The following is a 72,089-nucleotide window of genomic DNA, read 5'->3' as shown; positions in this document are numbered from 1 at the left end:
GTAAAAGCAAACAAACAAACAAACAAACAAACCCAGACAAAAAAACCCAGTGAATATAAACCTGAGTTCATAAAATAAATAACAAAGGCAGGTAGCAAGGAAAGAAGAAGGGATGCAAAAAAAAAAAGAGTATCTTTTTCAAGAAGAGAACTGAGTCTTTGGTGTGTTGATATGATCAGCTGAACAGGTGAGCAGGTGGCTTCTAACTTTAGAATTGCTCACATTTTTGTGAAGACTTTGTCATTTAGCACTGGCTGCTGCAGAAGTCAGACTGACTTTGTTCATTAGCTACCTTGAGAGAGCCTGGGAACACCAGTAAGGGGGCTGGTTTCTGATCTTCTATGGCCAGCCCCAAGCACTGTGTCTGGCACTGAGAAGATGTACGACAGCATGTACCTACAACACTCTTGTCTTCCATTTTGTGATCTTTCCTAGATTCATCTTATTCAGGGCCCTTTGTGGCCTCTAGGGTGATGAGGACAGTTTCTTCTGGGGGTGATTTTGGCAGAAGTGTCGAGGGTGGTGTTGTCGAGCTCAGCAATAGGTACCACTGACACATTCCAGGAATTGACTCATTACTGCTTCTAGGCACAGGCTGTTCATAGCTTTCCTTGTATCCTGGAGGCCACTTTGGAGCTACTGTCTTAAGTACGTTTTCCTCTAGGAACCTGTCTTATATCCTAGCTCCTTGTCAGACTGCTCCCCTGACCTGTGGGAAGTTGACTGGCTGCAGGGACAGCTCAGCAGTGTATTCTAACAGTACAGCACACACACAGGTTGCTGAGGAGAAAGTGACTTCTCTCAGTTATCATTCTTTCACTTAAAAAATAATAATAACCGGGAGTCGGGCAGTAGCACAGTGAGTTAAGTGCATGTGATGCAAAATGCAAGGACTGGTGTAAAGATCCTGGTTTGAGCCCCCCCCCACTCCCCACCTGCAGGGGAGTCGCTTCACAGGAGGGAAGCAGGTCTGCAGGTGTCTGTCTTTCTCTCCCCCTTTCTGTCTTCCCCTCCTCTCTCCATTTCTTTCTGTCCTATCCAACAATGATGACAACAATAATAACTACAACATAAAACAACAAGGGCAACAGAAGGGAATAAATAAATAAATATTTTAGAAAACAACCATCTCTTGGTAAAAAAAAAATTCCAAGATTTTAGGTGTATCATCCAGACTCAGAATGGCAGCTCAGATAGCAGATCCTAGATATGGAGAGAGAGCTGGCTCTCACTCCACAGAGGAGAGTGTTGGCTTTAGCTGTCCAACCAGATCTGCTTTTGCTGTCATCCATGAATTTGGGTATGTTGCATTTTCATTTTTGTTTGTCTCATGTTCATTTAAAAGAGCTTTTCCTCCTTGACCTAACAGCTATTCAAAACAGTGTTGTGCAGTTTCTTCCTGAGTTTTCTCACTGGTCCTTTCTCTGGTTTCATTGCATTATGGCCAGAAATAATGATTACAGTCTTCTTGAATTTGAGACTCCATATAATTTCCCCAGGAGAATGCTTTGTGTACACTTGGGAAAATGTGTGTTATGTATAATGTTGGGTAGGAAGTTCTTAATACATCTGTTAGGTGCATTTTTTCTGTAGTGTTGCTTAAATGAACTGTTTCTTTATTGATTTTATGTCTGGATAGTCTATCCATTATTGAAGCAGTGGGGTATTAAAGTCTACCACAATTATTGAATTATTGTCAATGTCTCCCTTCAAGTCTATCAATATTTGGTTTATTAGATGCTATGGCATTGGGTGCATATAAATTAGTAATTTTTCTAGCAGTCTCTCTTTTTTGTCAAGTAATTGTTTTATTTTATTTTATTTATTTATTTGCCTCCAGGGTTATCACTGGGTCTCGGTGCCTTCACTACTAATCCACTGCTCCTGAAGGCTACTATTTTCCTTTTGTTGCTCTTATTGTTTATCGTTGTCATTACTGCAGTTGTTGTTGGATAGGACAGAGAGAAATCGAGAGAGGAGGGGAAGACAGAAAAAGGGAGAGAAAGATAGACACCTGCAGACCTGCTTCACCACTTGGGAAGCAACCCCCCTGCAGGTGGGGAGCTGGGGGCTCGCACCGGGATCCATGCACCAGTCCTTGTGCTTTGTGCCATGTGCGCTTAACCCACTGTGCCACTGCCCAGCCCCCTCAAGTAATTGTTTTATTCGTGATTAATAGTGGTTTACAAGATTGTAAGATGACAGGGTGTAGTTACACACCCACCACTACCAAAGTTCTGTGTGCCCACCCTCCCAATAATCATCACCGTAGTGCTCACAACTTTTAGGGCTCGTTCATTTACTTTTTTTTGCAAGTCGATGTGTTTCTGTTGTCTAGATGCTGCATATGAGTGAAACCACCCAATAGTTGTCATGTCTCATCTCTTCTTTTTAAAATTTTTATTTATTTTATTTTATTTATTCCCTTTTGTTGCCCTTGTTGTTTAATTGTTGCAGTTATTATTGTTGTTGTCGTTGTTGCATAGGACAGAGAGAAATGGAGAGAGGAGGGGAAGACAGAGAGGAGGAGAGAAAGAGAGACACCTGCAGACCTGCTTCACCGCCTGTGAAGCGACTCCCCTGCAGGTGGGGAGCCGGGGTTCGAACCGGGATCCTTATGCCGGTCCTTGTGCTTTGCGCCACCTGCGCTTAACCCGCTGCGCTACCGCCCGACTCCCAATGTCTCATCTCTTCTTCTACTAAGCATGATTGCTTCTAATTCCAGTCACAGTAGACCCTGTTTGATCTAGCAGTCTCTTGCATGGATCCTTTTAGCATCATATAATGACCTTCCTTAACTCTAAAGACAGTTTTCTACTTAAACTATTCTGTTTAATAAGGTTTATTTATTTATTTATTTGTTTATTTATTTATTCACTAGAGGGATAGGAAGATAGGAAGAGAGAAAGAACCAGACATCACTCTGGCACATGTGGTGCCTGGGGTTGAACTCAGGACCTCATGCTTGAGAGCCCAGCACTTTATCCCTTGTATCTCTTCCAGGATCACACTGGTTTATTTTCAATGTATGTTTGTGTTCTTACATTTCAAGTGAGTCTCTCATATAAGACAACGTGGCACTGGATCTCTTTTTCCCCTTCTAACCATTTGCATTTAAATTAATTGATAGTAGGTGGGAGCCTACACCACTAGCTTGTTAATAGTTCTCTGTTGCCTTTTTTTTTCTCCTCTCTTTGTCTCTTGCTGTTTTCCTTTGTTGTTTGATGGCTTCTGGGTTATATTTGTTACATCTTTATCAGCTACATTTGGCCAGCTTGTCATATTGGTTCCTACTCAGGCAGAACAAATGGTGTTAGTTTTTCTTCAGTAAGAGATCAGCAAAATGCCCATGGTAGGTGTCTCCTGCAGAAGTTAGAGATGGTTGTTTTCTTCTACTCTGAGTTGCTGAGTCTCTTGTTTTGCTGTGGAAGAAATAGGACTTGTGCAATTGAGCCTGGATCCTGTTTGGATAAGAGTCACTTGTGGAGAATTTGAAAACTTCTCTTTCACTGTGCTGAATTCACTGACCCTTTCAGCCTTGCTGCCTTAAATGTGGGTGAGACAGGCAGTTGTCTTCAAGGTATGGTTTGAGGGGAATTCTGATAACTTTCTTTGTAAAAGCATCCTTGCCAAGATCTTCTGCAAATATCCCAAAGTTCAAGAACACAGGAATATATATATTTTTTAGTAGTGTTACACTTCACAGAATTTTAAGCTAAGATGATTCATGAATATATTAGTGTGATTTATGTTATTTGTTCCTGCGAAGGAAACTTTTAGGAAGTCAGTGTTAAACAGATAAAAGAAACTTTGATATGCAATTCAAAACAAAACAAACAGTAAGATGTAAAACAAGTACAAGGAGCTCTGGCAAAATTCTCATTTTCCTTCTGATGAATAGCTGGGTGATTTTGAAGTATTCTGGATCTCAGAGTTGTTCAAACATGGATTTCAGAGCTTCTGCTTTTGTCAGTGCTTTGATCATGGCTTTGACTGGCTAATGGTTTCTGTATCAGGGCTGTGGGGGCATAAAAATGGAAGAGCAGGAACTGACAATGTAGGAAAGTACCCAGGAAAGCTCTCAGTGGGAGCTTCTCCAATCCTCCCCGAGTAGGTCGACCGCTGGCCTTGCCCTTCAGAACTTTCCAGCTGCAGACCTGACCTGTGGTCAGGGGAGAGTGATCCCTGGACAGGGCTTGCCCGCACCACAGCCATGTGGGACTTGGTGCTGTGGGTTAGAATGCTTGCTGCCAATACTGTCCAGTAGGAAGGTGAGGCCTCCCAGCCTGCCCTGGCCAGCATCTTTACTTTAGAAAGGGGTTAAAGTTTATCTTTAGAGAGCTGGCAATCAAGTCTTCTTGAGAACCTGGGGTCTCCTCTGTCTGTTGCATGCACTGAGAAAGCATATTCCTTGCACATGCTTGGCATACGAAAGGTGCTCTTCCTCCCTCCTTCCCTCCCTTCCTTCCTTCCTTCCTTCTTTCCTTCCTTCCTTCCCTCCTTCCTTCCCTCCTTCCTTCCTGTCTTTCCTTCTCTCTTTCCTTCCTCCCCCCTCCCTCCCTCCCTCCCTCCCTCCCTTCCTTCCTTCCTTCCTTCCTTCCTTCCTTCCTTCCTTCCTTCCTTCCTTCCTTCCCTTCCTTCCTTCTGTCTTTCCTTCTCTCCTTCCTTCCTTTCTTCCTTCCTGCCTTTCCTTCTCTCCTTCCTTCTCTCCCTCCCTCCTTCCTTCCTCCCTCCCATCCTTCCTTCCTTCCTATCCTACAGATGACCCAATGAATGATTTTGTTCATGGATGGCTCCCTTCACACCACACAGCATCTTTCTCAACTACACTCTGGAACAACCAAACCAAACCTCTTCATATTTTGCTGCGTCTCTTGAAAAGATAGTAGATACCAAATCTATATTTATCTATTAGATTTTTAGAGCAGCATTCTTCATTCTAAAACCTCAGGGTGCATTCAAATAAAATTACAAATAATTAAAATCCTTTTAAAAACTATAGCGACCTTAAAAGCAAAAATGATATTTTATGGTTAATAAAGCTAGAATATAGGCATGCTGATTGTACTCTATAATCACTTATGCAATTATTACATAAATAATATATAATCATCCTAATAAACCATGCAATTTCAGTCACTCCTTCCCCCGAAGCACCTCTATTTATAGGCCTTCTGTGGTTGGGGTGGAGTGGGGGGAGGCTGGATTTAGGGGAAGCTTGAGGATTAAGCACAGTGTGGAATTTGAAGAAGTGTGCTCAGTTTACTAATCTGATTCAGTCTGCATCTGAACTGAAAGTAGAGGAGAGCCAGCTGGGGGCTCAGGCTGTCCTAGGGGGGCTGATCTCCCCAGAGCTGGATTTGCTCCACTCTCCAGATGCCCGCCCTGCTTCCTGCTGGGGTGCTCATCCTACAGCCCCACACCCCCACTGGGGTGTCCCCTGTTATCTCTGGCATTTCACATCCAACAGTTGACCCTGGAGACTCAGTGCTCTGCTCACCAGCTGTCTGATAGTGGCATGCCCTCCAAGCAAAGTCAGTCTGGGCATCTCTGCTTGTGGATGGAGAGTCTGTGGGTGCTGTTCTTGTTCCCAATTTGCTTGAACCCATCTCAGGGATGGGGGGTGCAGGAGACTGGCCCTTCTCCTTTCTGTATCTCACTCACCCCCTCATCTGTCCTGGCCTAGAAGGGCCTGGTAGGGTAAGCAAGTCACGTCTGGTATCCAGGGTGGAGACACACTCCCTCCAGGCAAGTCCCACGTTCCTTGTAGCAGTGACTCTACCACCTGAGTTCTCCACTCAAAGAGTTCTCCAGTCGAACTCTTTGCAAGCCTGGAGGAATAGCACCTTCCCCACTTTCCTCTGTGGCCCACACCGGGATTCCTGACTTATCGGGTCTGAGTCCTGATGATTCACATTACCTTATTTACTTGCCTACTTTCTATGTGCCTCTGAGGAACGAGCCTTTGGGTTCTGCACGCTTGGAACACATGGGGTAGTGTTTCTAGGCCAGTCTTTTTGCTCTTTGTTCTAGAGAGGGAGAGACTGACAGAAAGAGGGAGGAGTGACACCACAGCACTGCTTCACCATCCCAGGAGCTTCTCTGGTACCGTCCATGGTGTTCCCACATGGTGCTGGGGTTTGACCTGGGCCAGCTTCTTGCACATGCCCTAACAGATGAGCTTCCCCCAGCTCCTGTCATTGGTAGCAGGCTGCTTTCTTTGTCGTACTGCAAAGAGGCCATATTTGGAGAAATCACACAGACCTGTCATGGTCTCCAGACTGAGATGAATCTTCCTGAAAATGATCCATCTCTTGTCTAGTTGTGGTATTTGCTGTTTATGTCCCCACCCTCCCAGGCAAGAGACCTTGTCTGAGGCAGGTAGGCTGAATTGGCTCAAGACCCCAATTGACAAGCAGGGATGGGAGGCCAGCCTAGGCCCCCTTCGCATGCACCCCACTGCCTTCAGCACTTTCTTTTTGGAATTGACCTTGTCCTGCCAGTTTGACATTTCAGGAGCTCTTCAACCAGTGATGCAGGCAAGGGAACAAAAGATTCACTAGCTCCCTCCAGGGAGGTTGGGCTGCTTCACAAGCCCCATGCCATCTGTCATCGGAAACTCTTTCTCTGATGGAGAAAGCACAGGATATTCTCATACTGCAGAGGAAGTAGTTTGCAAGACGAAGCACTCTCCAGTGTGGACCCATCTCCGGGTTGCTAGTAGCACTTTGTTTTCAGGAGGGATAAGAGCACTGGGCCTGCGGTGCTCCCTGTCCTTGTCTGAGATCAGTCCAGTCAGGTCTCCCTGACCTCGGGTTCCAGAAGGCTAGCAACTTCCACTCAGATGAGCCCGACCACAGCAGTCTGCCCTTTAAATAAATCATTCCAGCCTAGGGCGCCATTATGCCGTGCTAGCTTCGCAGGCGGGATACAGAGATGACCAGAGACTCATGGCTGAATAGTACGCAGTTCAGTCTTTATTCATGTGGAATGCAGTGCAATCTGAGCTATCTCTAATCATAATCCTGTCCTTCTATATATACTCACCAAGTAGGATGGAAACAGGATGTGACGTAGAGGGGGTGGAGCAAAAAGAGATTGGTGGAAATCAGGGTGTGACAAGGAGAGGGGGCGGAGCAAAAAGAGAGTATGAATCAGCGGGATTAAACCAGTGCCCTGGAGGCAGGGCGGTGTTTAGTTAACAGTGGTTATGTAAATAGAATACAGTGTTAAGCAGGGGGGGATTAAACCAATGAAACAGAAGAGGTCTTAGAAGCATACCAACATAGGGTCACATCTGGGATACTGAGGTTACCCCAGTCTCCACAGACCTGTAGGTGACAATGAGACATATCACCGACTTCGCTGTTCACTTCAGTCTGAACATCTCACCCTGTTGTCAGATCAGGTCTCTTTCTTTCTCCTTACTGGTCACTAACATCTCTATCAGTCTTAGTAGTGAGAGCGTCTCTTTATGACAGGTTTCTCTGCACTATTACAACAGAAATGCCGTATCTTGGCAGATTATTGTCTGGGGAGACCTCTTTATAACTTGATTTTCGACTGCTCCCCCACTTTCTAATGGAACATCCCCTGAGGTGCCCACAGAAAACTCTAGGTCACGGTCCAGTGCCTCAATCTTCAGGTCCTGCAGTGACATTCAGAAAGTAGCGAACAGCTGAGATCTCTGTTTTATGCCACAGCTCCACTTTGTCTTATTTGGAAAACACTAGAAGTAAAAAGAGGACTGTCAGCAACATCTGTATTTTCATTCTCCTATTGTAGGGGGAAAAAAAAAAGATCATCTTGTGTGTGAAGAGAGCGTGAGGTGGGAATTAAATTGAGGGGCTTACACCCAACCCGAGACCCCCATTTTGAGGCCGTGCCTCGCTTCCTGAGCACTGAACTTTTGGAGGACCTGGCGGCTTTAGTTGTGACCATCACACCGTCCCAACTTGCCTTTCCTGGTGCACTGAAGCTATGTCGTCCTGGCTTGGATGATGTCTTGTGTGTGTGCATGTGTGTGTGTGTGTGGGAGCTCTGCGGGGAGCCAATGAGACTTTCCCGGATGTTTCTGCCTCCAGGAACAGAGGATGGATGATCAATGATCTTGTGGTTGCTGTTGTCCTGCAGAGGGCGAGACTGGGGCGATTCTTAGCTTGGTAATTGGCCCCGATGCTGAGATCCTCAGCCCCAGCAAATGCAGGCACCAGGGGGCCAGTTACAAATCAATGCTGAGGCACTGAACACACAGGCCCCAGGAAAAAAAAAAAGCCCAAATCAAAAATGGATTTGTGTTTTGCTTGCATTGTATATCCTGGTCTGGTTATGAATAATTTAGCCTTCCCCAGGCTGAATAGACTATATTTAGCAAGCCTATTTTGCTTATAATACGTCCTATTCTTTTATGAAGAAGCATAAAGTAGAAGAGAACAACTGAGAATTTGGGGTGACTTCACATTGGCGGAGCAGGTGTGTGGAGACGTCTTCCTACAGCACTCCCCACCCCCTTCACAATCCCATACTGGTTCCTGAGAACTGGGCTGAGGACTGAGAGTTGAGGGCACAGGCTGCTGAAAAGGGTTCAAGATTGTCCCTCCCTGCTTGGCACTGGGACAGGACTACTCTTCTGGTGTTGTTGGTGGCTCCCAGCTGGGTCACCTGCCCAAGAAGGAAGAGGTGCTAGGAGGTCTCCTGTACTGCTGTTCTGCAACAGCCACAGCAGGAATGTCACACTGAAGTCAGACAACCTTGGGGAATTCCACAGACTCCATATAGTGTAGGTGGGCTGAAGTAACACACAAGGGAAATGCAGATTCCCATGGCAAGAACAGCAGGGTTCCCGAACTCCCCTGATCTTGAGAATGAAGGATGGGGAGCAGTTCTGAGCATCTAGGAAAGGAAGGGCTGTGGGGTCTGCCAACCTGCCTGCCTGCCTAGTGGGGGTTCACCAGGTTGGGAACAGCCCCGGTGACCCTGCAGGAGGGAAATACCTAGTGGACACTCCTTGCTCTTTCTTCTCATCTTCTGGGGGGGCAGGGGGACGCTCATTCCCTGACAGAACTCACTAGAAGCCTAGAAGCAAGGGAGCCCCTCCTGTAATCCACACAGGCCAGCTGAGAGGGAGAGAGGGAGAGGAAGAGGGAGAGGGAGAGAGAGAGAGAGAGAGAGAGAGAGAGAGAGAGAGAGAGAGAGAGAGAATAGGGTGTGGAAGTGCAGGTGGAAGATCCTAGCACACCCCAAACACCGCTTAAGAAGAAGTCTCTGCTGTGGGGAGTACTGCCCTGTTTCTAGAAGTTGTCCCGCAAAATCTGACCTTGGGAAGGACCTTACTTAGCCATAGTGACATAGTGACTTAGCCATAGGTTGGCTCAGGATGGGGCACCGGACTGTGACATTTTGTGGTGAAGTGGAAGTAGCAGTACTGGGGGCTGATGACGCAGGCTCTCAGGGCCTCGGAGAGCAGCAGTCCAGCTGCTCTTTCCTGACCACCACGATGGGTCTGCCAGTCCCAGGGCTGGGGGCCGGGCAGTGGGTCTGGATCTGGAGGCAGAAAATCACTTGTTTGGGGGCTCACCCAACCCTGGGTCCTTGGGTGACAGATACTCAACCCCTGACTGCCAGAGGTGTCTTGCAAATCCAGCCCCAAGTCAATTTTTCCCCCTGAAAGAAGAACATCTTTTTCTATAAATAGTAATTTCTATGAAAACTGATTAAGATTCTTGACTGTTTCTCAAAAGTCTATTTAAATTCTGAGTGGTAGGAACAAGGGCACTTGTTAAATTATTTTGTTGTTTCCAGTATGTTTGTAATATTCCATGTGTAAAAATAAGAGGAATCAAAGGTACATTTAACAGACAGACTTCCTGTGACCCAGGGAAAGGGTTTGGAAGATGGGGGAGGAGCAGCTGGGGAGGAATAGAACCCTCTGTCCCTTCTTTTTTCTGGACAAGACTTGAAAACAGGGCAGGTGTGATCTTCCCAGATCGTCCATTCTTCCTTCTGCAACCTCATTCAGCTTCTGCCTTCTTCAGGTGACAGCCCCCAGCCCCAGACAGCACCCCCTGCCAGCCAGCCAACACAGGACACAGAGCTTCCTCTTCCATCACCATCAAAACTAGAGGAAGTAGTCAGAAAGTTAGTTGGGCTGGTAAATTACCTCACCCAAGGGGACACATACTTTCCCACGAATGCCACCCACGTTCAGGCTGGGGCTGCAGTGTTTCTCCTTCTCTGTGTCTCTCTGCCTCCCATGTCCTATCTGAAAAGGATCAATACAGAGTGGTGGGGGCCTAGCGACATAAGGAAAAAAAAAAGACGTATTAATCACCTACTGATGCTGAATAGCTTGTCTTAAAACTCAGTGGCTTTTGAGGACAATTGGCAGTTTGCTCATGCTTCTGGAGGCTGGGAAGCTGACTATGTGCTTCCTGATGCCTGGCCTGACTGGGAAGGCTCAGATGCACCCTGTGTCTGGGGTTCTTGGACTGGCTGCCACTGGGTTTGGGTTTGGCTTCTGTCTCCTGTGAAGAGAGACTCTTCAAGTTTGGGCTTTCTCATGACATGGTGCCTCAGATGACTTCTGGAGACTGACGTCCCCCAGAGGAAGAGGATGCTGTGGTCCTTTGGCCAGTCGCTGCAGTCACTCTGCCACTGGCAATGCTGACAAGGTCAACCCAGCTCCAAGGAGAGAAGGAGCAGATGTTACCTTTGGGTGGGTGAGAAGGTGCACGAGGGACTGAGTGGGAAGGCATTGAAGGTATTGATCATCCTGGGAGACTGATTTTCCCACAGAGGAGTCTGAATAGCAAAATATCCTGGGGCAAAAGATAAATAACCATGTCTGGTATTTCAGAAGATGACTGTTTGATGCTTCTTTCTTTTTTATTCTTCCTTTTTTTTTTTTTTTGCCTCCAGGGTTATTGGCTGGGGCTTGGTTGCAGGCACTACAAATCCACTGCTCCTGGTGGCCATTTTTTCCCTATTTTATTTGATAGGACAGAGAGAAATTGAGAGGGGAGAGGGAGGCAGAGAGGGAGACAGAAAGATAGAGTCCTGCAGACCTGTGAAGCATCCCCTCAGAGATGGGGAGCTGGGGCTTGAACCCAGATCCTTGAATGACTTCTTGTGCTTAGTACTATGTGCGCTTAACTGGGTGTGCCACCATACGGACCCTGATAAGCTTCTTTCTAGAGAAGTGGTCTCCTTGAGTCTGTGAAGGAGTGTGGTTATTTTAAAGAAAGCAAATGTGGTGAAAGAGACTCTGGGTGACCTATAAGCTGGCTCAGAAGGGCCACACAGCTTCTGCTGGCCTCCTCAGGACTCACTGTGGGAGAAGCCAGACACTCCACAAAAGCCTGGCCAGCCAGAGGCTGCAGGTGCTGGTAGTAATGGTCGTAATGGTAGTAATGATAGCAATGGCACTAGTGGGCTGGGGCTCTGGAAATCCAAGGGCTATCACTCTGCTCATCAACAGGAGTCAGGCAGCAGCAGCCTGTGCTTAAAATCTACAGTCTGGGGCCTCCTCTAGGAAGTAAAGTTGTCTCAAGGTGAAGGATGTCAGGTATTGGTGGGGAACTCCTTCCTGGAGAGGTGATCTCCTCTCTTAGAGTTGTGTGTGTGTGTGTGTGTGTGTGTGTGTGTGTGTGTGTGTGTGTCTGTGTCCTCATTTAACTGATGTCCCCCACTGGGTGAACATCCTAGCCCTTATAGGATGTGGTCCCAGCTGACCCCTCTCTGCATCCACAAACTGAAACATACTGACAGCCAGACTAGCCCTTCTCAGCTCACTGGCCCACAAAATAGAGTCCAATTGAATGGTTATTCTCAACTTGCAAATCTGGGGGGATTTTTTTGCAGCAGTGTTACTAAAACGTCTCCCAATCCTTCTGCAGGCATTTTCAGTTGAGGAGTTGGAATTCAACAGTGAATCAAATACTGGGTCACTGAGGGAACTTACTTGAGCTGTATGTGGTACAGTCAGATTTGCTTTGACCCAGAGTCTAGCTTCACTAAGTAGCCTATGCATCTCACTAAGTCTTTCCTTTCTCCTCAGGGTGAATTCACAATCACAGCCTCTAGGCCAAATGGAAGCCACCTCCCTTTCTGAACTTCAGCACCTCATCTGGAAACAGAGCACATAACTTCCTTGACTTCCAGGGAAGCTTCCATGAGGTCAGATTCGATAAATCAGTTAGCATTCTGCCTGCCATATAAATAAACAATGAGTTCCTGAAAGTGGACCTGAGAACAAGTTCATTCAACAAATGTTTATCTAGCAACTAGTTTCTGAAAACCCTGGTTAAGTGCCCAGACTGTGAGCATGGGGTGGTTCTTAGGACTGGAGGACTTAGCTCTTGATTTTTTTTTTTTCTTTTTTAATCCATTTCTTTTTAAAAATTTTTTTTAAATTGATTTTCCCCTTTGTTGCCTTTGTTGTTTTTATTGTTGTTATAGTTATTGTTGTCATCATTGTTGTTATATAGGAAAGAGAGAAATGGAGAGAGGATGGGGAGACAGAGAGGGGGAGAGAAGGACAGACACCTGCAGACCTGCTTCACTGCCTGTGAAGCAACTCCCCTGCAGGTGGGGAGTCAGAGGCTCTAACTGGGATCCTTATGCCAGTCCCTGTGCTTTGTGCCACTTGTGCTTAACCCACTGTGCTACTGCCTGACACCCTTTAATCCATTTTTTTTTTTATGCGAACAAGGTATCCTCTCACTTGAGGTTGAGGAACAGAGCAAGCAGGAAAGCAGTCATGGCTTGGAAGCTGAGTTTCATTTCTGAATTATAGCTTCATTTCATCTCTGATTGCAAAGTGTGTGAAGAACACAGGGCCCAAGAGTTCCATGTCAGAGGACCTTGACATTTAATAGAGTGATTAGGATCATTGGAATGTGAGGTCAGACTCCTGGGGCCCAAATTCCAGATTTTCCACTTACTAGCTAATGCAACAGTGATAATAATAGTAACTAACCTCATGTGATTATTGTGAGTCTTCAAGCTGAGTGTCAGACACATTCTGGTATTTAGTCTAGGCTAGCCCAGCTCTGATGATAATGATGATATTGTGACATTATCATTGTCATTACACTTAACCTTGAAAACTCTACATAGACATATTCAGGCAAGTTCTGGGACCAGGCTTTCAGTGTCTGGAATGGGGGCAAAGGCATTTTGTCCTGCAGACAAGGGGAACTTGCAGCTGCGGAATGACAGGATCAAGCCCCTTCTCCCTCCCTCCCTCCCGCTCCCTCTGCCCTTGCTTTCTCATTTCCTCTCCCCCACTCCTCTGAAATGATGGCAGTAGGTTCGAGTTGTGCAAATCAAGGGAATAGATTAGAACCAGGAGAATGGATATGCTTAGCAGACCCAGGAAATCTCCAGGGTATTGGAATTGATTACCCAGTGTGTAACATACGAAACAATCATTTTTTTACCCCTACAGGTGCTGAACAAGGGGAGAGAAGAGATTACCCCTCCACACTCCCCCTAACTCATGGGCTTCCTCAGTGATGTTATGGAACTATGGGGGGGGGGAGGTTGGTAGCACAGATGCAGATCCAATGCATTGATTCCCTTTTTTACTTTGGAGAGGAGTCCCTCCCTATCCTGGGAGACAGTAGGATCCTGGGGATGTATGTAGATGAAAGGATGAATGCTTCACACTGGAAGTCTCTGAAGTGTATAAAACAGGTTCTCTGACCTTTCCTCATGGGAGAAAGAACGGCTTGGCATGAGATCCATGTTGAGCCCAATTGGTTCCATTGTCTTGTGGGGTGGTTTCTTGGGGATGGACTTATCAACATTTGGCAGATCCCATGTGACCTCAGTTGTAGGGTGGGCACAGGATGTCATACATGCAGAAGCTTCCAAGACATGTCCTATAATTCCTGTTAGTTTTAGAGTTGTCACAAAAACGTGGCTTCAGTGAGCTCCTGCCATTCTGAGGAATGAGGCCAGTGTTTTTGGTTAAGTTGTGTCATCTAGTTGGGTGGGTAAATTTCTACCTGCTGCTCATCTTCTGTTACCCTGGAGGGTGAGATTTATGCCACTAAAGTGGTGAAGACACCATGAACTGGCAACTGTATAATGTCTTTGAATATATCAGGAAACACTTAGATAGTTCACTGACCTCAACAGCAAGTATGACCTATTTTAGCCCCTAAGCGTCTCCTGCTCAAGGCAGACTTGGTGCAGTGCACAGCATATGTAACTGGATGTGGCAACCCTTCAGGAAGAGAAAACTTCATTGTACACTGACCCCATGCTTCAAAGGAGTGCGTTGCCCTGCACACCTTTGTCAGGGTCTCTGGCGCGGTGATCTCCAGGGGAAAGGTAATGGACCGGTTCTTTCTCGCTTGACACGAAGTAAAAGACACCGGAGAGACCTGCAGCATGCTCAGAACTCATTTATTAGCAGGTGAACATGAGTTAAATAGAAAACCAAACAAAGGGAATTATTATTGAAATATGTTAGAAATTACAGATTTCTTAAAGGTTGGCTTGCCCCTATGGTAGGGGGCTGTTATGACAAGAATTGATGCAGATACATAAAGGTCAAGATAATTAGTTTCCTGATGCAGGCGTTTGAGAGGAGGAGAGGGGTTGAATCAGTTAAGGCAAAATAGAGAAAAGATAAGCAAGGTTTGATGCAAATTGAGGACATCAAAGGGCACTGCTAGGAGTGTGTGATAAGGTGTGTTCTCCTCTGTGAACTTTGAGTAAGTGAATCTTAAGGTAGGCGGCCATGTGGCCTGCAGTTAATGGAGGGAAGTATTGGGGTTTCTGTGGGCCTGAGAGTCAAGAAGGAAAGAACTAAGTCTTTTGCTCACCTCGGTTGAGAGAGACTAACCAAGAGGGTATCTTCTCAGACCTCCATCCAAGGATGGGAGAGTTCTCCCTAAGCTCTATCAAGCTTACACATAGTCCCAACACACCTTTTTCTGGGAGTTTGGGAATTCTGATCAGAAGGTCTGAGGCAGAACACAAGAACTGGCTTTGCTAAGAGCTTTCTAAGTGATGCTGGTGGTCTCTGTCTGAGGACCACTATTTAAGTAATGGTTTTCTGTTTTTCTTTTTTAATTAGCAGCTCAATAATGATTATAAAATTACAGAGTTGTAGTTCCACACCACACAAATGACAACTACCATAGTCCTCATGAAGTTCTAGTTTGGTCACTTTTTCATTTTACAAGTTCCTTTCCCCTATATTCTGCCTAAGAGCAAAACCTTTCACTCCTTACATACCTCACTAAACGTAATTACTTTAAAAAATTATTAGTGAATTAATATTGATTTATTAAATTGGAAGATAACAGGAACATAATTCCATACCATTCCGACCACCAGAGTTCTCTGTTACCATTCCCTCCATTAGAAACTGCAATAGTTCTCCCAAGGCCACACATATGGGTAGACTATTCTTTCTTTTTCTTTATTTTTTCTTTCTTTCTTTCTTTGTTTCTTTGTTTCTTTCTTTCTTTTTTTCTTTCTTTTTTTTGCCTCTAGGGTTATGCCTGGGGCTTGGTGCCTTCACCATGAACCCACTGCTCCTGTGGCCATTTTTTGTTTTTGGATAGGACAGAGAGAAGGTGAAAAGAGAGGGGAAGACAGACAGGGAGAGAGACAGAGAGACACCTGCAGACCTTCTTCACTGCCTGTGAAGTGACCATCCTGCAGGTGGGGATCCTGGGTCTCAAACTGGCATCCTTGTGCTGGTCCTTGCAATATATGATCTTAACCCAGTGCAACATCACCCAGCCCCCTTGACTATTATTCCTATAACTATCTATCTCTCTTTCTCTCTGTGTGTATTTGTCCACACCCTTTTTATGGCCCTGCCCTCTCTTCCTTTCTAAGTCACACTTACATCTGTTACTACATCCGAATGTCCTTGTTTTTTTTTGTCTTCTCTCTTCGGGTCCTGATGGAATTGGAGTTCAGAGCCCTCTGCTCATTTTCCCCTAACTACCTACCTTCTTTCCTTCCTTTCTTTATTCTTTTCTTTTTTTTGCCTCTAGGGTTATTGCTGGGGCTTGGCACCTGCACTACAAATCCACTGCTCCTGAAGGCTATTTTTCCCCATTTTTTTTTGCCCTTGTTGCTGTTGTTGTTAGATAGGACAGAGAGAAACTGAGAGAGGAGGGGAAGACAGAGAGGTGGAGAGATAGACACCAGCAGACCTGCTTTACCACTTGTGAAGTGACCCCCACCCCGCAGGTGGGGAGCCAGGGACTTGAACCAGGTTCCTTAAGCTGGTCCTTGCACTTCATTCTGTGCTACTGCCCGCCCCCCTCCCCTAACATTTCTCCCCTTCTGGGAGTATGGACCATAATTCCTTATGGTTTGCAGAAGGAGGAAGGTCTGATTCTATAACTGCTTCTCCACTGGACATGGGCATTGGCAAGTCAACCATACTCCCAGCCTGTTTCTGTCTTTCCTTAGTGAGGTAGGGCTCTGCAGATATGAGGTTCCAGAACACATTGGTGAAGTCATCTTCCCAGGGAGATCAGGATGGAAACATAGTGGCATCTGCATCTTGGTGGCTGAAAGGTAGTAAGACATAAAGCAGGGCAAAAATGTTTAATAAGCAGGAACCAAAAAACAGGAATAGAGCAGATAAGAATAGGCATCTTAGGGAGGAACGAAGCTAGGAAGTTGTAGAGAAACTGTGAGGATTTGGTTGAACTTGGTGGAAACTCCCATTGAAAGATGGGTGCCTGAGGAACACGGTCTTCCTGTCAGCCTCTCTCTACCAGAGAGTGAGCATGGGAGAGAATGACCTTCAGGTTCAGTTTCACCTGTCAGACTCTCTGCCACACAGGGACTCAGCATTCCCAATATAATAGACTATGTTCTTGTCTTTAAAACAAATCATCTGCTTATTCAAAAGCTACCAGAAGTTATCATACCTGACCCATCTTCTCTCTGCCCTCAGGACACCTCTCTGTCTGCTAACCATTGATAACCCTACTTCTTCATTCCCAAAATGGCTCTCCTGCTTACACAGATGCTATCAGAGGCCCCCTTTCTCACTTGTTTGTTCTTGTCCTTCTGAATAAGACTATAACCAAACCTCACCCTCCTAACAGGCAAGGACCCCTACACCCATGCATATCAAAGCCTAGCTTCCTCATTCCTTAGATCACCCACCTGATACTTTTCCCAACCCCTTACCACTCTCTGCCCCTTTTCTGCTTTAACCATATGTGGTATAAACAAGCTACCTCCTTCTGCAACCCTGTAAAATTCTTGCCTCTCTGATCAATAAATGGATCATTGTTATCACCTTGGTCTCCGGGCCATCTCTTATTGTGTCACTAGCAATGGACACAGAGTAAGTCCCATAAGACTCAGCCCCTGCTGCTTCAGGTGACATTGTCCTAGACCCTCACATCTGGTGCCCACTAGGGTGCCCATGCCAGGAGTCTGTGCCCGAGAAGAGGCCTCCCCACAAGAAGAACAGCAGGAAGTATATTTTAAGTATGTTCCAAGGGGCTCATGACTTTAGTAATTTTTTCCTGAGCTTGATAGCTATGATGCAGGTGGGTGAAAAATATTGTCTGGGAGGATGGTGTCAGAGTTGAGAGTGGGGCAAGAAATCTGTATTAGGGCAGAGAGTAGTTCTAAAACTTGAAGAAAGTATATAAATACAATTACTGTTTACTCCATCAATATGACCCATATATATTCACATTTAGCACAGGAGCCTCTGTAACCTCTGAGTCCCTGTCAGTCTGAGCTCACAGTTCATAGTCACAGATGGGAAAATTCTAGGATTAGTCTTCCTCCAGTGGCAGAGTAGATCACCTAGCCTCCCTCCAAAGAGTGTAGCTGTCCCTGCTGTTGCTACTTTATAGTGAGGGTAAGGTCCTGGGGAGGTCCACAAGAGGGCTTATGATGATATTACTGATGAAAGTGACCATTGATGGTGGAGAGAGTGATCTATTAGAGGTCTAGGCCCATACTGTCTATGAGAGAATTCAAGGACTCCTTAAATAGGGCCTCAGATGATGGAGTGGTCCCATATTGACTAAGAAGGCAGACATTAAGTGAGCCTTAATTAAGTGAATCTTGCCCTGATTCAACTTTTGTAGCCTTTTATCTGATAAGGTTAGATGTTTTCCTCAGTTGTTAAAGTTTTGTGTGTCATTTATTATACTAGGTATTAGAGTTATGGTGTCTAACCTCAAATAATACAATATAAACTATTGTAAGTTAGTAGAATTATAACTTAACGCTGTTACTACTTTCATATTTGTTCCCCTAGTGTCTTATTTTGGTGTAATACAACAAAACCAGTCCAAGTTTTTCTTTGTGTTTTTCTTTCTGTTATTTCTTAACTTCTTTCTGTGAGTGGGATCATCCTATATTCATCCTCTTTCTGCCTTATTGTACTTAATATAATTTCTTAAAACTCTATCCAAGATGAGCTGAAGAAGGTGAATTTGTTATTCTTAATAGCTGAGTTATCTATAGACCAGAACTTTCTCAGCCATTTATTTGTTGTTGAATACCTAGGTTTCTTCCAGAATTTGGCTATTACAAATTGGTCTGCTATTAACATATGTATAAACATATATTTTGGGATGGGTATATTTAATGTGTAATATAATTTGAGATCTGGGGTGTGATACCTCCAGTTGTTCTTTTTCTCAAGATTGATTTGGTGATTCTAGGTGTTTACTGGTTCTAGTTAAACTTTTGTAGCATTTGTTCTATTCTCTTAAAAAACAGATGGGACCTTGTTGGGGACTGCATTAAATTTGTATATGGCTCTGGATAGAATATTAATTTTAGTGATATTAATTCTAATCCATGAATATGTAGTATCTTTCCACTACTTTGTATTTTTCCCCATTTTCTTGAATAGTGACTTGTAGTTTTGAGTATACAAGTCACTTCTTTTTTTTAAAAAAATTTATTGGGTGATTAATGGCTTAGAGTTGACAGTATAATACAATAGTTTGTGGACTTCCAGAGGCTGGGCTACAGAGAAGCAGCAGCTGTGTTTCTCTCCTCTCTTCTTCTGGATCAACTAGGAATACCAGAGAAGATCATCTGGGACTGCAACAAGGCAGGACTAGAACGACTTCAATAACATATCAAATCACCACTAAGTGAAAACATGAGTGGCATGTGGACAAAGTGCAAACACATGTGGCACATGGACAAACACATGTGGCATGAGGACAGACATGTGTGGCATGTGGAGCCTAAGAAGAGATTGCGTGGCTGGTAACAATTCGACAGTTAACCAGTTGAAGCACCACATCCAGTCTGTTTTACCAACAAAAAGACTGAAGCAGGGAGGACAGTACTCCCCAAAGACTCACAAGATGCAACTGTGAGTTTCCATTGCTACTTCCCTCAGAGGCTGGGGCAGCAGGGGAGAGGCCCTGGGCTGACATCTGGGAACAAAGAACTAATCAGGAAACTCAGGAGAAGAGCTACATCTTGGTGGTCTAGCAGTGGGGCTGTATAGTGGGAGACTTCCCACATTGTTCTCCTGATGAGAACGTGGTGAATGATTGCCTCAGAAACTATAGACTATACATGGGACTTGTTTAGAAACTCACAAGGCCCAGTAGTGCTGTCTGGATTGAACAGAGAAGCTGAATTGAGCCTGGAGGTTTGGATCCTTGGGGTGTGAGAGTTTTTTTGTATAACCACTGCCGGGATAGCCTGAGGGTACTTCTTCCCGAGCTAGTGGTCTCTGGGTTGGAGAGAACTCAACTGGAGCTAATCTAGGCTGCTGCATGGGGGAGGGATCAGGAACTCGTGCCACACTAACTTCGCAGGAGATATACTCTGGAACTCTCAGAGCCGGAAAGCAATTTCCAAGTGTCTTTAATCAGAAGAGCAGCTGTTTTTATACTCTCCAAGTAGGGTGGAAACAGGATGTGATATAGAGAGGGTGGAGCGAAAAGTGACTGGTGGAAGATCAGGTGTGACAAGGAGAGGATCAGGGTGTGACAAGGAGAGGGGGTGGAGCAGGTGAGAATTCTACCACTAAACCACCAATGCCCTGGAGGGAGTGTGGTGCTTTATGTAAATGTAAAAGTGATTTATGTAAATAGACCAAAGCTTTGAATGGGATTAAATCTATCCCTATATAGGCATATGGTTAAGCAGAAGCCAGGGGGAGCTGGCATACTATCCAACATCTCCCCCTTTCTTTTTAACTATTTGCCATAGTATCAGGAGTGTGGGGCACTTTGTGAGGCAGGGAGACTGATAAGAGGCACACTTTTTGGGGTTCTACTGTCCCTCCTTGCTCAACCTCTCCGTAGAGAGAGAGAGAGAGACTAACAGGATTGACACACCCATCAGGCTCAAGCCCTTCCAAGCTCAACCATATCCTCAAAATTCCCCAACATCTCCCTCTTACTTAATGGCCATATATAACTGGGTCAATGTTTGTAAAAGGCTTCATCTCTGCCAGGGGAATAGCAGTGTAGGGGTGAACAGAAACCTGTTGGGAAGAAAGCAGAATGATAACGTGTAAGTGTCTTCAAAAAGAACTAGCACAAGACAGGGAGGGATGAGTGAGAGTAGCAAGAGACAGAGTGAGCCTGATGGGTGGAGGAGTGGGGGCCTGATAAGCCGAGGGGCTAGAGGGGTGATCTGGCATTGCAAAATCCCAAGTCAGCTGGCAGAAAGTTCTATGAACTGCTACAGTCATTCTTCAAGAAGTCCAGCAGTATAAAGGGAGTGTCCAGCAAGTTCTATAGAAGCATCAGTCCAATGTCAATGGCCAGGAATTAAATGCAACATGTCTATCTTGATGGAGGAGGACAGCCACTGGAACTTTTCTTCTCTGTAGAGAGTGACCTGGAACCGCCAAAACATGATGGGAGAAACAGAAGCAGGAAGAGCAGACACCGATGGTTGAGAGAAAGGCAGTAGGAAAGTCTTGTCCTTTGGAGTCTGTGAATCAGGTTCTCCAGATCGTGTCAGGTCACATCATGGGTTTTGGGGGATGGCTGTAATTGTGGTGATGTCAGAGGTCAGGGGTCCAAGATGGATTTCTGGGGATTCTATATGAGCAGATGCTTCTTTATGCGAAGGCTTGTCATAGCTGTAGTCAATTACTTATGAAAAAACTTTGTAAAAAATTAGAAGTTTACTACAATTGACAACTCAATGATTATAATTGGTTTAGGTATCTTTATAATTTCGTGTAAAGGTCATCTTATGTGACCTCATGTAGCAGTCTCTATATAGCAAAATTTTCATACCGAATTTAAGTCACATATATTGATTCTTAACTATTTTTACATTGGGTTTTTAAGCAAACTCAGGTTACTAGACTTAACACATTTTAGTGACATTTTTTTGGGTACATTTACAATATCAAATTGATGCCAAATTTGTCGTGGATTAATTTCCACAAGATAGCTTACAGGACATTTTTGGGGGCCCTCCAAAAATGTCCTGTATAGAGGATTTGTATTTTAACTTAGGAGATGATGAATTGTCACATTGAATATTTAGAGTTTTACCTTAAACACTCAGTTACTTTAATGAATTGATTTTACCTCTTCTCGTAAAAATGTAGCTTCGAAGTTACAATTTAACCGTTAAGTTAATGTTTACCAAACTTGAAACACTCATATTAAACATATAGTTTATAACACACAGGAGGAGAAAAACTTGTAAATAAGACATATCATTTCAAATGCTAATTTAGATCTACTGTCATAGTTGAACCATCTTTACTCACACAGTTTAAGACTAAACATTTCATATTGATATCAAGACTTAAAAAAGAAATCAAAAGGGGGAATGAACAATTTTTAGACTGTTTCTGGACGTCTCCAGAAACCATGGCTGCTTCCAGCCATTTTATATAAAGTCAGTTAACTTTCAGAGTACTCTGAGCACAATGGGTCGTACAAAAATTTTGGTCACTCAACTCACTCAATTTTTTTTTTTTTTTACTCACTCACTCACTCACTTACAAAACACAACTGGCCAGTCATAGCATAAGACATTCGGGGGGGGGGGAAGAGTTCTGTGAATCATATATATATATTTTTTGATTCTGCCATGCTGTATTATGGATCCTGGGGTGTATCCTGCAGCCAGTCCTCTTGCAGCCAGTCTTCTTGCAGTGTTTCTTGTTCTTCAGGGATATCAGCACCATCATGTGGGTATTGCTGGACATGGCGGGCAGGAACCCAAACAGGCTTGGAGTAATTTTGTGGAAAAATTCATGCGAAACCCCTCCCCATAGTCAACAGGGGGGGTCAGGTCCTTTCCAGATTTTATCAAGTGGGTCTTTCCATTTGATTTTAATAGCTGGGAGGGTGGGTGGTGTTTGCCAATGAAGAATAATCGGAGGTTGGTCTGAGTTTTTCTAAATATTAAAGAGATTTAATGTAGTTAAGGCTTTTGCCAGCTGGATATTGGGGGGGTACATTTCCCCTTTTTCTTTATTTAATTGAGCCTTAAGAGTTTGATGGGCCCTCTCAACAATGCCTTGTCCCTGTGGATTATACGGAATGCCTGTAGTATGAGTAATGTTCCAGAGGGAACAAAAATCTTTAAATTGTTTGCTGGTAAAAGCAGGTCCATTATCCGTTTTAAGTTGAAGAGGTAAGCCCATTACAACAAAACAGGAGAGCATATGGCTTATAAGCTTTTTTGAGTTTTCTCCAGTCTGAGCTGTAGCCCACATAAACTTAGAGAAGGTATCAATTGAGACGAACACATATTTTTGTTTGCCAGAGTTGGGTATGCGGGTAACATCAATTTGCCAAAGAGCATTGGCTTTTAAACCTCGAGGATTAACCCCCAGAGTTTGAATAGCAGGTGTTTTGATTAGACCTGCACAGGAGGAACATGTAGCAAGAATACGTTTTAACTGTGGCAGAGGAATATCAGGAAATCGAGCTTGAAGACCTTTAAGATTAACATGGGTTAGGGAATGAAAGTCAGCAGGATTAGAGACAGAGGCTAGGAGAATTCCTGTGGAGGCAAGGTGGTCGGCTGCAGCATTCCCTTCGGACAGGGGACCAGGAAAAGGGCTGTGGGAACGTAGGTGCTGAACATACAGTGGTTGGGTTCGAGAACAGAGCATAGAGGCAATTTGAATTAAAAGAGGAGAAAGTGGGTTGTCATCAATTCTTACATAAGATCGAGCAAGCCATGGAAGTAAGTTAACAGTATACACACTGTCAGAAAAAAGGTTGAAGGATTCTGGTACAACTTTTAATGCAAGGAAAACAGCATAAAGTTCTTTGTACTGCGGGGAATTATCAGGAAGTTCAGTAAAGAGATGTTTGGGGTATTGCTGGTCTGGATAATATATAAGGGCAGCAGCTCCCTTTTTTCCACCATCAGTGAACACTGTAGTTGCAGAGGGGATGGGATCTTGAGAGAAAAGTTTAGGTACTAGTAGAGGCAACAGAGGTAAAGAAGCTATCAAATTATTAGAGGGAAAATGATTATCTAATTGTCCTGGAAAACCGATTAAACTTATGGCAAAACGAGAATGGTGGCATATGAGCCATTCTGTATCTGTGAGAGAAAAGGGAAGAATGATTGAATCTGGTTCCCTTCCTAAGACCTGAACCGATCTGTTTCTTCCTTGGCGAACCATAAATGCTAAGGCATCAATCTCGGTAAGGAGTCTTGGAGCTTTGCTTACTGGCGTATGAAGCCATTCGAGAACACCATGTTTCTGCCACAATGCCCCCACTACCGTGGGGGTGGAGTTAAAGATTAGAAGATTTATTGGAGAGGAGGGGGAGAACTGAACGAGGTGCATGTCCTGGAGAGCCTGGTTAACTTTTTCCAGAGCCAAGGAGGCTTCAGGGGTTAACATACGCTTTGAGGAGAGCTGTTTGTTTCCTTTTAACAGATCGAACAGTGGTTGCAGGCAGCTCGTAGGCAGATAAAGATACTGCCTAAGCCAATTCAAATTTCCAAGAAAACTTTGTAAAGAAGCAAGAGTGAGATTAGAAGGAAAAGTAACACAAGGTTTTAAAGGATGAATCTGCGTTAGGGAAATCTCTGAGCCTAAGAAAGATATTGGAGGGATTAGCTGTATCTTCTCAGGAGCTACATTAAGTCCACTTCTCTTTAAGGCAGGGATTAGAAAATCACGTAGGGCGGAGAGATCTGTATCTAATTCTCCCCATATTAACACGTCATCCATATAATGAAAAACCTTAAGGCCCTTATGAATATATGGAAAAAGGGCATATTTAACAGCCTCTTGACAAATAGTAGGACTATTAGCCATGCCCTGGGGCAGTACCACCCATTCAAATCTATCGGCAGCGCTGGAATTATTAATAGAAGGAACAGAGAAAGCAAAACGTTTGCAATCTTGTGGGTGTAAGGGAATAGAGAAAAAACAATCCTGTATATCAATAGCTATGATTGGAATTCCTGTGGGAATTGCGGAAGCAAGAGGCAAACCCCTTTGGGGGAGCCCCAAACCTGCATGGTTTTATTAACTGCACGAAGATCTTGGAGGAGGCGCCATTTTCCCGAGCGCTTTTTAATCACAAAGACTGGAGTATTCCATGGGCTCCGAGAATGACGAATGTGTCCCAAAGATAACTGCTCTTGGACGAGTTCTTTTAAAATTTCTAGCTTCTCCCTAGGCAAAGGCCACTGTTCCACCCAGACAGGCTCATTAGAAAGCCAAGCTAAGCGGGGAGTTCTGTTACGAACAGTGGCAGTTAGTATTGGGGGTGCTGGTTGGGTCTAGCAGTCTCACAGGAGTGAGTGTGGTGTCCTGCAGAGGTGTCTGAGGATATCACTACATCTAAAGATTCCAGCAAGTATCTTCCCAATAAATTGGTGCTTATATCAGCTATTAAAGGCTGAAAGCGTCCGGTAGTCCCTTCTGGATCTTCCCACACAAGGGAAATTCGTGTGCGGAATGCCTGAGTCAATCCTCCAACACCATGTAAGCATGGTCCTGGGAGGAGTTCCCAACTCTGGGGAACCTCTGCTTGTCTTAATATTGTCTTATCTGCTCCTGTGTCAATCAAACACTTAAAAGGAATATTACCAATCTTTACTGTCATAGTTGGGTGACCCCTTTCTAAAACAGGGGTGGTCCATAAAATATCAGGCTCCGAATTCGAGCTGTTCTCTTGCTCCAGCCAGTTATTTCTATGCTGGAAGTTCCCACATACTGCGGGTTCCTCCTTCTGCTCACCCTCTGTTATTGTTACTTGGAGTGGTGGGTGTAGCGATGGATTGGGTCCCAAGCTGGGCTTCTGTTTGTGGAAGAAGGGCACAGCACCAAGCGGGCAACCTGCTTCCTTCCCTCTTGGGGGAGGTGCTAAGGGAAGCCCCACACCTAGTTTAAATCCCTGTTTACATTTGGCAGAGACATGCTGTTCCTATGGGACCTTGACCAACAATCTCTCCTCCAGTGAAATCCTTTCTGGAATCTGGGACAAGGCATTCGTGGTCTCTGATTCCCTGTCTGGAGGCGGGGTTGCCCTGACTAGAGGTGGGGTTGTGGTCTATTTTCTGGACATTGGTTACACCAATGCCCTTGGCAACCGCACTGAAAGCAAGCCCCTTTTTGCTTATGTAAGGTAGCTGCATAGGCCTGTAACCTAGGTCCTTGAAAAGAGCTTGATCTGAGATCCTGTGTAGCTATAATCCAAGTATCTGGGTGTTCATTTTTAAGAGTGATACAGGCCTGTCAAAAATGCGGAAGCATTCCATCCCAGACTATGGATCGCAGGAGGAGAAAACGAGCATCAGGATTATAAATCTTCCTTTCCAAACTCGACTGGACCCTGGCAATAAATTTAGCGAGGGATTCATCAGGTTCTTGTTGAAGGGAGAGAATGGGGGCTGAGGCCACTCCCATGGGTGGTGTTAATCGCTCCCATGCTTTTAATGCACACAGGCGTACCTGATCAAAATACCCCGGTGGAAACTTGGCTTCCGCCTGTTGAATCCCTGTTTCTAATTTGCCTGTTCCAAATAATGCATCAAAATTCCTCTCTGGCTGATTTTGAATATTTTTCCACAATTGTTGTAAACATTCATCATGAAAGAATGCCTCCCATTGCAGGAAGAGTGGGCCTGGGTGCATAGCGTGAGTTACATCCCTCCAATCTTGGGGGGTATTAAGGTGTTGAAGCAGGCCTTGTAAAATGGACCTGGTCCATGGGGCATGAACACCATTATCCTTGATAGCCTGGAGTAGTTCCTTCAGGTCTGTGGTGGAATATGGATACCAGGCCTGAGGTTTGTGTCTATTGGGGGCAACATTGACCGGAAATGTGTGGACTTGCTCTGATAAGTGTGTAGCAGTGGTAGCAGGAGTCACTGAAGTGGAAGCTTCTGGACAAGTGGCCGAAGAAGTGGTTTTGGAGGCTACAGGAGAATTCGGACATGTGTCTGTCAAAACGGGGGTGGGTGAAGAAGCAGCCGTGGAGGCAGCAGGAGGTTCCGGACACATGTCTGCCAAAATGGGGGTGGCCAAAGAAGTGGCTGTGGAGTCCAATGGAGAATTCGGACATGTGTCTGCCAAAATAGGGGCCTCAGGGCAAGATGCCAAAATAGGGGCCTCAGGGCAAGATGCAGAGGAATTAGTGTGGGTCAGGATCACGACAGGCCTTTGTTTCTTCTTGTTTTTAAGGTGCTGGTTAAGTTCTATGATCACTTCCTTTATCTCTTGGACCTCAGCCTCTAGGTCCTTAAGCCTTTTGAGAGGTTGCCCTATATATCCCTTAAAAGCTGCTATGATGATCAACAGGATATAAGGTGCAGCCCCGAGAAAAATGTCCCAGATATATAAAAATTGTATACTGGAAAAAGAATGCAGAATTTGGAAAAGATTTTCCATGGTGGAGAGATCTCAGGAAAACAATAAGAAAGAAAAAAAATCACAGTGCCTTAACACAATATTGCAGATACCCAAAAGGTGTGTACTTATCTAGGATGTCTTCTTGTAAATCTGCTGCTTACGGGTCCCTGTTCGGGTGCCAGATGCTGGGATAGCCTGTGGGTACTTCTTCCAGAGCTAGTGCTCTTTGGGTTGGAGAGAACTCAACTGGAGCTGATCTAGGCTGCTGCGTGGGAGAGGGATCAGGAACTCGTGCCACACTAACTTTGCAGGAGATATACTCTGGAACTCTTAGAGCCAGAAAGCAAGCAGAAGAGCAGCTGTTTTTATACTCTCCAAGTAGGGTGGAAACAGGATGTGATATAAAGAGGGTGGAGCGAAAAGTGACTGGTGGAAGATCAGGGTGTGACAAGGAGAGGATCAGGGTGTGACAAGAAGAGGGGGTGGAGCAGGTGAGAATTCTACCACTAAACCACCAATGCCCTGGAGGGAGTGTGGTGCTTTATGTAAATGTAAAAGTGATTTATGTAAATAGACCAAAGCTTTGAATGGGATTAAATCTATCCCTATATAGGCATATGGTTAAGCAGAAGCCAGGGGGAGCTGGCATACTATCCAACAACCACTGTGCTATCTCTCCCCCATCCTGCTTTATGTCTTGGTCAGGACTCAGTGATTAAGCTAAGAAGCCTACTTATGGTTTAAGAGCTCTCAGGCTCCCATAGCCTACAGGGAAGAAAAAGAACAAAAGAGGCTTTTACAGCCACTCTGCTCCAACTCAGGGACTGAAATAAGATTGAAACAACTGTTAATTTCCACATCTGTGAGCTCTTTAAATAACTTACTTAGACACAAGTCAATCCAGGCAAAAGTGATCAGTAATTTGAAAAGTACTGAGAGAGGGACCTCATAACATACTATATAGAATGGTTAAACCAACAAGAAGAAATATTGGAGAAATGATCCAGGACAAGAGTTCAGCTAAAAGCAACCCAAAGAGCTACAGCAGTATATTCACAGTAACACAGTCATAGTAGGGGACTTCAATACCCCACCCTTTCAACTTGACAGATCATTCAGGCAGAAAATCAAAAAAGAAATGAGGGAACTAAATGAGGAGAGAAGATATATAAACTAGAACTATAGGACATTTTCACAGTCATTCACCCCAAGAAACTGGAATACACATTCTACTCATGTCCACATGGGTCATTCACAAGGATAGACCATATATTGAGCCACAAAGACAGCATCAGGAAATTCAAGAGCATTGAAATCATCTCAAGCATCTTATCAGACCACAGTGGAATTAAATTAACACTTAACAATCAACAAAATATTAGTAATAGTCCCAAAATGTGGAAACTCAACAACACACTACTTAAGTACTACTAGGTCAAAGAGGAAATCAAGGAAGAAATCAAAATGTTTCAAGAGTTCAGTGAAAATGAAGACACAAGCTATCAAAATATTTGGGACACAGCTAAGGAAGTACTGAGAGGGAAGTTCATAGCCATACAAGCACAAATTAGGAATGAAGAAAAAGTACAAATAAACAGCCTGATTGCACATTTTAAAGCTATCAAAATATTTGGGACTCAGCTAAGGAGGGTTCCTTTGTCCCCATAACCTCTCTACTTTGTTGGTTCTATCCTTTTCTTATGCATGAAATTCTCATAGGACTAAGATGGTATCTCATTGTTGTCTTTATTTGCATTTCTATGACCATCTGTGACTTGAAGCATTTTTTTTTCCTATGTTTGTTAGCCTTTTGGAGCTCTTCTGTGGGGAATATTTTGTTCATATCTTCTCCCCATTTTTGGATGGGGTAATTTGTTTTCTTGTTGCTGAGTTTTGTGAGCTCTGTATATTTTCGTTATTCGCTTCTTGTCTCATGTATGGCATGTAGAGATATCCCACTCTGTGGAATTTCTCTTTGGGTTTTTTTTTTTTTTTTTTTTGCTGTGCAGGTTTGTAATTTGATATAGTCCCATTGGTATTTTTTTTATTTAGTCTTCTTCTTTGTAACTGGATTTGTGTCATTGAAGATGCCTTTAAAATTTAGGTGAAAAAGAGCTCTTCAAATATTTTTCTCTAAGTATCTCATAGTTTCTGTTCTAACATCCAAGCCATTGATCTATTTGGAATTTACTTTAGTGTCTGGTGAAATATAGTGGTTCAGTTTGATTCTTCTGCATGTTTTAACCCAATTTTTCTAACACCTTTCCCCATTTTATAGTCAGGGCATTTTTGTCAAAGATTAGCTGTCCATAGGTGTGAGGGCTTACTTCTGGGCTCTCAATTCTATTCCATTGGTCAGTGCATCTATTTATGTTCTAGTGCCAAGCAGTTTTGATTATAATGGCCCTATAATACAATTTGTGATGTGGGAGTGTGATGCCTCCAGTTCTGTTCTTTCTTCTCAAGATTGTTTTGGCAATTCTAGGTCTTTCCTTGTTCCAGATAAATATTTGTGGCTTTTGTTCCATTCTCCTAAAAAAACTTGGGTGGGATGATAATGAGGATGTATTAAATTTGTATATGGATCTAGGTAGTATATTCATTTTGATGATAATATTTCTTCCAGCCCATGAAAATGGAATACCTTTCCACTTCGTTGTGTCTTTTTCTATTTCCTTGAGTAGTGAATCATAGTTCTTAGTATACAAGTCACTTATTTTGTTGGTTTTATTCCTAGATATTTTATTGAGTTTTGCTGTGTCAGTGAATGAAACTGGCTTCTGGATATCTTCTTCTGGCTTACTGTTTGTATAGAGGAATGTCACTGACTTCTGAATATTAATTTTTTAGCCTGACACCTTACTATGTTTCCTTAAGCTTTCTGCTGAATTCTTTAGGTTTTTCTACGTATTTTATCATATCATCTGCAAATAGTGACAGTTTGATTTCTTCTCTTCCTTTTTCTTGCCTGATTGCTATGGTGAGAACTTCCAACACTGTGTTGAATAGTAATGGTGATAGTAGGCAGCCCTGTCTAGTTCCTGATTTGAGTGGAAATGCTTTCAACATTTGCAGTCTGTTCCCAAATATATGGCTTCAGTGGAACTTTCTGGAAGAAGTTACCTTTAGTAGCTCTTTTTTTCCAAATTGTTTCCTATACTCTTCGAGCACACTGATTGATTTGGAAAGTTATGTAGCATTTCAAATGAAGTAAAGCCCTCAGCAAAGAGTGGAAATGAACAAACAAAAACTCTCCCGAACGAACCCTACATCTCTCTCTCTCAGAGTATAGTTTCTTTTTTGTTTTGCTTTATTTTTTTATAATAATTTAATATTGATTTACAAGATTGAAATATAATAGGGGTATAATACCATACTGTTCCCACCACCAAAGTTCCGTGTCCCATCCCCTCTATTGGAAGGTTTCATATTCTTTACCCCTCTGGGAGTATGGACCAAAATTCTCTAAAGGGTGCAGAAGATGGGAAGCCTGACTTCTGTAATTGCTTCTCCACTGGACATGGATGTTGGCAGGCAGATCCATACCCCAGCCTGTTTCTGTATTTCCATAGTGGGGTAGGGCTTTGGAGAAGTGAGGCTGAAGGACACATTGGTGAGGTCTTGTGCCCAGGGAGATCAGAATGGAATCATTGTAGCAGTTGGTACTTGGTGGCTGAATGCAGTAAGATGGAAAGCAGGACAAAATATTTAATAAACAGAAACCAAAAAGTAGGACTAGAGCAGATAAAAGTAGGAACTTTAGGGTAGAAGGAAGCTAGGAAGCCTGTTTTAGGAATGTTCCAAGAAGCTCATGTCTTTATAATCTTTGCCTGAGTTTGATAGCTAACATGGGTGTGGACTAGAAATATTTTCTGGGAAGATGGTGTCAGAGTTGAGAGTAGAACTAGGAAGTAAGATTAGAGCAGTGAGTTACTCACAAGCTTGAAGAAGATGTATAAATGCAATTAACTGTTGACCTCAATGGCCTTACCCAGGGCCCATATCCATTCCCATTTAGCAAGGAGCCAGTGTAACCTCTGAGTCCCTGTCAGCCAGCTCACAGTCTGTAGTCACCATCAGGAACATTCTAGGCTGCACTCACTTCAGAACCGGTCTTCCTGTAGTGGCAGAGTAGGATGACCCAGCCTCCCTCCAGAGGGTGGAGCTGTCCCTCCCATTGCTATCTCAAAGTGACGGTACAGTATTGAAGAAGCCTACAAAATGCTTATAGTGACGTTCCCAATGAGTGTGACCAGTGATGCCAGAGAGAGGCATCTGTCCAAGGTCTAAGCCCATATCATCCATGGGTGAAGCCAAGGATTTCCTGCCTATCACTCTGTGTGGTGGGGTGGACTAATTATGGTCCAAAAGGCCATTGTTAGGTGAGCCAGCCTCAGAGTATGCTTTCTGGGATTCTGACATCTCCTGTTTAATTAGCCTAGCAATCTCTGCAAAAAATAGGCTCTGCTCCCCTCCTCCCCCCAGACTGATTTATTAGGGGAGTCATGATTTGCAAGCGAGTTGCCACACAGGGTCACAGTTGCTCATCTCCCTTCTAGTGTCTTCACATATGCTCGGCCTTTGTTGTTCATAGTTACCTCAGTATAGGAAACAAAACTTAGCCATCAGGAAAATGTACAGAGCCAAGTTAGAACTCCTGAAAACTTCACACATATGGGCACGTAGCCAGAAAGACATCCCAGCTGGGATGAAGGGATGACGGGCTGTTGGGGCTCTTGGGGCTGCGCCAGTCAAGTCTGGACTCGCTGGGCTTTGGTTATCAGTATTAGGATGCTCCCTCCGGGCCTTCAAGAAATGAACTTGGGACACTCATTACTGGAGCTAGTCACAGGCTCCTCTGAAGCCTTGGTGATGGGCTTGGTCTGCTCTCAGCTGTGGCCGCCTTGGCTGTTGACATCTCTCTGGGCCACAGGACTTTTTTTTTTTTTTCAAAGGCTGAGCACCAAGTCACGTTGTCTCCTTATTGGCAGTGGTTGCTTTATCTGGGAGAATAACTGTCCTTAGCTTCTCAATTTGTCACTTGCACAGTGATTTATTACCTTCCAAAGCTTGCAGTGATCATAGAATGATGCACAAAATAATGACAAGCCATTCTGATAAACTTTTATTACCTGTACCATCCGTATTCTAGCTGTATCCCGGCACCAGCTCAGTAGGATTACAAAGCTCACCCACACACGGGTGACAGCTGGCTCCTCAAGCCGCAGAGGAAAATAGAAAAAGAAATAGAACTTAGACTTCCCGAATAGAGGCTAAGAAGAATCGGGCTGGGGTGAGATGATTCCATTTGGGGCACACAGGTCAAATGGAGTTACTTTCATTTTATCTGGAGAGAGCTGTGTTCTCTTGACTCTTTTAAATTGGTAACACCAAATAAGATTATTTTTTAAAAAAAACATCATCATTGAAATATATGACCAATGCAACGATTGCCACCTCAACATGCTTCACCTCAGACTTTGTCCAGAGACTTCACGTGTGGAATGACAACCCTTCAGCTTCATTACTCGGGTGAGACCTTTCCTTTTATAGTACACTCTAATTTCATCTCAGGTAGTTCACTTTCTGACAAAGTCCCATAACCTAGATATACACCAGTTTCTGTGAGAGAGAGTTTATGTTCACATGTATCCATAAACTACTGCAAAATATATACCTGAAAGCAGTAGTACACTAGAGTTTGCAGTGAGTACCTCCCTAACACTTCCTCTCCACTATTCCAAGTTTGGGAACCATGATTGCTCAACAAATTGTTTGGCTTCGTATGTTAACTCTCTTTTCAATCACCAGGTTCCAGATGCCACCAGGATGCTGGCCAGGCTTCCCTGGATTGAAGACCCCACCAATGTGTCCTGGAGCTCAGATTCCCCAGAGACACACCTTACTAGGGAAAGAGAGAGGCAGACTGGGAGTATGGACCGACCAGTCAATGCCCATGTTCAGTAGGGAAGCAATTACAGAAGCCAGACCTTCTACCTTCTGCAACCCTCAATGACCCTGGGTCCATGCTCCCAGAGGGCTAGAGAATGGGAAAGCTATCATGGGAGGGGGTGGGTTATGGAGATTGGGTGGTGGGAATTGTGTGGAGTTGTACCCCTCCTACCTTATGTTTTTGTTCATTAATCCTTTCTTAAATAAACAATAAAAAAAAGAAATATATGTTCAACAGAATGTGCATATAAGTAGCGTGCCATTGAATCCCCATTCTACCTCAGACCCTTATCTTCGCAGCCCCTCTTTTTATTCACATGTGTACAGACATCCGCACTTCCTCATGCTGTTTCTGGAAGGCACTGCACAATGCCCCGGTGCTCAGGATAGAAAAGACTCAAGAAGGCTGTGGTATAAAGTAACTTTTAGATATGCATCTCATTTTAGGTGAAGTTAAAAAACAACAACAACAACTAAAAAACAGCCTTCATGTGGAGCTGAGAGTTGAGACATGAAACTGTAATAAAGTGCAGCTGATGAAAGGCTTCTTGTACCCATAACTCACTCATCAATGTAGGTCTTTCTTTTCCTGAACCAGTGAGTAGTGAAGCCCCCTGTGGAGTTGAGTGTGGAGGCAAAGATGGTGGGAAGGAGTCCTCTGCTGCCTCCCTTCTTACCTGATGACTTGCCCAGTGACCTCAGACCATGCTGTCTCTCTGATGATGGATTCTTCCTCGGATCATGGCACTGGGCTTGTGTCAGGCCTGTGGGGACTCCAAGGGGCTAACTACAGGCTTTGCTGGGGCTGAGCAGTGCTTCCTTTTTGTACCGTCAGAAACTTACAGTCTGATTACTTTGTTCAGTCTCTCTTGCAGTCAGATGGAGGACCATGTGACATATTGAGGCCATGGGGGACATAGGGATAAGAGACATAGGCATATAGATTTGGGGCATCAGGCCACAGGGACATAGCTATTTCCAGGACAGACCATGAATCCTCCTGTGCAGGATCCTCATTTTCCCTCGCCCCTTCCAGCCATGGCAGGTAGTCCGTGCAAGACAGAGGAACCACAGAGGAAAGAGATCTTTCAGGGCTGAGTACCTGCCTAGGGGAGAGAATTGTATAACTCCATTGTACTGTAATGAGAATGAGAAATGTGTGTGTTTGTGTGTAGGTGCTAAGATTTCAGTTAACTTGTTAGCATGTCCTAATAAATCCTGTTCTGATTCCTTGACTCTTGAGAATCTGTGAAAGAATCTAGTTCTGTTTCCATAGTTCTGGCCTCCTGGAATCTGGCCAGAGAAGATGGTCCAGAGGTGAAAAGAAAAAGTTACAATGTCCTTTATGACCTAGTGTCTGAGATCTAGTGTTCTTCACTCTTCATGAGAGGCAAGTTGCAATGTTCCACCCATATTCAAGGAAAGGAGAGTTGGCCTCCACTTCTTGGAGGCAGGCCCATCGAAGTGTTTATGGACTTGGTTTGAAGCCTTTGCATCTCGCAGTACAAAGCTTTTTCTGTTTAGATACACTAGGCTGCTGTCCAGCCCACAGCACATGACGCTTATTCTTAGACCATGGGCCTTACTGCCTCTGCTATCCACAGTTCTTTTACCCACACTCTAGACTGCCCAGTTTCCACTAGATTGCTAATTCATCGAGTGGTTCTTTTAGGGAAATAACCTGATGAGCCCACTCTGGGGAGTTGGAAAATAGAGACGTTTGGAATTTGACCTTTCTCAGAGGTAGTTGCCACTTGGTGGAACTCCTCAATATTTCTGAGCCTCTGTCCAAGAGTCACCGTGCTAGTGTATTTCACACCCCCTGAGCAGTGAGTGCAGGACATTCCTGCGATGGCTTCCTGAGTGCTGGGTGCTTCAGAGATACCCTTCACCTCTCTCAGCCACTCAGTTCCCAACCACCTGAGCCCAGTGACCACCTCCCCAGCAGCTCTTGAACCCAGGTCAGGGAGTCGAATGATGAAGAGGACAGATTCAAGTTAGGGAGCTCGGAAACTGTGTCACTAGACCTTTGTGTTTCTCGTTCATATTGCAGAGTGGTAACCGGAAGTGGCCATCCAGCCAGTGGGAGTGAGTCTCAGCCTTCACTGGTTGAGGGCATATCCACATGACTAAATGTGGCTGCTGGACCATGGATGGAGTGGCCCTCCTCTGCGGCTCCCTGTGTCCCCTGTTCCCCTCTGTTGACTGCACTGGACAGCACATGGTGAGGGGGGCCAGCCGGTCGTCTCAGCTGTATGGGGATGGCTGTCTGTTCCTCCCAGCAATACAGAATACAGTATTCTGTGAGTGAGGCACAAGTTTCTTTATATTTCTCACAGGCCTCTACAGCTCACAAATTCTATATCAAGCCCCGAAGATTTCAGTAGCCAGAACTATTTAATATACTGACTTCTTCATTGCGTAGCACTGAGAACATTATTTAATCTTTCTTGCCTCAGTGTTTCCACCTATAAACTGGGCACATTAAAAGGTATTACCTCATGGGATTGCAGTAGTGGATAAATCAGATCAGCCCACACAAAGTACTAGAACTAGCTCACTGTGCTTATCTACTCTCACTGTTAATTAGAATAAATAATTGCCACCTGCCTGAACTCTGACCCAGAAGAGATTTTTCTTCTCCTTCTGATCTGTGGAGACTTGCAGTGAACCTCCTGGGACTGGCTGGGGAGGCCTCCGGGTCCTGTGAACTTCACTCCTAAAGTCAAGGGAATGAAGCAACAAACGGCAGCTCTCATGCTTGCTTTGCTTATCCTGCTTTCTTTCTGTGGGCAATAATGCAAAACGCATTCTGTCTATGCCCTAAAACAAGGACTAAGACACCGAGAGTCATGAGCAAAGCAAAAGTTTCACTTATACATACGTATAGGGTGTAAGGATACAAACCAGCACGCACACCAAAGGCCATCTTCAGAGCCTTTTTATACATTACTGGGAATGGCAACAACCTGTCCTCTTCCCCTTTGGTGAGAGGGAATTGGCTCACAATCTCACCACCTTCAGGAAAAGGGGATGGGGAACTATAGTGAGAAAGGAAGTGCAAGGAAGGGGATTCTGGCCAGGACAAAGTGACTATACTGGGAAAGACAGACTAAGGAAAGGGATTTTGGCCAGGAAGTCTGAGTTTACAATGTAGCTATAATGGGAATGAGCTGGGATGTCTAAGCTAATTTTGAAAAAAAAAACAAGGCATGGTTATAATCACGTACACATGTAAAAGTCAGGGGTCTGTAGTCAGACTGCATTACTAGACATCAATGAAAAGGCTACAACTAACTGGGGTATTCCTCACATTCCCCCCTGCAAGCTGATTGCCATTGTTTTTTTTTTTGTGGTAGAGCTGGAGCTTGGAGTAGGGCCTGGGGTAGGAGGAACCTACTTACTTCACTATCCCCCACCCACTTTTCCTCAATGCCTTTTCTCTCTCTGGATGTGGACAGCATGGGGGTGGGAGGGGAGGAGGGACATGGTAGTCCTCACCCTGTCATTGAACGCAGGGGTATGCCAAGGGAAACGTTCACTATCTCAATATTTTGACTCATCCGCACTGGCCAGGGCACTTACTGAGGTCACCGATGGCAGAGTGATCAATTGAGCATTTCAGATTAAACCCCGTTTTGCCTGCAGCAAATTCCCAGCATTACTTTGCCTTTGTAAACAACATCTTAAGCGACTTGATTGTGAATCATCTCCAGTGCACCTTTATACCCTTCCTGCCACTGTCCTTCCTAATCATAGTGGAAGGGAGCTTTGTCTTTGAGAATAGGGAAGTACGGGGGACTTGGGGGTGGGGGCTTCCCTAAAGTGGCAGTGAGCTAGTGCCAGGACAGGGAGAACCCTGGTCTTTAGCTTCTGGCTCAGGGCCCCTGCTGGCCTGCTGGCTGGCATCTCAGTTAACTCAGGGCCGCAAATTGTTTCTGGTCTGGCTTCCAGTGCCGGGCAGATCTGATAAGCACTAAGCAGGGGGTGACAGGCATCTACAAGTTCTCTCAGCAACCAGTGTTTTCAGGGCTGAAGGCTGGCCTTCTTGTCTGGGTAGGCTGGCAGGCAGACGGAAGGTGAGGATGGGTTTTGTCCCAGAAGGGAGTAGCAGCAGGTGTGGATCCCAGGCAGTGTGACCTAGTGCCCTTGGGAGGTGGGTGTTGGGAGGCGGGAGAGGTGGGGTGGGTGAGCCGGGGGCTGTTCAGAATACTGGTCCTGCAGATTTCTTGTCCGTTCTGAGAGAAGCACTTCCAGCCTACGGTTTATGTGATTTGAACAGTGTTGGTTGGGTGTGGTGATGAAGGGGAGACTAAAGGGCCTGGACAAGGCAGCACAGAGGCTGAAAGGGGGCAGGCAGAGGTCAAGAGCTACGAGGTGGATGGAGCAGGGCTGCCTGCCTTGGATGTAGATGGAAGGCATGGAAGGAGGACAGAGGAGTGGCTCCACTTACCCAAAGCTGAGTGAAGGGACTGGTCAGGATGACACGGGGCTTAGTGTGCCAGATCCCAGGCTGGCAGGAGCCAACTTGTAAGTAAATGTTCAGGAGCTGATACCTGATGGTTTCCAATTGGCCACAGTGAGAATAAAAAACAAAAACTGTGTATGTGTGTGTGTAATTTTTTTTTTTTGCTTCTTGTACAATTTTTATTTTAATTTTTACGTTTAGTTGTTCTTATGTGAGAGTGATAGAAAGAAGACAGTTCAGCTCTGGTATATGATGGTGTCAGGGGTTGACCTAGGACCTCATGCATGTAAGTCCTGTGCTCAGCCACTGCACTATCTCCCCATCCCTGGTTCTTCTGCCTTATTATTATTATGATTACTATTATTATTACTTTGTTACTGAGGTTTTTTTTGTTGTTTGTTTGTTTTTGCACCTGAACAGTTCCACTGCTCTTAATGGATACTTTTATTTATTTAATTTTTCTTGCCCACTGTCATAGAGACAGAAAGGGAGACAGAGAGAGGATAGATAGAGAGAGGAGAGATATCACTATGCATGGTTCGTGATGCTCCCATGTGAAACTTTTAAGATACAGACAGAGAGGCAGAGTTCTCCTCCAGTGTGTTGGGGACCAGGCTTAAACCACAGCCACACTATCCCAATGAGCTATTTCACTGGCCCCATGAGAAGGTTTTCACTATGAAAATTGGCAGTATGCACTCTCAGAAGTCACTCCTTAACTTTCACTGGCACTACATTACTTAGGGTTCCATATGCAAGGTCCTCTCCCTCTCCCTCTCCCTCTCCCTCTCCCTCTCCCTCTCCCTCTCCCTCTCCCTCTCCCTCTCCCTCTCCCTCTCCCTCTCCCTCTCCCTCTCCCTCTCCCTCTCCCTCTCCCTCTTTCTCTCCCTCTCCCTCTCCCTCTCCCTCTCCCTCTCCCTCTCCCTCTCCCTCTCCCTCTCCCTCTCCCTCTCCCTCTCCCTCTCCCTCTCCCTCTTTCTCTCCCTCTCCTTCTTTCTCTCCTTCTCCCTCTCCTTCTTCCTCTTCCTCTCCCGCTCCCTCTCCCTCTCCCTCTCCCTCTCCCTCTCCCTCTCCCTCTCCCTCTCCCTCTCCCTCTCCCTCTCCTGCTCCTTCTCCCTCTCCTTTTCTATCTCACACTCATGTGAACAAAGTACACACTCAGAATAATTCTTGTCACAGTGTCCCTCGGTCACAAGGATGGACAAGGACATAACTCAGAGGTCAAGCATGAAGTTTGCAGGTTTGGAAACCTCAAATACCAATGCATGTGGTATTGGTATAGAGATTTCAGAGGTGTGCCTCTCTGGGAAAGGCAATGAATGGGGAAAAGATTTCCTACACTTGTGTGTGTGTGTGTGTGTGTGTATGTGTGTGTGTGTGTGTATGTGTGTGTGTGTGTATGTGTGTGTGTGTGTGTGTGTGTGTGTGTGTGCATGTGTGTTGCTTTGCTAGGGCTGCCCTTTTAAAAGTACCGTGAGCCTGGTGAAGAACAAATATTGGTTGTCTGGAGGTCTCCAATAAGGTGTCTGTGGGGCTGGTCCTCTCTGAGGGCATGAGAGAGCTTTGTATAGGCTTCTTGTCCAACCCTTGGTGGTTTGTCTATGATCTTTGGTGTCTATAGGTTTGTTAAAGTGATCCGTCAGCTTCAGCTTTCATCACCACGTGGTGGTTAGTGCATGTATGTGCACTCAAATTTCCCATTTTCAAAAGAACATCAGTCACAGTGAACTGGTGTTCACCCTAATGACCTAATCTTGGCTAATTTATTCTGTAGTGAGCCTATTTTCAAATAAAGACACATTCTGCTGTTTAGTAGTGGCTAGGACTTCACGTATGAATTTGAAGTGACACATAATTCAACCCATATAAAATTTGTTTGTATTAGCTCACCAACTGAGAAATGCAGTTTAAAAAAATTTTCCCATTTCTTGTTAAAAACCCTTTTCCTGCACTACAGTGAGCAATGACAGTGAAATTCACCTGTGCTCTCTTTCCTGAACTGATTCCTGTTTCCTAGCCTTCATTTAGAGCAACTTCTTGGGTGAGTGGGTGGGGGAGAGATAGCATAATGGTTATGCAAAGAGTCTCATGCCTGAGGCTTTCAAGTCTCAGGTTCAGTCTGCCACACTGCCATAAGCCAGAGCTGAGCGGTGCTCTGGTAAGAAATAATAATAATAATAATAAAAGTCTAAAGCAACTTCCTAGCTCACCTGGGACGCCTTTGCCAGATTTCTGTTTCTTGGATGGGTGCTTTCCCTTCTCCAGTGACTTCCCACTGTGGGTCTCCCAGGCACTAGAGTTATCTTCTGTAATGAACTTTAAACCCCCCAAATGTTCTGAATATTTTGTGACTGTTGAACATATAGACAAAGGCACTCAATGTAAGGGGCATAGATGAAGTGGCTTGGCTGGTTCTGTCTGACCTAGTGACTCCCAGTGATGTGCCCCTCCTGATGGAGTACATGTTTTTACCTACACATAGGTGGAGCCTCTCTGTGGAGGGAAGGAGGGTCCATCTTGCCTGAGAGCTCATGCTCTGTTTCCAGCACAGATGGGTAGCAGGATATGGCAGGCCTGGAAGGGATGGAGGAGGTATTTCTGCCTATCTGTGTGGGTGCTTTGATTTTTCTGCAAGAAAACATTCAAGGACACGTCAACAGAGAGAGGAAAGAGTATAGATTTATACTATTCTAGCCATTCTGGATAGGTTCAAAATCAGCCTTGAGACTGATTACCTGCATTCAGACCAAAAGTCGGCAAACCAGGTGGTTGAATGCTTAATCATGGCAGAGTTGGTTTTGATCTTTGGTTGAAGAGAAGACCTGGAGATTTCAATGGACATTTTACATGAGCTTTCCCTTTGTTCCTTTTTTGGCTACACCTGGTGAATTTTCCTTTCTATCTTTTTATTTTTAAATATTTTATTTTAACTAGGGAGATAGATACAGAGAGAACTACCAGCATCAGGATGAAGAGCAAAGTGAAAGACAGTGAACTCAGGAGAGAAAATGAAGACATATTTGCCACGCATGTCAGGCACTCCTGAAAGAAGACTCAGTATATCCTGGGCCCACTAGATGATCTTGAGCAGCTGCAATGAGAGTGACTTGAGAGATGATTCTGGAAAACCCTGCGGAGAAAGATTTGGATGGAGATTAAAATAGAGTCAAAAGACTTGAGTAATACAGGTTCTTACAATAGTGGAACCATCCTCACACACTCACTCTGGTCCCTGAGTCTCTTCTCTGGGTGTGTGGGGAGGAGGTGATTGTGTAACTCAGGGATGCTTTCTTTCTTTTTTTTTTTTTTTTCCTCCAGGGTTATTGCTGGGCTCGGTGCCTACACAATGAATCCACTGCTCCTGGAGGCCATTTTCCCCCCCTTTTGTTGCCCTTGTTGTTGTAGCCTCCTGTGGTTATTATTATTACCATTGTTGATGCTGTTAGTTTTGTTGGATAGGACAGAGAGAAATGGAGAGAGGAGGGGAAGACAGAGAGGGGGAGAGAAAGATAGACACCTTCAGACCTGCTTCACTGTCTGTGAAGCGACTCCCCCGCAGGTGGGGAGCCGGGGGTTCGAACCGGGATCCTTATCCCTGTCCTTGCGCTTTGCGCCACGTGTGCTTAACTCACTGCGCCACCGCCCGACCCCTGGGATGCTTTCTTTCTATCCCCTTCCTTGGGACAGAACAGCTCCAGGACTGAAATATTCTAGGCTGAGCCCTGTGCCTTTTTCTCCTGAACAAATGCTGGAGAGCAGGAGGCTGTCAGCAGTGTTTTCCACTTCACAAGGAGAGCTTTGTTTGAAGTTGCAGAGTGCAAAGTCAGATTGGATACAATGGGAACACAAAATGAAATTGCTCTTTACAAGAAATACAGTTGCAATAAATTGGAGATACACTTGTTTTAATGCTGCAAATATCCTGAGAATTTCTGAAGGCTACTGAGTAGGTTAAGTAAAAGTGGAATTAAGACAGGAAAGGACAAAGGATGACCAGAGGTGTCTGTGTGTGTGTGTGTGTGCATGTGCGTGTGTGTATGCATGCACTGGCTACCCACACAAGTGCCCACACATGTGATGGGAAGCATGGGTTACATGGTCTCAGTGGGAGTACATTGAGTATCAGTTAAAAAATATGTGATATCAATAAATGTCAATGGCCTGAATTCACCTATTAAAAAGCACAGAGTAGAGATGGATGAGAAAACACAACCCAACTATATGCCATCTACAGGAATCCCACTAACTCAACAAGACAAACAGACTCAAAGTGCAAGGATGGAAAACTACCATATAAGACAATGGACCAGACAAAAAGGGAAGGAACAGCTATGCTCATATCTGACATTATAGACATTAAAATAAATAAAATTTAAAAAGATAGGGATGGACATTACTTAGTGCTCAAAGGATCAATCAGTCAAGGGACCTAATGATTATCAATATCTATGCACCCAAGGAGCATCCATTTAAATATATCAAACATCTAGTGAAAGAGCTACAGCAATATATTAACAGCAACACAGTAATAGTAGGGACTTAAACACCCCACTCTCTCAACTTGACAGATCATCCAGGCAAAAAATCAATAAAGAAACAAAGGAGCTAAATGAAAAGATAGATAAACTAGAACGATTGGACATTTTCAGAGTAAAAATGGTGATTTCACTGTTTTCTACCCATCTTGGATGGAGCTTGAAGAAATCATGTTTAGTGAAATAAGTCAGAAACAGAAGGATGAATATGGGGTGATCTCATTCACAGGAAGAAGTTGAAAAACAAGATAAGAAGAGAAAACACTAAGCACAACTTGGACTGGAGTTGGTATATTGCACCAAAGTAAAAGGCTCTGGGGTGGTTGAGTGATGAGTTCAGGTCCTGGAACAGGATGGCAAAGGAGCTAGTGGGGATTGTATTGTTGTGTGGAATGATGAGAAATGTTAGGCATGTACAAACTATTGTATTTACTGTGGACTGTACAGCATTCATCCCCCAATAGAGAAATGGTCATCATCATCATCATCATCATCAACATCATCATCATCCAGCATGGGACAGAGGCCATGCTGGAGTGAGAGCCAGTTTCTTTCTCCCCTGCTCAGAATTTCTCTTCCCTGAGTTCCTTTGCTTGGTGATGCCTCCATCCACTGAGTGTGAGTCTAGTGACTTAAGGGTCACAGCTACCACACAGGCCCTCTGGATCAGAGACCAGGGGAGAGGGGAGTGAGAAACAGAGCAAGCGTTCTACACACTGCATCTGCCAGCTGGAGAATTACTCCCTGAAACTGGACTCCCTAATACTGGTTTGATCTAGACTACTCTCTGTGACCTAGAACTTGGCACTTTCATCACCATCAGCAGCTATTTATTAAGTACTTTGAAATAGGGGCCAAGCTTCTAATGAAGTCCAGCTGCTTACAGCTCCAAAGTACTTTCATTTGATTGGTGCAATTGATTTCTCTACCTGTATTTACTTTTCTGTCTATATTTATCTGTCCATCTCTGGCTGTCTAACTTTCCATTATCTGGTTATGCCTAAATTTCCTTTTTTTTCTTTTTAAAAATTTATTTCTTGTTTTTAATTTCTATTATTAATGTAATAACAGTGATTTACAAAATTATAAGATAATAGGGATATAAGTCCACACCATTTCCATTGCCAGAATTATGTTCCCCCATTTATCTTCAGTGGAAACTCCAATATTTCTCCTAAGTCATATATATGGATTGATCGCCTGCTTGCCTGCCTGCCTGTTTGTCTGTCTGTCTGTCTGTCTGCCTATCTATCTGTCTATCTATGTATCTATCTTTTCCCTAAATGTTCTCTTATATTTATTTATTGCAGACCCAGAACCATGCACACAAGTGACTTCACCATCCCTTAACTGTCTTTTTTATTCAAAGAGAGAAAGAGATACCACAGGACCAGAGCTTCTGTGGGCACTGCTGTGTGGCATTGAGGTTCACTCCTGAGCTGTGTGCATGGTGTAGCATGCATCCCACCTACGAGCAGCCTCTCACCCCCCTAAATGCTTTAGATGAAACCAGTGCTTCCCAGTTAGTCACAGCTGTCTTTCAAGCAACAACTGCTTCCCTTGTGATTCATCCCCAAAGATACACACACATGAAGGAGGCATATCCTGTCACTTCAAGGTGCAAGTCAAGGTTTAAGGCTAAGAGGCTGAGACACCAGGGGCCCAAGAGAACCACAGGGAGTCTCTGAGAGCCTTTGAGGTGGCACATTTGCTGTCTGAAGTCAAAATGACTAAAACGCCATTGAACCTTAGCTTACGCTAAACACAGCTCCTGTTTGTGAAAGCTTTGGACTTTGGCCCCCAGAATGTCGTTAAAGTTCAGGGCTCCAGCAGGCTGGGATAGCTTCACAGCAGTAAACAGAGACTCGAGGACACATGGCTGGGCTGGGAAACTGTACTTCTTTATTCACAAACAACGATTCATAAACTAACCCAAACCAATCACCACACAGATCTGTCCTGCATCCTTCTCCTCTGGCAGCCATGCCAAGAACTCTGGAACTCTGTAGGGGTTCTGGGGGGCAGGGAGAAGGGTGCCCGTGAAACTAGCAGGGGCCATACCACAATCTCCCAGAGGCGGGGGGTTGGTGAGACCAAAACCAATGTGAAGCATACAACAATTCCCCCTTTTCTTTTTAACTGAATGACCATAGTATCAGGAGTGTGGGGTGAACAGAAACCTATATCGTACAGACATTTTTTTTTTAAAAAACAGAAACTGGCACAAACATGGAGGAACATGTAAGCGAGTAACAAGAACCAGTGTGCTGCCAAGGGAAGGCTTGAGGGGGACCTTTTTTTTTGCCTCTGGGGGGCGTTACTTGCCTTGACGGGCATTTTTTAGCTTGGGGGCGGGGAACGGCCTAGAGTCCCAAGGCATCTGGCTGCAGTCAGTCTTTGAGAAACCCAGCAGCATAAAGGGAAGCTGCAAAGTGTCCAAGAGGTGTACCAGTGAGTCCGATAGTAATGCCAGTCCAAAGCAGATGTCCACAGAAGAATGCCAGGGGGTGGAACGTTGTATGAGGAAGGTCAGCTGCTGGAATTTTGCTTTTCTGTAGAGAACTTGACAGCTGCAATTTACTTACTATGAAACAAAACTTGTAGCAGGTTAGAAGTTTATCACAATTGATAACTCTATTACAATCATTAGCATAACCATAGCGCAATCTAATGTTTTTAATTGAGAAGAAATTTGAGAATTTTACATATCAATAAGTCTATTTAACCTTTTGTTACACCCATTCAAGATGGAGACACACCCTAGGTGTGCGCAGGTTTTTTTTTTTTAGACTAACTTAGTTAAAATATATTGATTTTTAACTAATTTTTACCCAGACTTTAAATGTAAGTTAATTTTATCTTTATAAGAATTACATTGAAAACCTTTTTCATTTAATTCTGTCTGGTAAGAATATAGCCTTAAAGTTACACTTTTGACCTTAAAGTTAATGTTTACCAAACTTTAAACATACACGTAAACATGGTCTTTGATACACAGGGAGAGAAACCTTTGTTACGAAGACATGTCATTTGAAACATGAATTTAGATCTGTACTGTCTTAGTTGTTGGAGGGGTTCACCATCCGGAGGTGGCCTCCCACGCAGCTCCACTTCTAGGAATTGTAGGTTGCGATCTCTGGATGAATCTCTGCATATTCTAGCTCGTCTGCCTTCAGACCCAAGTTTGGGATCTCTGCCAGGGGGCCCAGTTTCGGCAGGGAACCCACGGTCTCCAGGTGGTCCAGGATCTGTCCAGACTTCATAGCAGGAGGGCGGGCGGGCCAGCCATGCAGAAGGAATGGGCTGAGGTGCCCCAGGGTGGTGGCCATGATGGGCTGCAGCCTTGCCTGCCATGTCTGGTGCCCTGCTCTTGGCGGCCGAGCAGTGTGGGAGGAGCCCACGCCCAATGCCCCACACCACGCGGTGGAAAGCTGGCTCCTGCGGGCTGGCATTGGGCTCCTGCAGGCTGGCGTTGGGCAGAAACCACAGAGTGGTCCAGAGATAAATGTTCCAGAAACAGCAAAACAGTCTCGTGAAGAAAGGGCAGAGGCCTTTGGAGATCTCTTCACAAGCAGAAGAGAAGGCCATAGTGCATAGGTAGCCAAAGTGTCTTCACTTATCTGAGAGATGCGCAGGTCAGGTCCACATGGGCGCCATTTGTCGTTAAAGTTCGGGGCTCCAGCAGGCCAGGCTAGCTTCACGGCGGTAAACAGAGACTTGGGAACACATGGCTAGGCTGGGAAGCTGTATTTCTTTATTCACGAACAACGATTCATAAACTAACCCAAACCAATCACCACACAGATCTGTCCTGCATCCTTCTCCTCTGGCGGCCATGCCAAGAACTCTGGAACTCTCCACTAGGGAAAGAGAGAGACAGGCTGGGAGTATGGATTGACCTGTCAACACCCATGTTCAGCGGGGAAGCAATTACAGAAGCCATACCTTCCACCTTCTGCATCCCAATATGACCTGGGTCCATACTCCCAGAAGATTAAAGAATAGGAAAGCTATCAGGGGAGGATGGAATACAGAGTTCTGGTGGTAGGAAAAATCTGAAGTTGTACCCCTCTTACCCTATGGTTTAGTCATTGTTTCCTTTTATAAATAAAAAAAAATTTTTTTAAATGCTGGCATTCATGGAAATTATATTCTATAGTGAAGAGCAAGCAGCCAAGGAGACAAGCCAGTAAATAAGATATTTTTCAGGATATGAAGGATTTGGAGAAGACAGAATGCAGTGCAGGTGGAATGGGACAGTTGGAGGGTAGGAGAGGGAATGATCCATGGTGAGTAGCATGTGCAGACTACTGAGGAGACTGAGAGGTCTGAAAGACAGGAAGGATGTGGTGTGGGCACCAGTGGAAAAGCATTTCAGGCAGAAGAAGTATTCAGGGTGAGGGATCTGGGGTGGGGGCAGACCTTCTGTGTCTGAAGAAGGGAGACAGTGAGGTGGGGACAGGGAGGGGGCACTAGTAGGACAATGAGAAATGGAGCAGAAGTTGAAGGGCTTCATGGGCTGACACTATGAGGAGCTTCCTTTACTCTGAGGAGGACAGCAGCTTCTGTGGGGTCTGAGCCATGCCAAGATCTGCTTCCCATTAGTGAGTCTGCTCTGACAGATGGCTGGGGAGAGGAGGGCGGTGCAGGGATGGAAGGGAACAGGGGTTCAGTTTGGACCCAGGGATGATCATGGGCCTAGGCCAGCACAGTGCAGTGGCTTTGGTGGGAAGCATCTGGATTGTGCATAGATGTGAAGGCAGAGAGACCATATGTCCCTGGTTGCTGTGGTCTCTCTAGGGGTGGGGTAGGCTGGAAGTTGATGCTGCCTGCCAAGTGCCAAGGAATGCCTCAGCACTCCCATCCAGCATTGGCTCATTCAGTCCTCTGACCTCCCCTTGAGGCAGGTGCTGCTAGCCTGAGGAGATGACTGATTAGCTCCCAAAACCTCTGAGGGGCACAGTTGGGTGCCCCATGGGCACTGAGCCCACACTGAAGGCAGTATGGCAGATTCTGGTTCCAGGGAAGGTGCTAGTGCCCTTCCTGAAGATCAGCTGTGACTCAGCGGGAGCGTCTGAACGGTGCAGCCCCAGAGGGCTCCCGGTCTCCGCTAGTCAGGTGGCCCACAGGTGGGGCTTGGGGCCCCTCTAGTATGGCCTTCACTTATTATTGTCAATTATTTACAAAAATACTTGTCCATATTTACTGATTCATGAGGAAGGGAGGGAGGGCATCAGAGCATGACTTCAGCACATGTGATGCCAGATGTCGGACCTTTTGGGGGGGCCTTCCCAGGCACAGACCTCTGGCTTTACCTGCTCTGTTGCGCACCAGATGCAGGGGGCCTAGAAGGAATGTTCCGGGGTAGTAGGGGTGGAGCTGCATAAGTCTCTCTCTATGCCCCATGCTAGTGTCATGGAGAGAGAAGACCGAGGGACTTGTCTCATGTCAATCTGTTTACTGAACAGAAAAGTAGGGTTTATAAGGGGTTGTAGGAAGAAGCAAGTTATCCATTCCATATATGGTTTTGGAGAAGAGGGACAAAGAGAAATAGGGGATTGGGAAAAGGTCAGAGAAACCCTAGTAAATGTTGAACAAGGGGTTTATCAACCCCTTGATCAAAGGAACTAAGGAAGTAGGGTTATCAATAGCTAGCAGACAGAGAGGAGCCTTAAGAGAGGAGATAGATCATGTAGGATTAGAAGGTCCGGAGTGGGTTGGGAGTAAAGAGGATGTTCTTGGTTATAGTTTGACAGAGCAGAGCAATGATGTGTGGACCATATATGATAAAAGAAGATGGACATCTATTAACTTCTGAGTAAATGAACCAACTGGTTTGAGAACAAGGAAATGGGCTGCATGCAGGGTCCTTTGTGAAGCAGGGAGGTTTACAGAGGAGACATTTCCTGGTGGTCGTTTTCCCTCCATGCTCAATCTCAAGTGGAGAGAGACTAACTGGAAATGTAGTGCCATCCAGACTCCCACTTTTTAATAGGCAGTCCTACACCATGCTCAACCATATCCACAATTTCCCTACATCCAGAGACCATAGCCATTCAAGTCCTGCTCTTTACCACTGAACCACCTCCATAGGTACCCGAAGGCCGGTTTGGCTCCTTCCATCAACTGGCATCAGCTGGATGGATTTTCCTATTGGCCCATAAATGGCACAAGGACTGAAACTGAGGTTGAGAAGATACTAAGTTAGTTCTATGGGTGCTAGCTAGAACTACTGACATTTGTCAGAACTAGCCCACCCAGCTTCCTGCTTGGTTCATAGACTAGACGGATGAGAGAGAAGATGAGCTGTGAGCTGAAGTCATGACCTCACAAGACTCCTTATGATAGTTGAATCCTTGCCTCTCACCTACCCCAGTCAGAGGAGGGGGATCAGGAGAAGTGGAGGCATCTACAATAAACTCCTGTTATAATCCAGGTCAATTAATATTTGATCTGGCCCAATGCCTAGAAAGAGAAGAGAAGAGGGGATAAAACAGTGTGAACAGAAGAGAGCAGGGCAGACCCCATATGTCTGTGATTTGGAGTTTCGAGAGGGTATATGGGGGACAGACAGTGGTACACCTGGTGGGACACACACATCACCAAGCAGAAGGACCTGGGTTCGAGCCCTCAATCCCCACTTGCTGGGGGTACACTTCATGAGCAGTGAAGCAGGTCAGCAGGTGTCTGTCTTTCTCTTCTACTCTCTGCCTCCCCTTCCTCTCTCAATTTCTTTCTGTTCTGTCAAATAAAATAGAAAAAAAAAAAAGGACAAAAATGGTCACCAGGAGCAGTGGATTTGTACTGCCACCACTGAGCCCCAGTGATAATTCTGGTGGCAATAAAAACAAAGAGGGTGTGTGTTTTCCATGGGCCAGGCACAATGTGCAGAGATACATGGAGTCAGGATGTCCTGGCCCTTACACCTGTGGTAGACCTCAACAGTTGGGAACTGGGTATAGCTGGGGACACATATTGGTCCTGTGTCTTCTTCCATGAACTAGAGGCCTTAAGCATAAGCATTTTTCCCCTCATAATTCAGGAGGCTCATAATTCAGGGAAGTTTAAGATCAAGCCCAAATCTAAGGTCAAGTCACCAGTAGACTAGGCATCTGGTGAAGATCTGCTTCCTTCTCCATAAAGAGCTGTCTTCTTTGTATGTCTAACCTAGGGAAGAAGTGAAGGAGTTTTCTGGGATCTCTTATTTCTAGGGCACTGGTCCCATTCCTGAGGGCTCAGCCTTGTGACCTGATCATAACCCAAAGACTCCAGCTCCTAATGAGTGTACATTGCAGGGTAGAATTTCAGCATGCATGAGAGGCAAGGCACAAAAATCAGATAAAATGTACCATAAGGACTAAGCTGGCATTGGGCCCCATCTGAGTGGTATGTATGTTATGCAAGGGAGGACAGTCCAAGGAGGTCCATCTGTAGAGAGCCGAGGCCACCCATAGATAGTCAGGTAGCAATATTTGTATTCTTGTTCCACTCTTCCCCCAGCCAGGGCCAGAATTGCTAATGGATGGGGAGGGTTCCAAGCCTAGAGTCCCCACTGCAAACAGCAGGCTCTGATTAGTCTTGCTTAGAGGACAGATTGGCCACTATTTCAATTACATCTTAGCTGGGGGTTTTAAACTTAGCTGACTTTAATAACGAGAATTGCTCTGACTGTCCTGGCATCCGAAGAAGGTATTCTCCCCCTGGTATTAGGCTGAGGTTTGATCACAGGAGGAGAAGTCAGATCTATCCCCCTGCCATGTGGAGATTACTCAGTTCAGGAGGTGCACACATTTCTAGACCATTGTTGAAGTAAAACTGATGCCAAGAAACCCGGTTACTCAGACCAGCCCTGCACTGAGCTACATCGGCAGTGAGGATTTGGTTCCTGGTGGTATGTTCTGGATCCCCTCATTGGGGCCGTGTCTCCCTAGAGACAGTGTGAAATCCAGTGTGATTTAAGTCACGGAAACAAGTGGAGGAACTCTTTCAAAATCACTTAGCACCAAGTGATTAAATTAATAATTAAAGTGTGCAAGAGGAAGAGGAAACCAAAGCAAGGCTTTCCTCAGCACCTCATGATTGGGACTACTCCAGCGAGGCAGCAGGCAGCCACCAGCTGATGTGAACCTCAGCCTCGCCAGAGTCTGTTCTTGGCCAACTCTTTCTGATCGTGAATTTTATGGAATATTTGGAACCAAGACAGACATAGTGGCTGCCTGAACTCTTAATCCCTGGAAGTCAGGGAACAGTCTCAGACAGCTGGGGACTGGCATTGTGGTGTTGAACCTTCCTGTGAAATGATTGAAAATTTGTTTGAAAATGGAAAGCCCATTCCTGGTTCCCATTTCCTTCCTTCCTAACAGAAGGCTTCTTCTTGGCATGAATTCTGTGTTTGGGCCATGGCACACACATTTCTACACAGCTGTAATCATAGAGAGCAGAATCAGCTTCAGTCTCTCTTAACAGCAAACATCGGCTTCCAATTACTCTTCTTCACAGCTGTAGAATATTTTATGGTAAATACCAGAGCACATTGAGCTGTTCTTCTGAGGTTATTGGGATTTTTTTTTAAAGACCAAATATGCTACTGCAGTGAATGTCTTCATAGGAAACAGTCTCTCCCTTACAGCAATAACTTTCAGCAATTTATTCCCAAGGTGGGATTTCAGACTCAGATTCAAAGGCTGACCCTGCTCATAGCAATGCTTCCCTGTAGGTAGTCCTGCCTACATACGGTACACTGGAGGACCCCCATGGACACAGCCATACTGAATGGGAGAAGGGTGTGCCTGAATATTTGCAGGCAACTTGTTGACCAGTAGAAAGAGTTCTGAAGGAGCTGGGCTCACTTTCTATTTATCCTATTGACTTCTATTCATCTCCGTTCCCTCCTCGTGAGCAGTTGTGGTTAAACTCTCTAAGAGTCAGCTCGCTGTGTGACACTGTAAAACCCAAAGACCCCCCCCCCTCCAACGAAGGTGGAGTCCAAGTGATTTATTTATCTTCAGTTATTTTAGGGGGATGATTCCTGTGCCCCACCTGCATACCTCTGTCTGCCTTTAAGGATGGCAAGTGGAGATGAGCACGTAGACTTTGCTTAGCCCAAGCTTCCTTCCATCTGCCCACATCTCTGAGCATGAGCGCTTCTCTGCTGCGTTAGAGTCACAGATGGAGACTGACTCTGAGCTAGGCACCGTCTTTCACCTTCACGGCAACCCACCCACGGGAGGTGAGAGAGGTGGCTTTCACTACTTTATATCAAGGAAACCGGGGTACAGGGCACATAACTAGTGAATGATCATATTGGGGTATGAAGGTAGGAGTTGACTAAGACTGCTTCCAGTAGTAAGGGGCTCATGTGTGAGAGGTAGATGTGAATTGACAGGGCAATTTGACAGTAGTTCTGAGAATTCACAAGGGGACATTCTCCACTTGGTTGCTACAGGTGGGAAGTTGGCCAGAGTTTTCCAGAGGCGTTAACAGTTGAATGCTAAAGGAAGAATGGAAGCTAAGGTCTGGACTCCCAGGCCAGGAGATATGCAGATAGAGTCCATACCTAATAGAGCCTGGGACTCTGCATTTGGTCCTTGGCACTACAGGGGAACACCATGGATGAAGGAGCAGAGCTCTGGTGTCTCTCTGTCTGGAGAATTAAAAACTGAGGTCAAGGAGACAGCTTAGCACCATTGCATGTTCACGGCCCTCTGGCCATTCTCTGACACTGCATTGAAAGAGTAGGGTCAGAGTGATGGTTAAACGGTTCAAGACAGAGATTTACTCATGACAGGCTCAATCACAGGACCCAAGATGGGCAGGGGCAAGCTGGGGGTCATTGGTGGCTGTCGTACTCTATAGCTGTTGGGTTATTGTTCAGATAGCATGGTGGGAGATCTGTGGAGCTGGGAGAAACACGTGGATGAAGAAGAGTGTGGGTCTGCCTTCCTGTTGGGTTACTGAGCCTAGGTTCAGAGGATGTCAGTTCTGGGACAGACAGGTGACCAGAGCACTCTGGTCAACAGAAATGCTGCACATGTCCCCGATTTTTTTTCCTACGGTGAACCCTCACTTATTTTCTATTGTTTATGAGTGTTATGCTGCATTTTATTGATTCTAAGACACCTGTCACTGTGATGAGACAATGTATCTCCTACTTCTATATGTTGAAATCCTACCCCCCACCTCCCCATTCCAGTGTGACTATATTTGTAGGTGGGGTCCTAAGGCTCAGTGAAGTCATAGGGTGGGCCCTAATCCAATGTGCCCAGTGCCCCTACAAGAAGAAGAAGCTTCACCAAGGATGCCAGGACACGTAGAAGCAAGGCCACAGGAAGATAGCCACCTGCTCACCTAGGAGAGACACTGCAGAGCAAACAGACTTGCCCACACCTTCATCGTGAACTTCCAGCCTCCAGAACCACAAGGGAGTAAATTCCCTTCCATTCGGCTTCCCTAAACATGGTATTTTTTCCTGACAACTTGAGAATGCAGATGCTGTTGATGTAAGACACAACCTCCATCTCATACTACTTTGGGGGAAAGAAGGAAAAGAAACACTGCATCATATGAATATCTCACTTACCAGCCATCTACATGTCAACAATATGGAAATAGCGGACACTGGACATTGTCTCCAGATTTCGAATGAGTGAAGCAGAAGATGCAAACATTTTTATGACTCTTGGTACATCCAGTCCAGAATTGCAGGTAATGCCATTACTCTTCCCTTTCCTAATCTGAACTCTCTATTTCAGATCCGATGCAACCAGCAGATGTAAAACAAAACTATGACTCCCCTCTCTTGGTTGCAACAGACAAAGTACTTTGGTACAAGTACAAGGATTTATTTATTTATTTATTTATTTATTTATTTATTTATTTATTATCTCTGTGTGTTTGGATCTTAAGCTAGAAAGCAACAGCTACCTCTCAGAAGTAGACCTGATAGCACTGTCAGACACAATGCCATTGTCCTAGAATTTGCGGTGACATCAGGTGAAGCACTGTGTGAGGTTTGGGCTGTGGACTTTGGGTTGTGCTGTCCACACAAGAACCTCTCTGTCTCTGTTGGATCAGGACCCTGTCGGGACAGAGTGTGTCTCACCTCAGACCCTCTTCAGGGACAGTTGGAGTAATGGAGGACTTAAGCATTCATGGTCCAGGACCTACTGAGATCTGATATCCTGACTCACTGGTTTCATTACCAACACTGCCTCCAGCTCCATGAATCAAAAGAAGAGCTTTCACCATGGATCTGGGACCTTGCCTTTGTCTCTCCTCTTGGGGCCCTACCCTGAAGGGACAAAACTTTGCTTTCACATCCAGGACTACATATATTATTTATTTTAGATATTTTATTTTTGAGAGAGATGCAGAGAGAGAAACACAAGAGTACTGTTCAGCTCTGGCTTATGGTGGTGCGGGGATTGAACCTGGGACTTTGGAGCCTCAGGCAAGAGAGTCTGTTTGCACAACCATTAGACTATCTCCCCTGCCTGGACTACATCTATTTATTTGATTTATTTTATGAGTGAGTGAGGAAGAGCAGAGCGCAGCCCTAGCATATGCGGTGCTAGGGATTGAACCTCACATCTGCAAAGACATTGCTCCACCCACTAAGCCCCCTCACCAACTGCTGTGTGTCGTTGTTAAAAGAATTAGTATGTGATGCCTTTCTGAACCCCTCACAGTTATAATGAGCAGAAAGGTAGAACTTCCTGCTTTACTTGCACTGTGTTTGGCTTTAGCCTCATTCTCTGGCATAATATCTCTAACAAATCTACATGTCACATATATTGCTGTTACATTGTTTTCATGTAACTGTATTTGACACCCCATTTGACAGTGTCACCATTCACAGTGGTTCTTCAATGCGTTTGACAGTATCAGCCCTTAAAATGTTTTCACAGTCCTTATATGTAAGTGCATTTGACAGGATCAGCAGCCGGAATGTTCTCCCAAACCATGTCTTCATAGCTTCGAATACCTGCAGCTGCTGTACTCACAGGATCTCAGCACGGTGCCTGCTCTTTCATGCCACTTCCTGTTTTCTTGTCTGGAGAACTTGGGGCACACCAGGCTCTGTGACAGGCATTTTTGATATTGAGGACCAAGATTATCAAGATTTAACTAATGCTTCCATAAAACTCTTTTAAGTCACCGAAAATCAAATGGCTAATAAGGTGGGTTTACTCGATAAGACTCTTAGTCCAGCAAAAATCAAATGACATGCACTGATTGATTTGTTCAAGTGACTGGCAAAGAGTACTCCATTGATCTGAGTGGTTTTTCAAGTAACAACTCATTTAATCCTTAGATACAAGGTAGCTTGCATCCATCCCACTTGGCAGAGGAGGAAACCGAGGCGCTGAATGGCCCGAGAGCACACAGCTGGACAGAACCAGAAGGGGAACCTGAGCCTAAGCAGCTTGCCGCTAATACCTTAGTGTGGGATTTCCTCCCTGGGAGGTGTGCTTCACACCCTTGTACAAACGTGTGAGCAGGTCTGTGAGGAAGGTGCTTTGGGAGCAAGGGGAAGGAGCCATCAACTCCCTGGTGATGGTGGGGATGGTGGTTGGAGGAGGAACCGGAAGAGGGAAAGATCTGAATGAACGCTAATGGTGTAAGAGTGAGATAGCACCTACAAAAGTATCAAAGACTTTACGAACATCTGAACAATTTATTAGAGCCAAGCATCAAACCAAGGAGGCTTATGGTATCCTGCAGAGGTGGGGGCCCATGCCCAGATCTGACCTTCCATTTTTTGTCTCCCCTGCCCCATTATATAGGTGTCCCTGGGTCTAGCCACATGGTCTGACTGGCCTGTGAAGTTGTATGGTGACAAACCACATGTTCTCTATTACTTATCCAGGACACGCAGGCCTCTGCCATCCAGGCATCTATGTAAATGTCCACTTCTGTACTGGAGACAGCTCGGTCAAAATCTCTTTTCCTTACAGTTTCTTTTTCCATAAAATGTAGAGGTGAAAAATCAAAGCCTTCCTCACTATCAATTTCTTCTTCTGTTCTTTCTCTGTTCCAACAGAAATTGGGTCAAATGGAGAAGCTGGTTGTTGAAGACTGAGTGTCAATTCCAGGAGGCCCTTAAGAAGTGACACTGGCTGGGGGTCCTGCTGGAGAGCATATGAGATAGCGGCAAGATGGGCAAGGCCTTTGAAAGTTCTGGGGAGGAAACACTTGTCCTTTGCCCTCTTTGGTTCTGTTCCTGGGCTGCACATGTTAAATGAACAGAAAACAGATTAGGAGAGGCACTTAGCTTTTACTAGTATCTCTGTGCAGAAGAGGTAGCAGGAAAAGAAGTGAAAATTCAAGAAGTGGTTAGACATGGGTGTTTATGTATCATTTTAACAAAGGAAAGAGAACTTGGGCTTTAAGAGATGAAACAATGCAGGAAAGTGACTAGCAATTATACAGGGACTAGGTAGAAAAAGTTGCTTGAGTAAGGTCTGGCTACAAGGTCCTCTCAGTCCCCAGAGATAAGAGTAGCTCTTCCTTCCTGGGATGGGGGTGGTGGAGGTAGACACTTTCACAAAGGGAAACTTAGGCCTGATATTTAGGCAGATGAGAACAGTTCCTCCTGCATCTGCTGAGTCTTGATTGCTTTGAATTCAGGATAAACCTCAGATATGCCCCGATGACATACTTGGGGCAGCATTCAAATGCAATGTTGGGCAATTCGAACTTGACTGTGCACTGGGGAGGTTTCAAGCCTTCAGACACTCAGTCCGGTTTGTGTTCTTGGAGACACAGTATGGTTGCAGAATGGGCAGAGGCCTTAAAAGGACAATCCTGGAAGGCAGAAGACTTCATTCCAGACCAGATTCCAGCCCCGGGAGACAGAGAGAGAGAGAGAGAGAGGGAGAGGGAGAGGGAGAGGGAGAGGGAGAGTACCCTGTATGGGAATTCTTCCCTTCTCTGTGCTCCTCATGCAAGGCCCAGATGCCCATTTCCACCCTCCCCTGTGGCTGCTTCCTGGAGGCCACTGTGCCAGTGCAGGGCTCATCATGGCCACCACCTGGGTCCAGAGCCCCAGACAGGCTCTTGGCCGTGACAAAGCCTACCAGGGTGGCAAGCACCGGGGATCACCCGCCCACCTCTCAGAGAATCTCTGGGGGAAACTGCTTGCCAGAAGCTAGCTGCCTATGTCCTGGTGCACCATCCTGAAAACTGGTGGTTTTCAGTGGGTCTCTCTTGCCCTGTGCTGCTGCCACAGCTGTGCTTACAAAGCCCTTCCTCCCAGTAGGAAGGGTGAGGGGCCAGAGGAAATCCACTGTTACTCTGAAAGAATTTTCTGTCTGGCTTATCTCATTTAACATGCAACTTGGACAGAGTTTGGTATATTGCACCAAAGCAAAGGACTCTGGGGAAGGTGGTCAGGGAGGGGAGCTAAGGTGAGGGCTTTGGGGTCCTGGTGACCCATAAAATGATAAAAGAAAAAAAAGTCCTTCCTGGTCTGCAGACATTGAGTTTCACAGGTCAGTAGCTCCTGGATGACTGTCCACTCTAGAGCCTGGGGGAAGCCCCCACAGACACACATGAGCAGGAAGGAGGAGAGGAACCCCTTCCTCCTCTCTGGGCAGGCAGGCCTTCTCACTTCTGCTCAATGCCTCCTCCTTTTCTCCCCCACCCCCACTTCCCCAGAGACTAGCCAGGCCCATGCCCAGAGCCAGCCTCACCCCTCCCTGAGAGCCCTTCTCTTCAGAGCTTGGATCATAGCTTAATGATGTGCCTCCAATAAGGGGAAAGTAATTGATTGTTAAGTGAAAATATAAATTGTAATTGGATCCGTCAAGTTGTAGTTTTTCACTATCCGGTGACAAGTCTCTTAGTGCCTTTTCAGGGACTGCAGGGGTGGGGGAGGGAGGGGGTGACAAGAGGGCGGTTGCACCTCGTTCCCAGTGGGTGTGCCGACTCCCACAGGGCACATATGGGATACAAACATCCACCTGTCCACGAAGCGACTGTTTTAAAGAAAAGAGATGAAATGATTCCAGGTCCTGGAGCAGTACTCTGGTCCAGTTCAAGCTCAACATCTGTATTCCTAGCTTCCTCCTGGCCACTCAGATTCATTATCAAATGCCCAGTGTCACAGGCATCCTGCGTGTGTTCACTGCTTTTATCTTATTAAACATCTTTATTGTACCTGTATATGTGCAAGAGAGGATGTGAGACAAGAAGGGAGGCCAACTAGTGTATTGTTTTACCATCTGTGTCCTCCTTGTGTGTGTGTTGGGGGAGAATCAAACCTCAGTAGGCATGAACCCCACCAGTATTTATTAAATTCATTTTTAGGAGTATACACACAGTGCTGCCCCATGGAGCTCCTGTGGACTTGTCTTTGTTGCTGTGTTGGTGTGGTAGGGATGAAGTACAGGGCCACAGAATAGTAAGGTGGGGACTCTACCATGGCCTCACCTCCTCTGTCAGTCCCCGTGGAATATCAAGTAAGTTACACAGCATGGTGTCCAGGAATGGCTCACAACCAGGCATCTGGTATCAGTGCAGGTGTCCTGTCACTTCCTGCACTGTAGCTCTAGGTTAGCGACTTCCTCTCTGTGCTGCTGTTTTCTCACTTGTCAACTCAAGATAGCACTAAGTACCTACTGAGCAGAGAAGTTGTGAGGATTAGGTTAGGTAGAGGTAATTTTGGTAAAACACTAGAGAAACACACAGATTAAAAAGAACAATTATAGTTATCAGTACAATTCTTTTTCACAAACAATTCTGTGTTAGTTTAAGTTTAGAACACAGCCTGTGACTGAGCTCCTGTCTAAGGGATGATTGGTCAGGGGGAGGACTAAGCCCAGGGTAGCCGGAGTGAGGGGAGAAAGAGAATTAATGCCAGGTGGGCACTGGTGCTTGTTAAGTCTGCCTCAATTTCATGAAAGCGTAGCCCCTATCTCTCCGTCAGGAGTGCTTTCTCCAGGGATATTGCCTTCCTTCCTTCCTTCCTTCCTTCCTTCCTTCCTTCCTTCCTTCCTTCCCTCCTTCTTCTCCTCCTCCTTTTAATTTTATTTTTAAAAATTTTTATTTATAAAATGGAAATACTGACAAGACCATAGGATAAGAGGGCTACAACTCCACACAATTCCCACCACCAGAACTCCGTATCCCATCCCCTCCCCTGATAGCTTTCCTATTCTTTAACCCGCTGGGTATATGGACCCAAGGTCATTATGGGGTGCAGAAGGTGGAAGGTCTGGCTTCTGTCACTGCTTCCCTGCTGTCAATTCATACTCCTAGCCTGTCCAGGAACACTTTCTTTTTTTAAATTTTTGCCTCCAGGGTTATTGCTGGGGTCAGTGCCTGCACCATAAATTCACTGCTCCTGGAGGCCATTTCCCCCCCTTCTGTTGCCCTTGTTTTTATAGACTTGTTGTGGTTATTATTGTTATTGTCGATGTCATTGTTGTTAGATAGGACAGAGAGAAATGTGAAGCAACTCCCCTGCAGGTGGGGAGCCGGGGGCTTGAACCGGGATATGTATGCTGGTCCTTGCTGCTTTGCGGCACATGCGCTTAACCCGCTGCGCTACCACCCGACCCCCCAGGGACGTTTTCTTATCTCTCTTGCCCAGCTTCTGCTCTGCCAGGCATCTGCACCTGGCACTGAGGGAGACCCCTGTGCTTTGAGGGGTGATCTTCCTGACCTGGCTCTGGCATGGCGCTCCCAGAAAAGGCCTCGATCAGGCATGTCTTGGGACTGCAGGCTTCCTGTGCCGCCTGCTGGTCTGGCCGGTTTCTCCTCACTGTTGCCTAAGTTGAATTCCTTTTCCTTCCACTGCTCCACCGAGGATAAGAGCAGCTGTGGATCCCTGTTGTCCAAGGAAGGGCTCTTTGCTTCCTGGAATTTAATTCATTTTGGTTTACTGACATCTGCAGAGCTCTTATGGGTTTTATAACCACGTAACTGTACCACTTCTCTAGCTTCTTCTGATGCTAGCAGGAGAGTCAAACTCCCACGTAACCTTAACCTTTGCGTTCAAATGCAGACATCTTAAACCACGGCCCTCTTCACTGGGAGCAAAGGTGGAGGGAGGATCGACCTTAAAGTCCACCCAGTGGCCGTTTTGCCCTTCCAACCCCCAAGATGCCTAGAGTCCCAAATACAACATTCCACTTTTCCAGGCCATTACTCCTGACGTTGGGGAAGCAGGATTGCAGGATTGGGAGGGGATACTCCTCTGAATAGGCTATTTTTTTTTTTGTGGGGGTGGTGGTGGTTATAACGCAAATAGTTTCCTCTTGGATTTTGAACACTGATTTCAACCCAATCTGTAGCCCAGGTGAGATCTGAGACTGGTCTGTTAGGTCTATACCTGCTGTCGGGGGGAGGAGGTGTCACAAAGGAGAGGAACTCTCTGGGTCCTCTTCCATTTTTCCTGGAACCTGGGACAAGCATCATAAAGGTCCCCCACTCCCAGTATTCACCACTAACTTGCCTTAAAGATGTCACCTCCTCTGTTCGAGGGTCTGGTTTCTTCTGGAAGCTCCACCTCCAGTGTGCGCTTTCCACGTCCTCCTGGTGACTTCACATCACAGAGCATCCTTCAGGTGGGACACAGTTGCAGGGTACCTGGGCGGGAGGGCCAAAGGGCTCAGGGGATCTGGGGAGGTGGGGATAGCAACTCTGTCTCAAACCCCAGCTGCCACAGAGAACACAGAGCTGACTGTAAATCCCCAGGTTCAGCTAGGTAGAGGCACTGTAGGCATGGTTACAGTGCCAGAGCTAATGAGGTGCTTTTCACGGTAGAGTAATAATAATTTTAATTAATGGAGATCAGTGAGTAGTTCTCATGCTCTCAGGCAGTGGTGCACCCAGGATCACTCAAGAGGGGACATCTGGAGGCAGCAGGCTGAGGAGGCCACCTCCTAACACTCTCCTGTTCTAGGGTTCATGGGCTGCTCTCTTTAGCCTGAATTTAGCCTGTGACTGTGAAGCAGAAAGAGCTTACTCCAAGCTTGATTTCTTTTTTAAAAAGATTTATTTAATTTATCTTTGAGAGAGAGGGAAAGGGAGAGGGAGAGGGGGTGGGGGAGAGAGGGAGAGAAAGAGGGAGAGGGGGAGGGGGAGAGAGAAGGAGAGAAAGAGGGAGAGGGGGAGGGAGAGGCAGAGGCAGAGGCAGAGGGAGAGGGGGAGGGAGAGGCAGAGGCAGAGGCAGAGGGAGAGGCAGAGGCAGAGGCAGAGGCAGAGGGAGAGGGAAAGAGGGAGAGGGAGAGGGAGAGGGAGAGGGAGAGGGAGAGGGAGAGGGAGAGGGAGAGGGAGAGGGAGAGGGAGAGGTGCACCAGAGCACTGCTCTGCATATGTGATGCAGAGGGTTGAGCCTCACACATGCAAATCCTGTGTTCTGTAGCACTTTCTCCAGTAAGTCATTTCAAAAACTTTCTGCAAAATTGAAGAAGCATATTTCCCACAACTGCATCACAGAGTCAGATAGAAACAACTATTCCTGGAACTGCTTGGACAACATGGCCGCAGCACCGGTGACTTTGAGCCTGAATCTGGCTCTTAGGTCAGTCTTGCTACCCATGATTGTGATTGCTAATATCATTACAAGTGACTTTGCTGCTTTTTAGTCCACGCTCACTGAGTTGGCTATCATTTTGAGGAAGCCATCCGGGTGTGTAGTCACATCACAGGTGAGGCTTGAAGATTTGTACCTGACATGGCTACTGGGTGCCTAGCACACAACTGAGTTGTAACATGCTCAACACAGAAATCTTCACTCATCTTGAAACCTTTTTTATATCTCAAATCTCCTTGTTCAACACACTTAAGGTCACGAGCTAAAACGTCTCTTGGATGCATCTGTTTTTTTCACTCTTCTTTACTCATCTTCAAGACCCCTTTGACTTTTTCTACAACAACCCCCTTATCCATCCATGATGTGAAAGTAGAGGCATGCAGTAAGCATGCATATGTATGCATGCACATAGAGTTATGCACATGCATGTGTTTATGTGTGTTTGTGCATACAGACATAGTCTTGTGCTTCTTTCCCTGACCCCATCTAGCATGTGGATTGCCTAGAAGCGGGGACCTTGACTATCTGATGTACAGCTGTAGTACTCAGATACAGTACCTGAATAAACCGTGGAAGAAAACATCTGGAATGGCAGTTGGGAATTAAAGAGAAATATTTGTTCTGGGACTGCTAGTACAACACGGCTCTGATCTTGGTGACGTATCTATGTAGAGCACACCAGACTCCCGAGAGGTAGAATTGTTTGCCTATCTTTCCTGGGCACATTAATTCTTGGTCTGAACAGATACTGGAGTGAGGCCTGGTAATGAAAGAGACCATGGTATTTATGTTCTTTGAACCAAGGCTGTCCTCTGGTGACTGAAAGTTCACTTCTGGCCTGCACAGTGTTCTAAAAAATTAGAATTACTCGTCAACATAGAAACATAGAACAGGACAGGGTTTCTCCTTCTCATGTTGTCATGGAAGTCTGATGACACAGGACTTGCAATCTGGTCGAGCAGCTCACTGATGGCACAGCCAAGCTATGGCTGCCCTTGAAACAACCCCTACACTCTCTTTCTGACCATGGAGGTTCCTTCTTTTTAAATTTAAATTTGATTCGTCTATTATTTGTTAGGTGATAGGGCAGGGAGAAATTGAAAGGGCAGAAAGATAGAGAGGAAGAGACAGAGAGATACACCTGCAGCACTGCTTTATCTCTTATGAAGCTCCCTCCACCCCCGGACGTGGGGACCAGGGGCTTGAACTGGGTCCTTGTGCATGATAACATGCAAGTTCAACCAGGTGCACCACCCTCTGGTCCTCAGAGCTTTCTTCTGAACTCAGTTCACTCATTTATGCCTCTTCCTAAGTCTCTGTGGGCCTCTTGGTTGGGTCCATACAGACCATGCTGTACTTCCTTGCCTGGAACTGGAGTCAGTCTCCACTTCCAACTAAGCACATGGAGACCCAAGGCCTAGTGTCAGGGTGTGGCATGGTCTTGTTGTCCCAAGCCCAGTATCTCCAGTTATTTTCCAGATGTTTTCCTAAGAGGACGTGAATGCTGGAAAAAATGCAAATTAAAACTACACTGAGAGTCCATCTCACATCTGTGAAAATGACCTACAGCAACAAAACAGGAAGTGACAGGCATTGCAGAGGTTGTGGAAGAAAAGGAACTCTGCTTCTCTGCTGGTGGGGATGCAGACTGGTGCAGCCCCTTTGTACGGAGAGCCCTTAAACAGTAACAGTGGAATTGCCTTATGATTCAGCAATACCACTCTTGGGCATTTATCCAACGGACACTCTGATACTTATTCAAAGGGACACATGTACTCCTCTGTTCAGAGCTGCATTATTCACAATAACAAAGAGTGGAAGCAGTCTAAATGCCCATCAGCAGATGACTGGGATAAGGAATTTATGGGATATGTACTCCATGGAGTACTACTCTGCAATAAAAAGACAACTTTTTGTCCTTTGGGACAAGATTGATGGGATTGAAGGTGATTATGCTTAGGGAAATAAGTAAAGAGATGAAACACAATTACCATATGGTTGACTAATATGTGGAATTTAGAGAACTGATACATATGAGCTTGAAAAAATAAAAGAAGAAACAGAAGCAAACGGGCTGCTCCTAAGACTTTGTGAGAACTATAGTGGTCATCTTTGGGAGGTGGGAGGGCAGCGACATGGAACCTTGGTGGTGTGTGTGGTGAGGCACTACACCCTGTAATCTCACAGTCTTTTTTTTTAAAGTATTTTTAAAAATTTTATTTATTTATTTTCCCTTTTGTTGCCCTTGTTGTTTTTATTGTTGTTGTTGTAGTTGTTAGATAGGACAGAAATGGAGAGAGGATGGGGAAGACAGAGAGGGGGAGAGAAAGGTAGACACCTGCAGACCTGCTTCACCACCTGTGAAGAGACTCCCCTGCAGGTGGGGAGCCGGGGGATTGAACCAGGGATCTTAATGCCGGTCCTTGTGCTTCACGCCACGTGCACTTAACCCGCTGTGCTACCGCTCAACTCCCATAATCTCACAATCTTATAATCCACTATTAATCAGAAATAAATGAAACATGAGTAGCTGGAAATAGAATTATAATAAACGGCGTGAAGGGGTTGCAGCCCGTCATCAGCCATAGCCTCTGCCACTGAGGAAGTGACTTGGTATTCAAGCCTTGATGCTTTGCTCTTGGGCTTCTCTGTCCAGGCTCACAGTGACTAGAAGAAACCAGTGTTCAAGACCCATGTCTTGGCTCACGTTCTCATGTCCATTCCTTGAGCAACAAACACCACATTAATACCACCTGGGAATTTCTCTGGGTCCACTCCTTCATCCTCTTCACACTCCAGTACTCAGGAAATTGGGACTCTTCCAGAAAAATTAAGACAAACACATGCCTGGGTCAGAATGGGGGTGTCAACTCAGCCATGTTGTTCTCTTGCATTTGTGGTCGATTTCCTGGAGAGTTTTCTAACTCTTGAGGGTGGCTGGAGGTCTGGCGTCTGTTAGAAATTAGTTCTTTGGATGAAGCCAAGAGTCAGATTTTTCTCCTAATGTTTTCACAACTCTACAGCATAGCTGTGGAGTCCAGATGATTTCCCCTGGGCCAAAAGTGCCTCTATATTTTGTTGTGTCAGTGGATTATTTCTTTTTTATGTATTTTTTTCCCTTTTTGTTTTCTATTGTTATAGTTATTATTGTTGTTGATGTAGTCATTGTTAAATAGGACAGAGAGAAATGGAGAAAGGAGTGGAAGACAGAGGGGGAGAGAAGGACAGACACCTGCAGACCTGCTTTACCACCTGTGAAGTGACTCTCCTGCAGGTGGGGAGCCAGGGGCTTGAACTGGGATCCTTATGCATGTCATTGTGCTTTGTGCCACATGTGCTTAACCCGCTTTGCTACCCCCGACTCCGAGTGGGTTATTTTTAAACACCAGAAGGAATAGAAACAGACACAGGACGGGCACAAGGTAGGCAGAAAACTCGGATATAAAAACAGCAGCCTCTACATTCCACTCCATGTCATGATGGAGCCATCTTCTCATGGAACCAGTGTGCAAGAACATCCCAATCACCAAGCTGTCAACCTCGGCTCCAGTAACAAACAAAAGACACTGGCCACAGGGAACGTCACTTGTGCCGAGCGCGGGCACTCTGCCATGTATCTCTGAAGAGCAGCCAAAACAGGGTTTGTGAAACGCCTGTTTTCAGAATCAGCCCATCGACTCAACACCCTGTTGGGCCAGTGTCAGAGCCTGTTCAGAACAAAATAGCAGGGCAGACATCTGTGCAGATCACCAGGTGACCCCAGGGCTCAGGTGTGACCTGTGCCTCCCATGGTCTGCTCAGCTTCTGGCTCTTGGAAAGCAGAGCTTTTGCCTGCCTCAGGCACCCGAGCCCTGTGGTGGTGGCGTGCCTCAGCACCAAGGTTCACCCTTTGTGTTGATTTCTATTAGTGCCTTTATGAATACAGCCTGAAGAATGCTACCTGTCCCTCAGCTCTTGAACCATCATGCCGATCCAGAATGGAGAATCCTTTGTACAAGTCACCTTGGTTAGCTGAGGGGGAAAAAAATTACTAACGTGCTTTGAAAAGGTAGCGAGAATAAGAGCTTTTCTTTCTCTCTTTTTCTTCTCCTTTTTTTAAATTTTAAATATCGCTGAATAGGATTTTAAGAAAGCAGAATTATAATGTGGAGTGAAAAGAAAAGCGAGAGGTTGGGTCAGAAACTGGGTTATCAGTACAATGCAGAAAGGGAAAATAAACGCTAACAGACTGCACACATGCCCTTCCTGCTGGACTAGAGACCAGGAGGGCACTGGCTGAATGCAGCCTATTGTGTGGTCCAACAGGACACAGGGGCAGGCCCATTCTCCCCACCACGCCCCTTTGTGCCACAGACAGGGGTTCCTGCTTCTCTTATTGGGGCTGCACATTCAGGCTCTGTAGCTTGATCTCTTCCTCACCCTTCTGCTCTGACAAAATGGATTGATCTGCTGAAAGGCCAGCATGACTGCTCCATTCCCAGGAGACTCAGAGCTCTGTCTTAGAGATGAACAATAATGGCTGCAAATGAAGCAAGGTGTGCAGAGGGCCAAGGATGGAGAGCTTCTTCCTGAGAGTCTGGTTGGAGAAGTGGAGGCACCTCCTCTAGGCTGAATCCAGAGCCCATGGAGTGGGGTGCTGATCACAGGATCCTTCTGATCACAGGAACACTTGTGACTAGTTTCCCACTGACGTGCTGGGGGCCTTGGGAAATTTCCCTGCCTTCTCTGGGTTGCAGTTTTCTAAAGTACCTACAAAAGCATTATTACTGTGGAAGATAGCAAGAGTGGATCATAGCAGAGTTTAGCATGCTGCCTGACTCAGAACAGAACCTTAGAAAATGAGATTTTTTTTTTTTAGGGGTAATGCTTTAATTTTCTTTTTATTTTATTTGTAAAAAGGAAACACTGACAAAGCCATAGGATGAGGGGTACAACTCCACACAGTTCCCATCACTAGTATTCTGCATCCCCTCCTCTCCCCTGATAGCTTTCCTATTCTTTAACCTTGTGGGAGTGTGGACCCAGGTTCATTATGGGGTGCAGAAGGTAGAAGGTCTGACTTCTGTAATTGCTTCCCCACTGAACGTGGGCATTGACCCGTCGAGCCATACTCCCAGCCTGTCTCTCTCTTTCCCTAGTGGGGCAGGTATCTGGGGAAGCAGGGCTCCAGGACACATTGGTGAGGGTCATCTGCCCAGGGAAGTTCAGTTGGCATCATGGTGGCATCTAGAACCTGGTGGCTGGAAAAAGAGTTAACATATAAAGCCGAACAAATTGTTGACTAATCATGAACCCAAACGCTGGAATAGAGAGCTGTTCTTAAGGAACTGCTAACACAGGTTCCAAATTTCTCTATATTCCAACAAGTTTACTCTTAAGAATTTACACAGTTGGTTTTAAAGTTTAAATTCATACATAGATGTTATTATGCTTAGTGAAAAAGAACGAGAAATAAACATGATTTTTTTTTTTTACTCATATGTGGTACGTAGAGGAAAGCCAGCAAATGCATAGGACAAATGAAACAGAAATTAAGTTGAAAATAGATATTCCAGAAAAAGGAAACAAAGAAAGGAAAGGAAGGAAGGAAAGGAAGGAAGAAAAGAAGGAAGACAATGAGCTGTTCATCACCAAGTGAAAAACCTTATACCATGCCCAAGGCCTTGGGTTCAAGTCCAGGTACCACATAGGAGCTCCATGGCACCAGAGGAAGCTCTACAGGCTGTGGAGTGATGCCCTGTCAGCTCTCCAATTACCTGTCTCTCTGTTTCCCATTTGCTTTCTTGAATTTTTTTAAAAATCAAATAGCCCAGGAACCATGGAACTGCATATGCACAAAGCCCTGCCATCTCCATCTCCATCTCTCTTTCTCTGTTGAGATATTGTACAAATGTGGTTGAACATTGGCAGGGCCCACAAAGCACTATAGTTCCATGCAAGTATTATTTAAATATCCCCCACCACGTTATCCCCTCAGGGTATTGCTAATTCCTGCCAGCTAAAACTATAGCAACCTCAACTAAGGAAGTTCCCAGATGCCTTTTTCTTTTCTCCACCCTCTTCCCTAGCCAATTCTGTCCCCACTTGCTACTTCCTTTTTACCCTATAAAACCCTCTGCTGTTCCTGGTTTCGCCCCCTTTTTATCTCTTCTGCTTCCTGACCTGGAGAAGACCTGGAGAAGGGCTGGCATGCATAGCAGGAGGCGGCCATTTTGTTAGCTCCATGTGGCCTAAGCCCGCTGTGCTCACACCCCACTTGGGGCACCTGCATGAATAAAGATTTGTTTTCCCACTCTGCCATGTGTTCCTGGTCTCTCTCTCTCCTGCAATGCAACCCCAACATCTCTCTCTCTCTCTATCACCTTGGTCACAAAACAGTGAAGTGAGTTCTCCTTACCATGCTCATCAGCCTTGCTGCTCATCTACGTCACCATGAGGTGCCATCATTACTGAAGCATGCCCGTGGTGCTCTAGTACACAAGGGAATGTACCTTCACTTCTGTCTCGCATCACAGTGTAGTTGAAAGAACTCGGGCTTTGGCTGCATTTTCAGGCTTCATTCTGGCACTTTGCATTTCTGTGATTTGGGGGGAATTACTTACTCTCTGAGCCTCATTTTCTTCTCTGTGAAGTGGGGCTAACAAGTGGAATTGTTGGGCGGATAATGAGATAATGAGTATAAATTACCCAGCACCAAGGCTGACATGGAGGAAGCTCCCCGAGTGGGAGGAGTGTCATTTCAGCTCACCCGTGTGGCTGTGGAGCTCCGTGCCCGGTGCCACTTGCATCCAGGATGGAGGTTTCTGGCACTGCACGTCACACTCAAGTGCAGGCCCGGATGTGTCTGCTGGCAGGTCCTGAAGGTCTGGGGTGAAGTCACTTAGGCTCCGTTTGCTCCTGTAGCTTTGGTCTCTCCTAGAACCGAGCTGCCTGGTGTTCCATAAAGAATCCCAAATGCTGTTTTTGGGGGTGAACATGGTCCAAGGAGTTGAGTGACTTCTGTGAGTTGTGGTGGCCCACTCGTGGACAGTGGGGACTACTGTCTCTGTGTGCACTTGTTCCACCTGCTGTAGTTAAAGAGACTGGACCACACAAAGCCCAGAAGCCTCCTAGCTCTGCCATGTGCTGATTCTGTGATGTGATAATTCTTGAAAATTCTCTGATGTCTCTTCTGCAGTTTTCTACAACCCCTGCTCCCCAGAGTTCTACTCTGCTGTGCCTTTAGAATAGAAGGGAGGGAGGAGGAAGAGTGTAGAGGTGGGGATGGGCGAGGGTGTCATTTCCAGAGGAGGCAGCCTGTCCTCTGAGCAGTTCCTCGACCTTCTTTTTCAGTGGAAGCTCTGGGCCGCAGAATGCACCTAGAGGCAAGTGTCTGCCACAGCGGACCAGGCTGGGGACAGGAAGAGGTGGGCAAGAGCCAGGCAAACAGAAACAGACACGGACCTCAGGACCCTAGGTCCCAGTTCACTGTCCCAATGCTTCTGCCCTTTGTTGGGACAAGTGGCCCCGATCTGAGCCAAGGCTGGAGGAAGCCCTGGAGGGCAAGGCTGAGCTGCTCCAGGCACCAGGCCCTGGCCTTCAGGTGATAAGGCTGCTGTGCCTCAGCCCTGACTGCTCCGCTCCACCCAGCTGGGCCTGCACATACACCGCTGCTGCTGGACTCCTGCACTTTGAACCAACCTGTCTCCACCATGGAGAAGTAAACAGTAGACTTTATTTTATTTTTTTAACATCCCTCTTGGCATCAAGGCCCTGCTAAGCACCAAGCTTTCTGAGAAGAATTATCTCCGAAAGTGCACAAAGAGGCTGCCCCCGATCCCAACTCAGGGAAACACACTATCAGGGTGAGGGGGTCCAGTGTCTGACCAGTGAAAATATGGATCTGGTGCAAAGGGCAAGTACCTGCTGCTTTTCTATGGTGCACCCAGGTCCCAGGTGACTGTCTTTGGAGCTGTACCTGCTATGCTCACATGTCAGTGCTGATTGGGCAGGAGCAGGGGGCGGGCGTGGCGCATTCGTAGACTGTAGGCTGTGGCTTTGCCCTCAGCTGCTCTCTCCAGATAGAGCCTCAGGACTTGAATCTCTGGATACTTCCTTGTCTCAGATTCAGAGTTCAGTCTTGGAGCCGCGCATCTCTCCTTACCATATTCTGCAGTATACAAAGGCTGGGGACCCCTTCCCTTCCCTGCTCAGAAGACCCAGGAGCCTGAACGCTTCCAATGGTGTCCTCACTCAGAACACTGTAGACCTTCCCAAGCCACTTCTTTTCTTTGGTTTTCCATAGGTCACTTGCCAAAAACCCAGCAAAGTCTGGGAAAAGAAATTCCTCAGCGCTTTGAATACACTGATACCCTAGCAAAACAAATCAGCTTGAATTTCCCTGCAGTCTCAGTGCTTTGTTTCTAAATAATAACAAAAAAGTCCCTGAAGCAGATACTATTATGAGACTAATTTCTGGAGGCTCTTAGCAGGCAAATGACTCTGTTCCTTGCTGTGATGTTCCTTTTAGTCTGAGAAAGAAGAGGCCTCAGGGAATATGCTGGGTTTCATTTTTCTGAAATGGGACAGGTGTCTTGAGGAGATGTCCTGGGAGCTCTGGTGGTTGCAGGGGACAAAGCAGGGGGAGGGTATGGAGACAGGACAAAGGAGCCAGATGGAGATTTGGGCTGGAAAAAGAAAACTCGAGTTTAGTGCTTGCCACCAGCCTAGTAGAAGAAGAGCCACTTAGGAAAGCTTTTTAAAAAGGCCACATCCCATGGTCCTCCTTTTGATTTATACCAATTTCTTGGTACAAATCCCTGGAATCTTGGGTTATTTTTCATTTTCATCTATTTTGTTTGCTTGTCTGTTTTCTCAGAGCAGTTCTCTGTTGCTAGAAATTGAACCTGGGACTTTGCTGTGTCAGGCATGAAAGTCTTCTCACATAACTGTGATGCTACCTCTTATCTGTTGTAAATAGAGAATGCGAAAGAGAGAGAGAGAGAGAGGTGCCACAGCACCACTGTACTATGCAGGTGTCACGGTGCCCTCATGCAGTGGCAAGGTTTGAATGTAAGGTCTTACACATTGAAAAGTGGGAGTCCTTTTGGGTGAACTTTATCCTGGAGAACTGTGGCTTTGAAAAGACCCATTTTATACTTAGGAAAACACAATTGACTTAGGAGACATGGGAGAAAATTATTCAGATAGTTGCCCAGAAATTCTGACTTAGGCAGGCCCCATTGCCAAGACAGATGCTTCTCAAAACAACTGGCAATTTGAGCTGTTCCTTAGAATTTGGAGTCTTTGGACAGGTGTGTGTCTATGGCAGCAGAGGGGCTTCGGACTGGAGGATGGGGTGGAGATGTGGATGATGTCCTCAGAGATTTCCAAAGACTTCACCTCAACAGTTGGAGACTTTAGTCCCCAGAGACATCTGCCTGACATCAAGCCACATTCTGGTTCATGTTTGATGTGAATGGCAGGAGGGAAGGGAACAGACCATGATGCAGGTGAGGTGGTTGTGGCAGGCCTTCTATAATCCATAGGAGCCCTACTTTCACCAGTCTCTGTAAATCCTAGCAATGAACAACTAAGAAACTTTCCTTCTTTGGCATATTTGTTGACAAAAATCCTTCATCCTACATCAAATGCATTGATATCCATGGAGACTTGTCTCACAATCCATCTTCCAGGAAGCCTTCTTTTTCAGGTGTGGAGTTGTTGGTGGTCCAAGGGATCAGGAAGACTAGTCATCACTTCTGCATAGCTGAGTCTGGCCCCATGAGTAGGGAGGCAGGTTTTAGCACTGGGACCTAGGATTTGGACCTGGAAGTGGTGGAGTTTGGACATCTGGAAGTCCTTACACACAGCACACCTAGGAAGCTAAGGTAGTGTTCAGTGCTGATGATGGTAGCCTTGCCTGTGGAAGAGAAGCACAGGCACTTCCCATATAAGGAGCTGGTGAGCTTAATCCCATCTCCCTCCCCAATATACCTAATTTATATATACATTTCATACATTGTGTATGTAAAAACAAAACCAACTTTAACCCCAAAGACCTAGATTCTGGTTAAAGTTCTATTCATTTCAAGTTATAGGTTGGTGACCTTGGTTAGTGTGCAAAAAACAGAATGAAGTGGTAAAAATACTAACTATTTTCTGTGAGTTGTCTGTAATGTCAAAAAACAGTGAAATAACCTTATTTGGTTCTATTTATTGACTCTTCTTTTTCTATTCTGTGTGTCCATTTATTTATTTTGGTGTTAATCCTACATTGTCTTGAATACTGTAGTCTTATAGTAAATCTTGAAGCCTGATCTTGTAAGTCCTTCAACTTTTGCTTATCTCAACATTTAGATATTCTGTGTCCTTGACATTTCCATAAAAGTTTCAGTACAACCTTATCAACTTTTATAAAAAAATCTACTAGAATTTTGCTTGGGATTGTGTTGAATCTATAGATCATTTTGGAGAGAACTGACATCTTCACAATGTTGAGTGTTCCCACCCATGAAACAGCCTATCTTTTAACTTGTTTCTGTTTTCTTCAATTTCTCTCATCCATGTTTTGTAGTTTTCAGTGTCAGGCACTGCATATGTTTTGTCAGATTCATTTCTCAGTGTTTCAGAGCTTTGACTGTTACTGTAAATAACATTAAACTTTAATTTCTGATTACTTATTGTGAATATATACATATATAATTCTTTGAACATTGGGCTTGGATTCTGAAACCTTGCTAACCTCACATATTAACTCATGTAGCTTTTTTTTTTTTTCCGTGCAAAATCAGTAGGATTTTTTTTCTTTCCTTCCTTCCTTTTTTCTTCTTTTCTTTCTTTCCTTCTATCTTAAGTGTATCTTTTACTTATGGTTTTTATGTTTCAAGAATCACTGATAAAATACAACTAATACTGAAGAGCATTGTGGATAATATCGCTATATCTCTTTTTCCCCCCTCACCACTCCAGCCACCAAAGGTCTGTGTTCCCCATCCCCGCCCCCACAGATAACTAGGTTATTGTCATCAAGTGAATATTTTGTTTCAGGTAATCTTAATGCTTTCAGATATAGAATTTGATTAGGTCTTCTTATGCTTTCTGCTTCTCTGTTGAGGTTTTTTATGTTTTCATTTATTTGGTAAACATTTTTTTTCTTTCTGTCCTATAGCATAGCTATAACTTATTTAAAATGATTTATTTTAAATGACAGAAGCTGGTTATTTCAGGGTCATCTAGAAAACCATTTTTCTGTTTTTATGTATCCAGTCATTTAAGACTGTAGCTAGGACACTCTAAATGATATGTTGTAGCTGTTCTGGGTTATTCTGTCATATTCCTCAGAAAAGGTTGTTGTTTTATCAGGAAGTTGCACTTGACTGGACTCAAACTCTAACCCCTATTTCTGCTACTGTAGGCAATAGCACACTTCTCTGTTCAATTCTTTCAGTTTTGACTGGGCATCAATATATGTTAGATACAGGACTCGCCGTTCCTGCAGGATATAGGTCGCTCTCTGGGCACAAGGCATCCTGTCCTCTGGTTCTGCAAGCCAGTTAGATTGTGGAATTTCTACCAGGTTTGGGCTGTCTTATTTTCTGATTTCTGACATTTGCGTCTGGGTTAAAGAAAAAAAAAGAAAACGGGGTGGGTGGGAATCAACCCAGTGCCACTTTCTTCTTCCCATTTATTCTCCCCACTAAGTTTATTGATCTATTGGTCAACAACACTTTCATGTAGTTATTTAAACATTTTTTCTACTGGAGATGGACATATCATTTACACATGCCTTAACACATGTGCATGCCTTAACACATG

The sequence above is a fragment of the Erinaceus europaeus genome, chromosome 3 (genome assembly GCF_950295315.1).
Source record: "Erinaceus europaeus chromosome 3, mEriEur2.1, whole genome shotgun sequence".
Taxonomy (NCBI): Eukaryota; Metazoa; Chordata; class Mammalia; order Eulipotyphla; family Erinaceidae; genus Erinaceus; species Erinaceus europaeus.
This window is presented reverse-complemented; position numbering follows the sequence as displayed.